Consider the following 72,089-nt stretch of genomic DNA (forward strand, 5'->3'; position numbering starts at 1 on the left):
TCTGTTCTAAAGTCCTGCTTTATCATCCCATTACACACAGTCAGATCTACAAATGTTGTGGAAGTACATATGGATTTCTAAGGCGCTAACCTACTTCTTAAAGGCTAACCTGACCAATAATGATGACGGGGACCCCTTCCCATAAAAACACCATAAATATGGTAGAGGGGACAGGTTGGTTCTGTTTTTGATTCTTCCCATGAGAAGATTTTCAGGATATTGTTAAGAAAACTTATTCAACACATTTTTTTAGTCATCAGACGAAGACTATTTCATTCTAACAAATTTATTTTCTCAGTCAGCTCTTACGGAATCACTACTCAAATTAAATTACAATCAAATTATCACATCAAAAGATACCCTTATTACCTAATAGCTGTCCGTATTTTTTTTCATTTCATTTTTTAAATTTGTGCTCATTTGAAAAAAACACGTAATACAAGATCTGGGGGAAAAATAAATTACCGTTTTTGCAGCAGTTCATAGGTATTCTGAATAAAATATTAAAAGAAGTCATTTAATGAAAATATAAAGCAAATTTTTTTTTTAGATCAACAACGGATCTAAACATTTCTCTATTGCCGTCTTTTTTTCTTTTTGTTTGTTTGTTGAAAAGTCTGTTTATTAAAACCTACCAAAAACACTGCGAGGAAATGGCAGTATTATATAATCACATCCACAGCACCCATTCAATCAAGTTGGCAACGGATTTTAGGAGAGAGAAGTTCAGATAAGTGCAGCTGCAGATGCCCCGTCCTTTTAAAAATCCCTTTATCTGAATTAGTCCAGAAATAAAAAATAAAAAATACCAATTCAAAAAAAAATATTAGCAGTGAACTTTTTTTAAAAAATTAATCTTCCAGGATGATTGGCAGCCATCAGAAGCATAAACTTGGACAGCCCTGAATTATTCCCTTTATGTCGCTGTTTCGTGCAAAATCCTTCTACAGAGCTCCAACTTTTAAGGACCAGCAACCTAGCTTTACTTTTTTCCACTCTCCCTCGCTGGTAGGAGTCCCTCCCTCTACCCTCTTTCTTTTCAGGGTGAGTTTTCAATTTGCGAGTCTTTCTTTCGTTGTTTCTTTCATCTTTCCCCCTTTCTTTATCCCCTCCTCCCTCTTTCTTTTTTCTCCTCGCATATAATTTTGCTTTCCTATCCAACCAGCTTGACTTTTTTTTAAAGAGATGCCTGCCTTATTTTCTTTCTCTCTCCCCTACGTAGAGAAGGTGACCCTCTCCATTATGCAGATTATTATTTTTCTTATTCTTTTAAAAGGGGCTCCTGTCTTGGCATTATCGAAATAATGCAGTTTGGTCAAGGAAAAACTACATTGTTCTAGAATACAATGAGTATCATCCAGGGAGATTTTGCCCCTCACCTTCCTCCTTCCCTCTTGGACCTTACGATTAGAAGGAGGAGGAGGAGGAGAAAAGCCTGCGTGTGCCTACATGTGTGGAGCTAAGACAGTTAGACAGAAAGTTCCTTTCGATGAAATCTTATAAAGCAGTCCTTTAAAAGGACGTGTGTGTGTGTGTGTATGTGTGTGTGTGTGTGTTTGTGTGTGTGTGTGTGTGCGCGCGCGCGCATGGGGGGTGGTGGTGGAAGGCGTGAAGCTAGGGAATGAGGATGGACCAAAGACACACAGAGAGAGAAAGAGAGAGGGGGAGGGAGGGAAAGCCAGCGCACAGTGTAGAAGTAGGCGCTCTCACTGCAGCAACAATAGCAGGGCATAATTTAGGGGTTTTTTTTGTTATTGTTCTTAGGCTGTTAAGGAAAGGATGTCTTTGGGTTTCAACAATGCTCTGCAAGGTAGAATTTTAGTCGTCCGGATGGCCAACTCCCAGTTGTCCAGACACATATTTTTTTTTCAAAAAAAGGGAAAGAAAGCCTGCGAGTTTGTGTTTGGACTGCAAGTGTGTGCGTTTTATGTTATGGTCTGTGTATTCCCCATCCCTCCCTCAACCCCCTGTGCCCACCGCTGCTTTACTCGCTTCTCTCCCCCCGCTTTCTCCCTCCTTTTCCCCTTCGCTCTTTCTGCCTCACCCTCTCTTCCTGTCCCTTCTTCGCCTCAAGAATCCCTCTCACTTTCGCGACGATGCCTGCCTGCCTGCCTGCTCACTGCACGCTCGTCTGGAGTCCGTGGTGTGGGGGCGGCGTGTCGGAGTTCACGTTGCCGACCTGGGAGTAGACATCGTCGGGTGTCTGCTGCTGGATTCCCGGGGGGGTCATCCGTTTCTCTTTCTGCCTCCGATTGCAAAACCAAACCCTGACCACCTCTTTTTCCAGCTGCAGGCTGTCCGCTAGGTTCGTAATCTCCTGGGCGGAGGGCTTGGGGCATTTCAGAAAGTGGCTTTCCAAGGCCCCCTTGACACTCACCTCGATGGAGGTCCGCTTCTTCCTCTTCCTGCCTTGCGCCGCGATCTTGTCGATGCTGGTGGGGCTGCCCGTGGAAGAGTCGGCTTCCTCCAGCCATTTGTTCAACAGGGGCTTGAGCTTGCACATGTTCTTGAAGCTCAGCTGCAGAGCCTCGAACCGGCAGATGGTGGTCTGCGAGAACACGTTGCCGTACAAAGTGCCCAGGGCCAAGCCCACGTCGGCCTGCGTGAAGCCCAGCTTGATCCGGCGCTGCTTGAACTGCTTGGCGAATTGCTCCAGGTCGTCGGAAGTCGGCGTGTCCTCGTCCGAGTGCGGGTCGTGGCTGTTGAGCCCGCCGCCGCCGCCGCCGCCTCCGTGGTGCGGGTGCGGGTGCGGGTGGTGATGGTGGTGGTGATGATGGCCCGGGTGGTCGCCCAGCTCCGGCGTGTCGCCCCTCACCAAGCCCGGGTGGACCAGGCTCTGGCTGCCGGGCGGGGGGCTCAGCATGCCGTTGACCGTGAAGCCGCCGGGCTGCGAGTAGATGAGCGACTGCTGCTGCTGCTGGCTGGCCATGGAAGGCAGGTGGGCGGCGGTGGTGGCCCCCCAGTGGCTCTGGTGCGGCGGGCCCAGGTGCGGCGGCGGGGGCCTGTGGTGCAGCGCCGCGCCCGAGTGCAGGTCGTCCCGCCCGCTGCCTCCCTTCACGTCGGGCTGCTGCTGCTGCTGCTGTTGTTGCTGCTGCTGTTGCTGCTGCTGCTGCTGTTGCTGCGGGCTGCCCGTCATGCCCACGGGGCTGCTGGACCAGGGCGAGCCGGCTTCCACGGCAGCGGCGGCGGCGGCGGCGGCAGCGGCGGCGGCGTGGGGCAGGGCTGTCACCCACTGGTGGGCATGGCTCAGCATATGGCCGCCGTTGCTGGCCGCCATGGCGCCCTGCATGAAGTCACTCTGAACCATCTTCACCGAAGACGGGTCGCCCCGGTAGCCGCCGCCGGACACGGAGGTGACGGCCACGCTGCCCGGCTGCATCCCCCCGCCCGAGTCCGAGTGGACGATGGAGCCCGCCGACAGGATGCTGTTGCTGGGCAGGTAGGGATTAGACGCCGCCGTAGCCATCGCTGCTGCTGCTGCTGCTGCTGCTGCCGCCGCCGCCGCCGCCGCTGGCCTTGCCTCCCCTCCACTTCGCACTCCAGCCTCCGCCGCCAAGTAGTGGGTGAGGAGAATCCTCGCTGGCTCGCTCGGCCGCCCGCCCGCTCGACCGACCGACAGGCCGGCCGGCCGGCACGCAGGCGAAGCTCTCCCGAGCGCGCCCTCTTGGGCAGCAGGCGTTTCGCGGTCCTCCTCCTCCTCCTCGGCGGGAAAGCCGGCGTTTCGCCCCTTAGGCCGGGCTTTCTTGCAGGTCACCTGTTCAGAGATGCCTCGGCGACAACAAACACATTACCGGGGGGGGGGGGGAGAAGAGAAATATAGAGATATCTGTCGGCTGTATATGGAGGGAGACGAAGAAAAAAAGAGCGGGAAAGGAGGCGGCGGGGGGGGGGGAAGAGGTCGCCTCACAACAACTCCCCTTTTGGCTTCCCTTCACTCAGTCAGGCGCCGAGGTCCCCCTCAGTTTCTGGGCTGCCGCGGGTGAGGCGGTTGGAGGGCGGTTGCGGGCTGTTGTTGTTGTTTTTTCCCCCTTCACCCCTCCGCTGAGAAACTCTCTTCCTCTCTCTCTCTCTCGGCCCCCCCTCCTCACTCCGTAAGGCTTTGTATCGCGCTAATAATGAGCGCGGGTGGGCTCCTTTCTTCCGGCCCTCACGCACCCAGGGCGCGCGCGCACAGCGCCTCGCTCCTTCTCCCGCTCGCTCGCTCGCTCGCTGTCGCGGCTCCGCTTCCTTGATCTCTCCGGTCGCCCCCTTTCTTTGCCCCCCCCTCCTCCTCCGAGCGCACAAGTTCTGTTTATGTCCTAAGAAAACTTCTGGCGATGCTGGCGGAGAAGGCGAAGCTGAAGACGGGGCATTGCTCAAAGTTGGCGTCCGGTCGAAGCGCCCGGGTCCCTTGGAAACAAGAGTCCTTTGGCATCCGTCTTGCGAGAGTCCAGAGGAGACATTTTTGTTGTTGTTGTTGTTGTTGATGATGGTGTTGCCGTTCCTGCCGCTGCTGCTGCGGGAGTTTGGTTTCTTGTTTTCCTTCTCCTCACCCTCCTTTCCGTCTGCTTAGTTCCCGAGTCTTCTTTTCACATGATAAAAGAAAGTAAGTTTTTTTTCAATTTTTTTTTTAAATCCCTTCTTCTTGTCCCTCTAAGAAAAGTTCAAAATTTCGGATCACGCTAGGTGAAGAAGAGAAAGAGGTGGAGGGGAAAAAAGGAGGCGAGCAGTGGAAGGAAAGCCGAAGAAGCTCCAGCCGCTGTCGGAGGGAGGAGGAGGTGGTGGAATTGCCTCGGTGGAGAGCGGCGTGATGGTGTGTGCGCGCATCGATGGTATCCTTGAGCCACTAACTCCAGCGGGGAAGTTGGCTGCCAGGCTTGCAAAGCGTGCTCTGGTGATGCTGGAGTACAGCAGCTCCGCTCCGCTCTGCCCTTCCCTTCCCTCGCCGCCGCCGCCGCCGCCGCCTCCTCTCCTCCCCCTCCTCGCTTTCCCTTTCTCTCCCTCTGACAGTTCGCTCTCTGTCCCTCCCTCACAGAGCGGGGACTGTCGAATGTTTACCCTCCGCCGAGAACGCGCGCACCACCACCACACTTTCCCAAATACAAGGAAGTCGAGCGCAAGGGCCCCTGCTGATTGGCTACCCGCTGAGTGATTGGCAGGCCCGCAATGACTGGCTCAGGACGCCAGGCCCCCCTTCCGGCCGTTCCGATTGGTTGCTTTTTAATTTAGGCAAAGTGTCGTGGATGCTGGAAAACTGCCCTACCCCCCCCATCTCCCCTCCTTTGGTTTCTCTATCCCTTCCTCCTTCTCTCTCTCTCTCTCGCTCGCTCCCTCGCTCGCTCTCTATTCCCCCCCCCGCGCGCGCAACATCTTAACTCTTAAAGCCCAGCGAATAAATCTGAGTTCTCCGGGCACCGAGCTCACCAGAGGGGAGGCGGCAGAGGGGCACGAGGGAAAGCGGGAGGGGGTGCTGGGGAGAGGACAACCCACCATATAATATTCCACTTATTTTACTTGCGTGCGTACGATTCCTCTTACGGGCGCGTAATTCCATAGATAGCGGTGGCACAGAGTCTGCCTGCCTCCATTCACATCCCCAGCCCATACCTAAAAGGAAAACAACAACAATGATAACACCACCACCACCACCATCATCATCAACAACAACAAAGAGCGCTCTCTCTCCAGGTATCTTTCGAAGTTTGCTTTTTCTTCTGTGCGTCTTCGCCGTCAAACGCACAAAGGTGTTATTCGGCGAAGCCTTCCGAGTCTATTACAGTTCCCTGTGAAAAGCTCGCATCGGACAGAGGTCGGCACGCCAAGCTTCCTCGCGGACCACACGGCCCCGCATTTCTTTGTTTTCCTGCCTCGTTTATTCTGCATCTTGTGGAAAATACAATGCAGTTGTGTGTGTGTGTCTGCGCGCGTGCGTGCGCTCTCTCTTCTCTCTCTCTCTCTCTCTCTCTCTCGCCTCCTCCACTCTCCTCGTTTGGGAACTCTCCGAGGCCTCGTAAACAAAACCATAACTTACCTTTTAGAAGAAAGATAGAGGAGGCTTCCTTTACGCATGTGCTTATTTTAAATTATGATAATTCACGATGCTTTTCATTTCAACCCCCCTCCCGTTCCAGGCAACGAAATGCCTTTCAAAACCGCCAAAAGACTCTCCTTTCTACAAGGAGTTGTGCTGTGTTTTTGTTTTTAAAATACCTATGCTATATACAGTAATGTCATTTTGCAGGCTATAGATCTGGCTGCATGAAAAGGGTTTTTTAAATTGCTAGTCCAGCTGAAAGAGTTAAGGTGGGCGGGAGAGAGCGAGCCAGCGAGGGGGGGGGGGGAGAGAGAGAGAGAGAGAGAGAGACGAGGGGGGGGCCGCGAAGAGACCGATGCGACCAAGCGGAAACGCAGCACAGAGGCAACCTCAGTGAACCAAGAAAAAAGAGAAAGTGGCAACCAAAACAAGGGCAAATTGAACAGTCCCCGGGGATTTCCAGAGCAGCAACACCGTTCGGACATTCAAGGAACATAGCTTGGCTAATGATGGTTGTGTGTTCGTGTGGGTGTGTGGTGCACGCAAGCCTCTCGTGGCCATTCCAGAAACGTGTGTCCCTTCACATTTAGGAGTGCGGCGAAGCGCGCGTGGGTCTCTCTTTCTCTCTCTCTTCTCGGTAAAAAAAAAAAAAAAAAAAAAAAAAACACCATCGGCGTGTTTACATTAAGATGTGCCACATAACACCATCGATCCCTCCTTCCTGCTCCTAATTTCACCACCGAAGCACACCCAGCTTAGGTGAATTCAGTGTGCCGAGTCTGCCCTGCGCGCGCGCACGCGCGTACGCTCTCTCTCTTACACACACACACGCACACACACACACAAACAACCCGGCTAGGCAAGGAAGGTATGCGGTGCTGCCGTGATGTGAAGATTAGCTAGAGGCTGGTCGCATTTGTTTAGGACACGGTCCAGCTTCTGCCGGTAGAGTCCAAGATACTATCTTAGGTTAGGTTTAGAAAAACTATTCACATGAGGTGTAGACATCTGAAGCGCCACGGCGACTAAACCCTAAACAGGGACGTTTCTTCTTCTTTTTGTTCTCGTGTATCTTCTCGGGGGTTCCCTTCTCTCAGAGACACACGGGGGTGGTGGTGGTGGGGGGGAGAGATGAGGGATCTAACACAGATTTCATTGAACACGTCTCAGCTCTCCAGGTGCAGTCGTTTGAATAGTCCGTGCCAGACCCCCATGTTTTCTTTTCCAGCCGATTTTGCTTGGATCAGGCTCAAAATCCGAGTGAGTCTCGTGGTTTTGTTTACACTGAATGGAGAGGATAGGAACGGTGCCATGGGGCCGTCTTTCATTAATATACAGTGAGGATTTTGTCTAAATTACTGCTATGAATTTCACAGTACATGCTTTCAAAAGCCGTCTCAGGTGGCCTGATGAAACGTGATAGCGCCTCTGCAGACCTACTTTCCTAATAATAATAATAATAATAATAGTAATAATAATAATAGTAATATTAATGATAAAAAGAAGCTTAAAACACTCTCCTGAACTGCAGCGTATCCCTGAAACAAATAAATCCACTAAGCTCAGTTTGATGCTTTATATGATTTTATATGATTTTATTTTATTTTAAATGGCAAACTTAATCTTCCCCCAATCCCCCGCCAATTCATTCTCCCCCCCCCCACACATCCCGCTTTCCTGTAGAACGTGATTGCTTTGTCTGGGGGAGGGAAAAAAAATCTAAAGTATAACAGGGGGAGAACAGTTAGTGCTGATTTTCATTTGCATAAATTTTCATATATTTTGGTGAAAATAATAGACTAGTGGAGAGCTGGGCTTAGTGGAGTCAGTGCAAAGAAAAATCTTACCCTGGATCGTTTCGCTGCAGTGGAGAACACGAATTTCCACCCCCTCTCCTCTACTTTTACCAATTGCAAAACCCTTACAATGCAAATTTTCTAAAATCCTGGAACGCCTTTCTTGGTAAGTGCGTTTATCTTTCCTCATTCCTCTTTCTGAACGTTTTATTTTCTATTCTTCTTCTTCTTGTTGTTTTTCCACAGTTCTCTTCTGAAGGCGTGTGGGTGCGCGCGCGCGCGTGTGTATGTAACTTCAGCCATATATTGGGCATCTGTAGAAAACTCTGAAAAGAATATAAACACACACGTACACAGACAGAGAGACTTTTAAAAAGAGACACAAATTCTCTGAAACAACTTACTGAAGGATTAACTTTGAGTCATCCCAGGGAAGCAGCATCATTGCTAGGTGGCAGCGGCTGTGTTGTGTTTTTTCGAGGACATTGGTGTGGCACTTTGAGGGTGGAGAGGAGGAGAGCCGGGGGGGGGGGGAAGAAGAGAGATCGATATAAGAGCGTCGGCTGGAAGATGAGCTAGCGATTAGCAATGTTTACCGTTTACCAGTGATCTTCAGGACTGGAAGGTTGTGGTCCCCCCCCCCCCGCCCCAGCCGAGGCCAGTTTTTAAAACACCAGCTGTATCTTTGCTAAATGGGAGGCGAGGCAAAGAGGAGAGAGGCCTTCGGGCACCTGCTGTGTGACCTGGAGGGAAAAGAAACCGGGCGATGGGATTTGAGGTGGGAGGTGGAGGAGGGGACGAAAGCGGGCAGCGGCGCCCCGACAGGGTTAATGTTGTAACTAGGGAACAGACGGTTAAGCACAACATCTAGGGCTCTGTGGAGAAAGTCCATCAGAAAGCGTATAATCAATCAAAACTAACCAGGACATCCCTTCGTGGTTATTCTCCGTGGAGGCTAGAGCAGGAGCGTTGGCAAGAAGGGGGCTTCACGTCGCCTCTTTACCCTTGAAACAGACCTCTTCCAGACCCATCCCGAACTCCGTCCAAGGACTCCCTCCGTAGGACCAGTTCTCCAGCCTCCAATTCCATCCAGCGACCTGGGAAAACTTTTTTAAAAAGATCTGATATATATATATATGTATTTATAGTTATTTTAAAATAACAATAACAGTTATGAAACTGCGAACGGGAGAAGAAAGGGGGGGGAGAGGCGAAAACATGGGTAGCTCTGAGGGTGTTCTAAGAAAACTTCATCGGGATTTCAAAATGCAGACCTATTCTTGCCGAGAGAATTCATTTATTATAGTCTCCTTAAATCTCTTTCCCCACCCCCCACTCTAAGCTCCGGGTCCTTTTCTCTTTCTCCTCCCTCCCCCATCCCCCAAGAAGCCCCGAATGTGCCACTTTTTTATAAAAAAAAAAAGTAGCGCAAAAAAATGCCGATAGCAAATCGATGAGACGGCTTGTAAAAGTGGGGAGGTGTCGGTTTCAGATGGGGGTGGAGAAGAATCGCTCATTTCCCCTTTCTTGTTGACGCGCTCAGCTTCCCTTTTGACTGGGGTTAACTCTGTGTGCTCCATTGGAACAGATGCCGTATAAAGCTGCTCGCTCAAGATCATTTGTTTCCTTGATGGGGGAACATTTCTGAGCGGAACATATTGGTTGCCATAGAGAAAGAAATAAAGGAAGAACACTAGTCACATTAAGCTATATGTTTGTGCATTGGGCTTTAGATAAAAGGGCCGTGGTCCAGCCAAAGAGGAACGGAGCCAAAGCCAGAGATTTTTTGAGCTCCACTAAAACTAACTTTATTTTGTTTTGGACTTTTACAGTCGTAACATATACGCTAGTTTTATTGGTTGTTGTTAATTTTATACGATACGGTTTGCTGAATAAAACAAAACTTTTGAAGTACTCGAGGAGAGCGCCGAGGCTGGCCGGTAGGGGGCGCCCTGACGCGCGTCTCTCCGCCGGGGGACTCAAAGGCACTTTTATTCAAAAACAGTTGTGCTCTTCCAAAAATTAAGAGTCACAGAGAGAAAAGGAAAAGGGGGACAGTATAGCCCACTTTCTCTATGTATGTATGTACGTTTATATTGTATGTGTATGTATCCGCGTATGTATATCTGTCTTAGTCGCTGGGGATGGGAGGGGGAAGAAGGCAAATGCGAAGCAAAGGGGGGATTTCTTTTCTAAATACCAAACCTAGAATTTAGGTGGAGCTGTCATAACCTCGCAGTAGTGAGAAGCGTAGAAAGGCAGCAGTAATGGGAAACTTGTGGGAAACTTCTCAGAGCCATCAGTCACCCGCTAGAAGGTGGTGATTTGGAGGCACGCTGCAAATGGTTATCTCAGTTTCATCCGAATAAACGAAATCAAGGGAACCTTAAGGAGGAAAGAGGGAAGACGGTGAAAGCAGACGGGGAGGGTGTCTGTGAGGCAGGCGACCCCTTGGGCCAGGCAGGTCGAGTTCTTAGACACCCCCCCCCCCACTGGAAGTGATGAGCCAAGCAAAAGCACTTGGGGGTCGCTTTTATCCAGCCTTTTGTTGCTGTTCTGAAGCCAGGGAAAGACTCCCCAATATTGTAGGTGCTCTGAAGAAGGTCCAGGATTTTTTTTTTTTTAAAAAAACAGCATTATTACACGAACAATAAAGAAAAGCTGAAAACTGATGGGAGAGAAAGAGGGAGGGAGGGACGGAGGGAGGGTGCGACATCTCTTCCACAGACATCAAGGGAGCATGAGAAGTGACCCTTTAGTTTCTTGGTGTGCTGAGAGTCCTTTTGTCCTTTTGCAAAGGTCCCGCAGGAGGCTACCCGGGTCCAGGACACAACGAGGCCGGCCTCGGGATGGGCAGAAATACTTCCACACAATGCCCTTGAGTTTGGAGTGTAGCGTAACATCCAGTTGCTAACACTTTTCAACCCCCCCCCCCCCCGCTCTCCCCTCCCTGGCCTGCATGAAGGCAGACGGTTAAGCAAAAAGCTTGTGTGATTTCACTGGCAACCAGATACGGCCTGTTGTTTACCTCGGCACCTCTGTCTGACTTCTGTCTTGAGTTGACTTTCTTACAGTCAAGACACCTGCAAAAGGCCTTGAAGGAGTGCACGGAATTCTTGCAGGGAATATTTACCCTTTGCCACAAACCTGCAAGCAACCCTCCAGCGCATATATAGCTTGTTCAACCCATCCTTTCCTCGACCACTAACTGTGTGTTTCCTGCATCTCTCATCCAGTTGCATAAGAGGAGAGCATGAGGAGCATAAGGAAGGCTGAGATACTTTTTGGAAATAGTTTTCACATTCCACTTCTCCAGCCCAGATTGCAGAGCAACGAAAGAATTTGGGATGTTGCCCTACTCTCATTATGCGAGAAGTTCAACCTCTTTCTCTCTCCCCCCTCCCGCTCCCTTATTTCTTTATATCGAGCGAATACAATTCAACCAATTTGGACTGACTTATTAGAAATACTTCGGGTGAATTACACAAATCGCAGTTTCCACACGGATGGCTCTGGCTATGGAACCGGAGACAATACCCCAGCCTATTGTGCCTATGTTTCCAGAGCGCAATTTTCTTCCCCAACATCATCATTTACCAGCACCTCACATTTCATTTACTGGCCTCCTTTATGCAAATTTGGAGAGGAGCAGCAGTTTCCAATACCTGGTATCTGGAAGATCTTGGCCTTCCTCCCTTTGTTTTCACCCCCCCCCCCGCCTCCTTCGACCCCTGCCCCAACTTAGCTCTTGATCTGCATCTTCTCCTCAGACTTTTTCGCCTGGCGGTGAGACTTGCCTCTACATTTTAGGGGCAGCGCCCATAATTTCACAAGCTTCACAAGCTTTAATTTTCTCCTGCTCCCATCAGAAGGTAAAAACCAACGGGCGTGCAAAAATGAGCAACAAGTTAATCTGACAGGAGTTATTTCGTACAGGTGTACATATGTGTATGCATATTTAATGTGTGCGCGCGTGCGTGCGTGCGTAGGTACACACAGCCCCCTTCTCTGCATTAACGCTTTAAATGCCAAGACGATTCGAACAATAGTACAAAAGATGTGTTTCTTATCTGCATGCCTTTGTGCCGTAAATAGAGGAAGGAAAAATTCCGAGGTGCTGCTATGAGGAGTAGGCAAGCTTGATGATTGTGTTTAGTCGCCATGAACTTACATGCAACACTGGCTAGGCGAACAGCGGCATATTTGTTTCTAACGAGCGTTAGCAAATTTTGCATGAAAGGCATGTTATGTTAGCAATATTCGAAAAGAGCGTGATTCCCCCCCCCCCCCGTAGACCAAGGATGCGAGGAGGGATGGTGGCAGTTCCGTTTGACTTGCCCGCGCGGCTTGTGAGCGGCACAAGAACTTACAGCTCACTAAGTTCTTAATGGCCACTTCTTCATAGTCGAGGATGTCTGTGCGATCTGCTAGGAGACCATGATGGGAGCAGCTGAACTGCGGAAAATAAGAAAAATAAGAGCCGGAGGCGGGTGGAAGAGAGAATATATCCTTGTTGCACTGAAAGAGTATCAGGCACCCTAAGGAAACAACAGTGGGGCAGGCCTGCTCCTTTTATCCATACATCTGATTGTGAAGGCTCCAGGCTCAGCTTTATTGTTTATTGTCTCGAGGCGAACAAAAGCCTTTCGGGTCGTGTAATAAATTAGAAGTACGAAGGCAGAAGGAGCTGAGCAGGCCCCAAATGTGGTTTGGAAGGGAAGAAAGGGTTTGCCTTTAAAAAAAAAATGCCCGCTTCCTACGGTCAGGGAATGCGATTACTCGGGGAGGGCGGCGAGGAAGAGAGGAGAGGGGGGCCGCTCCTCAACCCCCATAGAGTGCCCTGGAAGTCAGCAGAGAAACGGACCCCGCCGTCTCGCCTTTTGAAGGGAGCGAAACGGCAGGCGCCCTTCTTTGCTCTTTCCCCAGAGGTAAACGAATCATTCACCGCCATCCCAAATTCATAAAGGAAGTGAACCCCCGAAGTAACTCGGCGACGAGGTTCTTATCGTCGCTCAGGTATCCACGAAATATAACCGAATTGGGATCGGGGGATTACGACCCTTTTATATTCGAGATACACGTGTGAGGTGCGTGCCTGCCTGCTAGCTCAGTAATCTACCCTACGTTAAAAAGCAACATTCATTTTCACTGCGTATTGGAGTTAGGGACTCTCGTTTCTTTCTTTCTTTCTTTTTTGAAAAGGTAGCAGTTTTCTAGAAAATAGCCATGAAAGGATTTTCCTCTCCTTTTGGGGTTGTGGTGGTCGTTGGCACACCGATAAACAGACGGGGAGCAGTTAAGCAGACTTGCTTTGTATTATTCGATTTTTTTTAATGTGACATTTGAACTTGTCTATTGTCTGAGCCGCTCGGTGCAGATTGCAGGAGGTCAAGCTAAAGGCTGCTCTTTTTTGGAATTTCGCACAAACGCGCACAGGCCACCGCCGCTTGTCCGCCTTCCGGGAAGCCAGCCGTTGCAATTTTCCTGCTGTTCTTGTGGCAGTGGTGTTGATATATTTTTATTTTTTTTGCGCGCGCGGGGGGGGGGGTCCCCTTGTTTTCTGGCCCGCCGAAAGCATAAGATGACTGGTCTGTTTCCCTTTATGCGCTCTTCTACACCCATCCACTCCCAGGGTGGTCAGGTAATCCTCCATCGTCGCGTCTCCTCTCACCTCCGTTTCCTGGCCTAAAAAGGGGATAAAAAAATGCACATTAAAAAGGCTGCTTAAAAGGTTTGAGGAAAGAGCCTGGAAAACTGCACGATTCAAACAACTCCTCCAGGACTTATACACCCCCTCCCCCACCTCAGTTCTTCCATTTTATTTTCCCCTTTTGTCTTTTCCTTCCTTCCTTCCTTCCTTCTGGTCTGTCAGCTCCCGCTTTCCTCAAGTATGACCACCAAAAACATTCTAATGGTGTGGATGTATGTTTTCGAGCGAAAAAGAAAGTCGGCGATTCCGACGTAGCTTTCTCAGCCAGCGGTTCTAAAAACGCTTTTCTCCGTCTCCAGTTTAAGGATGAGGAACTAACTTCGCCATTCACGTTCCAGAGTTTAAGGCTGGTGCTCTTTTCTTTCTTTATATATTTATCTATTTCCCCCCCTCCCTTTTTTTTTTTTTTTTTTTTTTGCAGTCGAAACATACAAGGCCTCTACGAAGTGGTGCGAATGCGCTCTCGGTTCCCCCTGTACTAAGCCGACACCGTGCGAATTGTGTTTTAACTTTTCTTTTTGCACGTGGCAGGAGCCTTCTCTCTCTCTCCCAGGAGAGAGGTTGAGGCCTACGCCTTTCGCTAGACCCATTCCTTAACCCTGGCTCTCCTCCTCAGGCCTCTGTCCCCGGCTCCCCCCCCCGCCCCCTTAGGACAGTCCCATCTTCCTTTTATACCCAATATGTTTCTTCCATCGGGCGCGAGGGCGCACGCGGGGCTGGAATGGCTGGCCGAAGTTCTCCAAAAGGAGACTGGCTGTAAAGGGAATGGAGGGAATGTGTGTGTGTGCGAGAGAGAGAGAGAAATGGCATAAAGAGGAGCCAGAGGAAAAATGTGGTGACGCACCCCGCAAGGAGGCGCAGCCGATGGGCCAGATCTGCTGGAGAGGCACACGCGGCCCTTCAAACCACGCTCCCGGGCGCCCATCAACCGGTTTCCTCCACCACCGACCCCCCCAAAGCCCCCTCCGACTCTTTTCACTCCCGGCTGTCCGGGAACTGTTTTCAGCACGGCGGCCACTTCGCGGCCAGAGAGTCTTCCTATCTTTGTGCTTGCGGGTGTGTGAGACAGGGCTCTTTCTCTTGCGTTGTTACGGCCGCGCTAAAGCGGACAGCGAAGTGCTGTTTTAGGTCGTTGTCCCGCCCCGCGGAAGCCGCCTTTTCGGCCCCGCGGGGGCGGCCGCCAAAGCGCAGGGAGGCGGCCCGTTTCAAGCGAGGGCGCGTTGACTCGGCCTCGTTGCTCTCCGTAGAAAGGAAGAGGCGTTTTCCATAGCGGGGACGCCAGCGTTTCTCAGGTCACTTTGGGCTTTCTCCCCGCCCCCACTGGCCCACAAGATTAGCCTTTTTGATGTCCATTAAGGCTGTTTTAGGGCTGCCTGCCAGTCCCTCCCAATCCTTGGATTGTATCTCGTTTAGAAAGGAATAGCAGGGCAGTTCTTGTAATCCTTGAAAGCTGGTGAAGCCCCGAGAAAACTGTGTGTGTGTATGTGCTCTGTGTGCGAGAGGGGGTTAACTGGTGTCCCGGCTATTACCAGAAACTGGATCACCCACCCCCCACGCCCTGAGTTTCCACTGGAGTCACCTTCCTGGAGGGCCAGCGATGTGTATCAAGCTTTTCCCGGCGTGGCCGCCACAACACCACCACCAGCAGCAGAGGGTTTCTGGAAGAGTCCAGTTTAGACTTACAGTATCTGAAAGGTGGCCTTCGGAACATAGCCACCAACCACCACCCCCGCCCCATCTGAAGCGCACAGTCGGGAGGAAAAAGGAGGTAGAAACCGACCGTCAAGAGAGATGCCAGGTAGGGAAGGGACAGAATCCAGAGATGTCAAAGGAAGGGGGGCACAATTCTTGGGGTTGCCACCTGGGTGCGCTGATGGGCGCGCAAAGTATGCCTTTTTTTTTTTTTAAATGCTATCCTGTTGAATAAGACGAATTTCCCCTCTCTGCCTCCGCCAGCTTTTAAAGGTGAGTTTAGATTGCAATAGTTACTGCTCTGTGGTTTGTTTCTCTCTCTCTCCCCCCCCCCACCCTTTTGTTTGTCAAACAGGAGGTATCTCCTGGGAGCAGGGCATTGGTGGCGAATCCCAGCCCAGGATTACATTAATCAAGGCATTATTTCCCCTGGGATGCACAGCACAAATTATAGTAAATCCTAATAAAATTGGATCCCCGACAAACTGAATGTAGCCTTAAAGTAATCGGCTCCTCCTGTATATATTCTCTCTTTTTTCTTTTTAAGGACCTCAAAACTTGCATCACCCGTTCAGCTGAAACTCTTGTGCTTTGCTGTTCATAGGCTTAAGATAAACGCCACGGCCAAGGCATTCTTTTTCCAAAGGCAGTCTCTTGTCTATATATGTAATACTGTTGTCATAGAGAATTATCTGAATGTTTGTTTCTTTCTGAGCCTCGGGTAGAAGGGGGCTGGATAATCCGGTACCCCTTCCGAGGTGAAGTCAGGATTTCCCAGTTGTATGGTACGGCTGCGGGGGGGAGGGAGATGGGGAAGAATGGGATGCGCTGTAGGCCTGTATTTGAATATAAAGAAGGCCAAAGGCCAGCTCCCCCCCCCCGCGCCTCCGCACCCTCCCCCCCCCCGCGCCCACTGCCCCGTCGACGTACAGGCCAGCCGTCTCCTCTGTAGATCGCTGCTTCCAGCCCTTCTTCTTTCCCCATGGAGCAAGGGGGGGGGTGGGAGTGGGGAGGAGAAGTGAACGGCAAGGTACGGCAAAGCACGAGGAATACTCCTGCGGGCTCCAAGAGGCTAGTCCGCTGCTAAAAGGAAAGCGGAAGTAAACTTCAAAATCTGGAGCTGGATTAAGGGGGGGGGGGAAGCGGAGGGACGGGATAGAGGCGGGCTGCGTCTTCCTATGGAGAGCACTTCCCCCCCCCCCCGCAAAGGTAGGCCTCGGGAGAGAGGGCAGGGCAGAAGACGCCCCTCGCCTCCTGCCTTGCACGCGCCCTCCGCTTTCTGGCCGCCTCCCCGCCCCCCCCCCTCGGCAGGGATACCGCGCACGCGGGGGAGCTGGCGCTACCCAGACCTCCTCGGAAAGGCAGGAAGGCAAACAAGAGCGGCAGATGCGCCTCTAATTGCTTTCCTGGGCTCCGCCTGACCCTTGCTGGAGGCTTCTGGGCTGCCCGAGGTAGAGGAGGTGAGGGGGGGCCGGCCCGGAAGGAGCGAAAAGAGGGCGAGGACTTTCGGAGACCGGCAGGCAGCCTAGCCCCGGCGAAACACGTCGAAGGGGTGGGTAGGTGGGAGCCCGCTGGTCTCAGGACCCGCCCGCCGAGGGACCCCCTCCCGCCTCCACCGCCACCCCTTCCGCGCCCTTTCCACCGTGCCGTGTTCCAGACGCATCTCTCTCTCCCTCTCCACCCCCCCCGCTCTCTTTCCCACCTCCTCCCGCCCAAAGGCGACGCAACCAATTGGCCAACCTGGGACTCCCGTTTGGGCTGGTTTACTTTCGAGAGCGCAGTTCTCCACCTTCCTTCTCCGGCGCGCGCGCGCGCGCGCCCGTGGACACACACACGGGCGCGCCGCCTCCTCCTCCTCCTCTCTGTGTGTGTCTCTGTCTTCCCCCACCCCACCAGCATGATTACCTCAGGAAGGGGCAAAGAGCGGTCAGCTCCTTGTCGGGGTGGGTGGGAATAGAGGGGGGAGTCGCTCTCAATTTACAAATGGGGAGCTGTGTTTAAGGGGTGAGGGAAGAGGGAATGAATTAATGTACACTATATCTCCCCTCCTCACTCACTCACACACTCACACATACACACACGTTGCCGCCAGCGCCGCCGCCGCCGCCTCTTCCTTCAGCTTGCTAGCCAAAGGACAGTCTTGACTGACTGACTGGCTGTCCGCCCGCCCGCCCGCCGCTGCTCGAGAGCCCGCGCTCGCTTGCTCGTTCGCTCGCTGGCTCTCCAGCCTCAGCCGCTGCCCCGCGCCAAGAAATCCAGCTGCCGCCTTTGCTTGCGCCCGAAGCCGCCCCGCCGTTGCCCAGGCTGTGCGGTGCGGGGCCTCCCGGGTTTTAGCGCGACCGCTGCGGAGGCGGAAGGCGCAGAGCCGGCCAGCGTCGGTCCGCTCGCGGCCGCCTCTGCCACGCAGTAGTAACCCCCGACTGAAGGATGGGTCCTTTCCCCTCGATTTCTTCCCAGCCAGGAGGAGGGCAGAGGGATGCCGGCGGATAAGGGGTGGGTGTGGGTGGGAGGAAGAAAAGGGGGTGTGGGGGGTGCTCCTGCAAGTATGTGCTGTGATAAAGAGGATGAGGATGGTGGTGAGTGGGACCGAGAGAAATCTGGAAGCGTTCCTTTCCTATTACTGATCGCGGTGTTTGCCCCCTGCCCCTCCCAACTCCCCCTTCTCCTTCCCTGCCGCCCCCCCTCAGCTGCGAGGATCAAACAATATCAAGGAGACTTTCTTCACTTGTCTCCCCTTGACAGGGCTGATCAGTTAACTCAGGAACATTTAGAAGGTTGGTATCATTGTGGAAGAAAATCCTTCACTTCCTAGGCTGATCAGTAAGTTTTCTTTTGAAGCACCCCCCTTTCTCTAATTAATTCTGCCTATTTGCTTTGTTTGTGAGATGTTAATAATTACTAATAACAGGAAAGGGTTCTGATTTTTTTTGGCGGGTAACATTATGGTAGAATTGCCGATAAAGTGTATCTTTACATTTTTATTTTTTAACTTTTGTTGACTGCTTTTTCAGGTTCTGGCACTGAATCATATTCTCTAAATTGGAGAAGCATTATGTTTATGAATTCTTGACATTATAAACAAGAATTGGAGGGTTACTCTAGATATGTGTAACTGATCTGAGTATAATGAATGATATATATATTTTAAGTATTCCTTCACAAAACAGTGAAAGAACAGAAAAATAGGGCTTAGTTGTGCCCCTTCAAATATATTTCATTACTGACATAGACCATAGAAATTTAAGATTGCCATTCTGCTTGTGTGCTGCCTTTGGGAAACAATGTACAGATGGATTTATAATTCTATATCTAATTTTAACAGTATTCTGTGCCAAGGTATGTATTCTTTTTTTGCTTATACATACAGTATTCACAGGTAATTTTTACAGATGTCTGTTCTTATATGTAATTGTCACAAACTTACTGGGCACTGGTTAACACAACTTTTTGTCATTTTCAGACATGTTTTGCAACTTTTAACTGGCTCTATCTATATTACATTTGACAGTGGATATAGGATCTGTTGTCTTAGAATTGGCTGCTTTAGTTGCGGAAATTTTATTGAAGCATTATTCCTCCAGGCATGTAGCACAATGATCTTACCCAAGTTGTCAGTTATATATGAGAGATCTTATCCCTGTTTGCAGCGATATATTTGAGATACAAACTGCAAGTTATCAAAGCGGGGGGAGGGGAAGGATATAGTAATAAGTATATCTAATTTTGTATTTAGCAAGTTGAGTGCAAATGGGATTAGTATATTCATGTTTAAGGTGCTGCTTTATTTACATAGAGTCATTATCATGCTGAAGTTTTTTTTAAAAAAATATATATCCAGTTTCATGTCTGCACTAAAAGATGTATAAAATCCTAAAAATTATCCAATTAGGCTAGAAAACATATTTGGGAAAAATAAAGAGTCCCAAGCAAAATACTGTAAATTTGGGTGTCTTGCAACGTTCAGCATGATCCTTTCATAAGTAATTTACTGCAATTCAATTTATGTGAACTACAAGGATGTTACAGTATGAATTCATGGAACAGTTACATTGAGAGACAAAAACATTTTTTCCTTTGAAATATGAACTGACTTGAAATGAAACATGGAGCCAGTGAATAAAACATGGGAAATATTAATATTTGAAATGCATCATATTTAAAATTAATTTGAACTTCACCCCCCATGCTTTTCTTATCTGTAAGTACCTATCTTTGCATCCTAAGAATTTAATTCAGTCATCCGCTATAGTATAAAATCAGTCTGGAATCATATCTTGACATCATGGTCTTAGCATTTTGACTTATAAGCCGTTCCCTTTGAGGTAAATGAAAGCTGTTTCCAAGTTGTGGGCTAGCCTTACCGTCTTTCTTGTTTCCTTTTTCCTTTCCTTTTAAATTTCAAATTTCAAATGACTGAGGAATAAGTTCAGTTGTAGAAACAATAAAACAATAAAAACACTGGTCACAATTCAGCACAAATGTACTTAAGTACTCGTGGTAACTTATCTGTCCTGGATAGTGATTCTGGATTTATTTTACACTTCACTAGGAAAAGAAAAAGAATTCAGAGCAATTGTTTACCAATATAACATGAACTAACAAACACATTCCATTCTTATACTACTATTACATTAAAATATTGTCTAATATATTGTAGATATAGAAAGAAAGTGTATTAATATATGCATTTATAACTTAATATCCAGCAGGTCCTCTCTGTAAATGTAATGTATCATATAGCACACAATGCATTACTGTATAAGTGCAAACCAGTTACTGAAACTAATTGGCAGAAAGTGTCCTGCATAATATAGTAAATTGCCTTTATGTTACTATTGTGTGTTGCTACAATCACAAAGAAATGGAACAGTGAAAAAGGTGGTCATTTTATTTGGTTTGATGTATTTCATAATAAAATAAGAACCTGGGGGGTGGGGAGACTGAGTTTAAAATAGTTTACTTGCCTGTCATGAGTTTAATATTATTACTAGTAGTAAATTGATCCCTGCAAAACTGCTGGCAACATTGCATTAAAAATAAATTCACCACAGCAATGGCACAATGGCAGTCAGAATTTTGCCACTGATTTCAATGGGATAGAAATGAGGCCTTAGTTGTTGCTTAAATACAATGCCTGTTTATTTCAGTAATTCCTGATTTTTTTTTGATCCTGTGGAATTTAATATTTAAACTCAATTATATAGGTATGTATGTATACATTATTCAGGGGAGATCAGGATCCTTCCTCTGGCTTTGCTACCTCTGAGTGAAAAGAAAACTTTCGATTCCACTCAGCGCTGTAGCCAAAATAAAGTCTGTTGCTAAGGCCTTATCTTTATAACGCATGTCTATAAGAATCGTGCCTGATGATATGGCTCTCATCAGCCCTAAATGATATACCTGAAAATAGACATCCTACATTTTGATTATATGTATTTTTGAATAACTGCCCTTAAAACGTCTCTTAAAAACCATGGCTTTTTAAAATCAGTTATTGTATTTAGGCTGTTTTAGAACGTATGTTGTTAAGTTCACTTGAGGTTTTACAAGAGTGAAACTGGGGTGCCATGCTTACAGGAGTTATGTAATGATGTTTAGTAAACAAGTAGAAAACAAATAAGGGGAACATGACAAAAATCTATATAGTAGAAAAAGCGGCTTTATATGCAAAAATAGTAAAGCAGTGTTAAAACTGTGTTAAGAAACACTTCTGTAAAAACATTTTAGGTACATATAAATATAATACTAAACTGATGATATTTTATATTCTTTATTACTAACACAACTTGATCCACAGCATAGTTTTTAAAAGTATAATTGGGTTTAAACTAATTTAATCCTATTGATTTAATGAGATTTGTTTTGGCTTAACTGGATTGATGACTGTCATATTAATTTTTCCATATATTATTATTAAGCAACCTTGCATGCTTTTGTTTACTAAGGCAGATTCATTTGCTTAAATTTTTTAAATGATTAAGAACTTGTAAATCTACACATGCATGATGTAAACTCCCTTTGTACCATTTAAATGCTTATTGATTCAATTGAAAAGTGTTCATAAAAACTTTCCAAAATGTCTGGCATAATATCTTGCTAAGATTTGGAATTAAAATGATAGACTGCAAGACAGTAGAAACAAACTGTCTGCAATATCATATCCATATTTAAATATGGATATTAATATTTGTATGTGTACACACACAATTTCATTTATAAAGCAGAATATCTCTGTGTTGAATTATTTTTCTTTATTATTTGCCTATATATATAATATTTTAATTGTTCAATAATTTTAAAAAAGAATAATTTCTGTCTAATCAGTTATTGATAAAATATAATTTATAACATTCAACATCTAGAAAAATATAAATTCATTTAAATCACTTCATACATGAGGTGAAATAAACTATAAGAATTTTTCCACTTGAGTGCTAGAACTAGTTTTGCACTCATCTGCAGATAGTATTAATTGACAAAAGTATCGTATAAATTAAAGCATTGGAAAGATACAATTTCAAAAGGAGGCATATTACTGTCTGACACTTAAAAATTAATGTTGAATTCATTTCCATCTACAGAAATTGAAATACTACAATAAGGAAATAAATGTGTTTTTATGTGTGTTAAGTGTGTTAGTTTCTTTTCTAAAACATAGGTACAGAGACACACCAAGATCTAGCTGCATTCATTTCAAGGTACTGACTTTAACCTACAGTGTTTTAAAGTTTGCCTTTCTCTATAGGACAGGTGAAATCTGGGGAGAGAAAGCATTCCACAATTCCATAGTAGTAAATTAGAAAGAATATGGCAATCAGTGTGATTGCTGTTTCATGCTGCTTGTGGGTTTCCCATAGACAACTGGTTGGCCATTGTGGGAATAGAATGATGGACTAGATAGGCTATTGGTCTGATCTAGCATGGATTTTCACATATAGAGTCCCAACTCTATGGAGTTCTTTCCTTGGGGAGATTCCAGAGCTTGACACTATTAGTGTTTAGACTTTTTATTTGAAAAGGTATCCAGTTTTTTTATTTTACTATCATTAGCTTGTTTTGGATTTGAATGTGTGTGTGTGTTCTTGAGCTGCCACCTTTTTTGCATTTGGGTAGCCAGCTTGGGCATTAAGTATAGACAGGTCAGATGGCTCATGCACCCCCTGCATACATGCTACAGAGATTGTATATTTCATCCTTTCCAGTGACCAGAATACAGTATGTTGTAATTTCACAATTAAAATGTAGCAGAAACATCACAAAGCTTGATGGGTTGCTTTTTCCAACAAATGCAGTTCAAAAAGTCTAGAAAATGGCAGGCCAATCTTATTTCTATGGACTTTTGAAATCTAATTTTATAGAGCTGTGTTCACAGTCTAGAGCCATAAAGAACTGTTAAAAAAATTCTATCTTGGCTATTGGAAGCATGTCTTAGATAAGATATGAATTTATGCAGGAGAAAGTCACACTGAACACAGTGCGACTTACTTGTGAGTTGATATGCAGGGGGCCAGATTGTGAGCCTGGACAACATTAAGCAAGTTCCACTGATTTTCATAGTAATCTTATCTGGATAAATGTAGAGTTCTGCTGATTTGGTGAGAATAATATTAGGAAAAAAAACAAATAAAAATATATTATGTTCATTCCATTTGTCCTTTATAAATATTTGACCTTATGCACTAAATCAAATTTTAGTCCCAACTAGTATAGGGTTTATTTTGTTTTTGTGGTGTTAGTAATAAGGATACAACTACATACATGCAGAATTGCTTAATTTGGTTACTTAATTTCATTTTCAGAGAAAATAATTACATTTCTCCCCCATTTGTAACAAATATACAGCTGCATACAGAATATACTGTAACTCTGTTTTCAGAAGTAATTATTGGAAGTTCCCCTAAAAGTTGCCTTTTTACCATGGATACAGTGGACCCTTGACTTACAGACGGCTTGACTTACAGACTTTTTGAGTTACAGACTTCTCTGGCTGCAAAATTTAGTTTTGACTTGCAGACTGAGATTTGACTTACAGACCAGAAAAAAACCAAAATGGAACAAAAACGGCCTGTTACGGGATTAATCGGTTTTCAATGCACTGTAGGTCAATGGAGACTTGACTTACAGACTTTTTGACTTGAGAACCGCCTTCCAATACGGATTAAGTTCTCAAGTCAAGACCCCACTGTATTACATAAATGTACTAATAAATCAAGTGTCACAATTTTCATTTTATACTTTATTCAGCTTTCATTCTAGCAATTTTGACAAGAAAAAAAAAGCAAAGTTTATGACTTTCCGATACAAAGTCTTATTTATTTGAGATGCAATCTTAATTCCATTTACTTGGGACTCTGCTGCATTGATCCCAATGGGAGTTACTTTTAAGTAGACACATATTGGCTTGCTCTGCTAGGTTGTAAGCATATAGACAAGTTATGATGTTTAAATCCATTCAGTGGGATTTAACCAACCTTACATTTTGTGGGACTGCAGCTTTAGTAGTTTTTCAATTTTAGTTAGCAGTTTTGACTTCTTTGAACATATAGACATGTCTGGGTATGTGTGCATGTTTAGGGGGAGTTGAAAGACAGGAATATGAAAAAGAAGTTACAAAAATTCTTAACCACTATGCATTTCGGTATTGGTGTTATGACATTTTATTTGGTTGGCTAGTTCTCTCTCTCTCTCTCTCTCTCTCTCTCTCTCTCTCTCTGTGTGTGTGTGTGTGTGTGTATGTGTGTAAACACAACACACATGCACATATGCATGGTAAAACTATTTTTTTGTCATAAAAATGAGAACGTAATAAAGAAGCATTGATTTCATCTGAGTCTTATGCTACGTTGATTCTCAGCTATACAGTCTAGGTCTCTATGAAATACTGCAAAATTTCAGTTATATTTCATACAAAACCAAGCAGAATGTGTCTCATTAGTTGCTCATTATTGCTGGCATGCCTGGAAAACTGTGCTTCCATGGAAATACGGAGATCAGAATCTTTCCCAGTGGGATTTGTGACTTTTCCCCTTTGAAGAGCAGAACACCACACCATATGCCATAGATAGTAGGTCTGCAGGGGATTTTAGCCACTACACTTAAATGAACCTCTGTTTACAGAAGCATTATTGTGGGCTGAATCCAGTTGTTAGTCTGGACTGCAGTAGACCTACTGAATCAATGGAACTAACCTATGTGTTGACTTAACAAGACCCATTCATTCAGTGTGTCTTCTCTAGTTGTAGCTGACAATTAGATCTGAGTGCTGTGTACAGACATTGAGAGGACTTGCTACCCTCAAGTTTTGCCTCCTAGAAAGATCTGGTTGGTTACTAAAATAAATTGTGTGTGTCCAGTCACTGGTTGGTTACTATAGTAAACTGTATGTGTCCCTATCTCTCTGTCTCTCTCTGTCTCTGTATCTCTGTCTCTCTGTCTCTGTCTCTGTCTCTGTCTCTCTCTCTCTCTCTCTCTCTCTCTGTGTGTGTGTCCAATTACTGGTTGGCTATGATAGTAAACTCTGTGTGTGTGTGTGTCCAGTTAGTGCCTACACCTGCTTATCCAATATATATGGATTTTTTGTTACTATGTTAAACAGTGTGTGTGTGTCCAGTCACTGCTTACCCCTTCTTATCCAGTATACTGTATATGGATTTTTCTTCTTCACTTTTTCAAGTTTTTGTGTTTTAGTAATACTATGCCAGAAATCTTGTAGCATTGTGGAAGTACTTACATGGTTATTGTGGTAAATGGGTGGTGGCATCTTCAACATTGGTCAAGTTGTGGAGGTCCAGCAGGCAGTTTTTATCCCCCACGATTCACTGGGGAGGGGACTATATCAGTCACAAAACATGAAACTATATATTGTTAACAGACAGGAGCAAAAACAGAACTGCACAGAAGGACAATTTTCTAAAACCAATTTTTTTGAAGGTGTCTGTGCAAAACAAGGGATGGGAGGTGCAGCAGGTTGTAAGGCAAACTTTGAGGTGTGGTAATAGCCCTTTTAAAATGCTTTTTTGGGGGTGGGGTGGGGGAAGGTGTTTTGGGAGAGCTTCAGGAATGTCTTGGAGAGGCCTGAGAAAACCCCTTTGGTAGGCACAAGTGGTCTAACTGGACACTTTGGCACCCTTGATTTAGTGTGTGTGTTAAATCAAAGCACAATTACATTGTTAACAGGAAATCTTCTCTACAAGTTGCATGATTAAAAAAAGTGAAAACTTCAAAAACATTTTTCTCATTATTTATATTTTGAAATACAGTATATGATTTTCTTAAAAAGAAAAATAATTTACTATTTGGCTGGATAGCTCAGTGGTTTAGGTATCCGGCTGCGGAGACAGAGGCTGGGGATTTGATTCCCCCTCCGTGCCCCCCTGACAGGGGCTGGACCTGATGATCCATAGGGTCCTTTCCAGCTCTGCAGTTCTATGAAACATCCATTATGAAGCACGCAATACAAACAAGCTGGATCAGATCTAGAATATATTTTTTTCTCCACAAATTCTTTTGGGTGAAAAAAATCAGTTAATACTTATCGCAACGGTAGATGGAAAATTCAGACAGCAATGTAATTTTAAAGTTAGCATTCTTTTGCATGATCCATGAAGAACAGTTTTGGGCAGGTAGGGCACAGTGCATTGTTCTGAATATGATTTGAAATGCAGATTTCAAGAACTGCCTGTATGCATAAGGGAAAAAAAAGGAAGGTTGGTTCAGCAGTAGCTTTCATGTCAGATTCCTTCTCTTCAAGCATTAACGTATGACAAGGGAACATTTGAATTTTAGCTGTTTCTTGCATGTTACTGCTTCACTTCCTACATATTTCTTTTCCCTTGCTGATTATGGGTAGTAATTTTACCTAGCATTTTGGTATTTTGGTATACTATGACTACTTTCATATTGACAATAACTCTGTGAAACAGAGTCATATGTTTATTATACCAATAAGAAATCAAGGCTAAAAAGCCACATCAGCCATCTAGGTACTGGCTGCAAACACCATGGTGTGTCCACTTTCCTTTTAATTAGTAAGACTGTCATGTGTGAAGTACCCCTTAGCTTTTCGAACATTTGATTTATTAGAATTATTTATCTTAATATTTGTCATGTGCCTTCAGAATGACATATGACACAAAACAACGAATACACACACACAGTAAAATGATAGGTTAAAAACAAATAAAAATTAACTCTATGGCTTGTATCCAAATTTTGTTCTTCTCAGAGCAGACCCATTGAAATTAATAGGACATAAATTAGTTTGATAAGCCCATTAATCATATTAATTTCAGAGGGTTCTAAGTGTGACAAAGTATGGATCTGATCTTATGTGCGTGGGGAAAATAAGCAAAATGTACCCCACAACCAAGAGAAGTAGCAAAATATCAAAACAGCAGACTAGGAGAAAGTTACTTCAGATCAAAATTCTGACCGAATAGATCAGTTTTTGCTGAACATTACACCCACTGAAGCGGAATCCACCTCAGTCTTCCTTGGGATGGATCTTTGAAGCTGTTAGTTGCTGTTAGTGAAAATACATTGTCTCATGTCACTCCTAACTGAACTCAATGCTTGAGTTTTGACTGGGGTGAGGTGGGCTGTGTTTCATGACTTTTTGTGATCGCTACTACTTGTAGAGGTGATGAAATACTAAAATTAGACATAAGAATTGGTCCTGAGCATTTCTTATCCATGCTAACACAATCTGAATATTGTCTGTGTAGATGATGGAAAATAGTATCTGCTGATAATCTCAGCAGAAAGGTTAATAGGGCAGAGGGTATTCCTTTGAATAACCTGGTCCCAAACCATATATCGAAGTGAGGACTAGTTCTTTGAATTATGCTAGGGAACGAAACAGGAGCCAATGTGAAATAAATGGCAATGGAGTAACAATAATCCATGCCACACCTTCCCCACAGAATGGCAAAAGCATTCTGTTCCAGTGGCTGTATGTGGACATTATTCACAGGCAGTCCCACACACAGGCAGTAAACCATTTGAAGCACTGTTTACTCCTGGTTCATCTCTGAGCATTGAGAAACATGCATCTATGTCCTTCGTCTTTCACCCGCAGATTATTAGATATGTTTAACTTTTCCCCAAATAAGTTATTTTAGTGAACTGCCGTTAGCACAGGCTTTTCATAGCATAAAAGCAGAACAAGACTGCAATATTAACTGAACATAATCCAAAATTTGAATCTATGTGATTGATAAGCCTTATCTATAAATAAAGCCTTAATGATTCTTTGGCAGTGTTGTAAACATAAGTATCAGATGCAATTGTTGTCATTATTGTTCTGCAAGTCCTTTCTGTGAATGCCAAATGGTTATTGCTGTCCAGTTACTTGGCAAATATATATCCTGTAATGAAACAGATGTCAGCCAGCTCGGCCTGCCTTCAATTACATTTGCCCAATGCACAGGGTGTGTAAAAGAAGAAGGAAACTAATTTATTGAAAGCAAATAACCTGCTGGTTGAAACTGTCTCCCGGTCCTTATTAACCCACTTAAAATGTAAGTTTTTCAGTAATGCCAAAGAAGTCATTTTCATCACCCTGTGAAACAAACCGGGTGTGCAGTGACCATGATTGTTAGTATAGAATGGACAGTTAGATCATGGATGGATAGATGGATAGGTAAGAGAGATCCACATCAGAAAAATTTACTCTTCCTTATCTGATGCATGAAAAGAGTGAAATATAAAAGCTGTTTCAGCAGAATACGAAGAAATTATTTTTGGCAGGTAAATTGGGCTTTCTAGAAAAGATGAGGATTAAGTTTGGTTTTCTTTAGTTCTAATGTTTGTTAGAGATCATCTGAAGCTCTTGCTTATTCTTATGCCAGCACATGAGATTTGGGTTGAATTCATGTTATTAATTTACCCATCCTTTTAATGTGTGAACATGTAACATTATTGTACTTTCAGCCATCTTCTGAGGTGAAGTCCTATCTCATGAACAGAAGTGAAATGAGGGACCATGATCTGCTAAGTGAGTTTAGCATGAAGACAGGTAGAATTCTAAATGTTATGGAAGCGGTCTGGGTGTATGTAATGGTGCAGAATGGGTGCTGGAAACATCCTCACTACATTTATGTGTTAAGAGAGATTGGAAACCTGTATTTCCATTTTCAATTATCTGAAATTAATTGTTTTGTCTGAGTCCAACATAATTAATGTTAATCTTAACTATGGTTAGGGAAATGAATCCATGTCAAACTATGGCCAACAATTCCAGCTTTAGATATAGCAACAAAACCAGGTTAACAGAAAACTGAAGCCCGAGAGACTTGTGCACATAACACTAACCCATATTTTAGTGTTGTATTCAAACCAGATAATTGCCTGTCTTTCTTTATTCTTAGATGCAGACCATATATTCCTATTTTAGGCATACCCACCAAAAAGCATTTTATGAATCATAATAACTGCAGCAACACTCCACACATTAACACCTGTATTAGGAATGTTGACATTTGAAGTCTCAGATGATCAGTCTCAAGAACATCAGTCCAAACTTTCATTAAAAATAGTCTTCCCCTAATTTTGTTGGTCGGAATTTATGACAGCATTAGTGTAACAGTGAGCTGAGAACTGCAAAATATGTGAAGTGAGATTTTTCTCCTCATGTCCAAGCTCAATATTCTGAGCTAGTGGGAGGAAATAAAATTTTGGAAAGTAACCCTCACAAGTGAGGATGAATTCCAGGATCTAGATGCCTTCCTGTATATTCTTACATCTATTCTTGATGTATCATCTGTGCCACTTTTCTACCTGTAAGCTTCCCTCCACGAGGCAAATGGCTTTGGAGGCAACCATGGGAAAAACAGCACAGTGCTAATCCTTATTATCCCAGTGCAACTATAGCCCCGTCTGCTAGCTTTTATCATTTTTTTAAAATATAGATGGAGAATAACTTGCTTTATATTGGGGCAGTTCTTTGGGTCACTTAACTCTGCATTGTCTATTCTATCATGGGCTTCTCAGGGATTTAGGCTGGGGTCTTTTTCACTCCTACCTTGCAAATGTCTGGGACTGAACCTAAAATATTTTAGAGTTCAGTGCCATCTTGTCTTTGCCCTTAGAAAATGAGCATATGTTGCAGCTGTGCTACAACTCTGTCAACCCACAAATGGGTGCATATCTACTGATGCACTTTCCTAGCCAGGCCTACTTTGGCCCTTAAGCGAAGCATATAGTCTTTTTAAAAGTCTCTGCAAGTTTCACACAGAACAACCCTGATAATGGTAATGCTTCAGTTTGCAGGTGATCTGGATGATTGTCTAGGTGCTTTACGATGTGCATGTTGGGAGTATGAAGGAGCCCTGTGAATCTGGACGTTAAGCCCTATAGGAAAATAAAGGAAATGTAAGTTTTTCATAATAAACATTCTTAATACTTTTCCATGTGTATTTTGGTCATACAGCACAAGTGTCAAACTATTTTATTTTATATGTGCAGGTAGAGACGGCCCATGGTCCGAGCAGTAGGGTTGTTGCTCATCCCTTTCCTGCTCAGACCACAGGCTACCTTTGTAGGTACCACCATGCTTAGTTTGTAGCATCAAAGGCACAGTTAATGTGTAACAGAACCTTAGAACTACATGGATTCTGCTATGGGAAAATAGTACTATGTGAATCCCCTTCAGCTTCTGACACAAGTCCATGTGTAGCTCTACTGTTCTCGTACACTTCCTCTCTCCTGAATGCACACTGCCTCTTCCCATATATCAGAATTCATTTGCATTTTGGACCTCTATATTTTGTTTACATTGGAGATGTGAGCCGTCTTAAGCATCTTTCTGGGAGGATCCTGGAAGTTGTAATCTTGATTTTTAAAAACCTTGTACAAGCAATCCAAAGATGTTAGAGCAATACAAACAGCTTTTACTGTACTTTTAAGGTATAACTGGGAATTGGAGAAGTGCCCCAGTCAAGGTAAGCAAGCCTATGAAACGTGCCAAGACCCAGATTGGGTTAGGCATCCAGTGGCCCAATGGTATCATTTCAGTTACAAGCTGTTTCCAACCTGATCAAGCCACAAAGAAAATGGGTCTCCTTTAGTGGCACAGGAGCCATTGGATGTGTACCAATCTCAGGCAAGGCACCAACTGGAATAAAAAACGTTCAGTGCTTCTAGCATGTGGAGATTCCTCATGGTCTCCTTACTCAGAGTTAGTACCACAAACACTTCTGGTGTTGCTCTTGCTGCTAAGATGGGTTGAGCTCCACCAACTTAAGATAGTTCTAAGGGATGATGAGAAAAATTCTTAAATGATAATGGTGGTTATGACAGCTATATTGTTCCTCCAGGATGAAGGAACTGGTTGCCAGTTGCTAGAAAAAATTGCAAGATACTAACAGGCTGTTGACCCCATGTCTAACTATCAGGAGCCACCACTGGGACAGATCATAGGGCAACAAGGTAAGCAGGATGAGATGGCATGCTTTCTGATAGGTTTTGGCATTGAATATCACAAAGCAAGCCAACAAGCTAGAGCCAGTGTTGTTTGGAATCATATCAAGGAAGTTGTATTATTGGCAAGATTGACTATTGCAGCAGAAAAAGGGATGCAGAGAAAGTTGAAGCTTTACTTAGAAAGATTAAAGATTTTTCTTCTGATTTTCTTTGAGCATAGAGTGGTGTAAATCAAGAGGAATGTTACAGAAACATTTTGTGCAGTAATGTACAAATCGATACAAATGAGATGTGAAAGAACTCTGCAATGCCTTTCTCAGCTCCAGACAAGTCACATAATGCATTTGAGAAAATGTATTTTCCTATTGGCAAGATGTGGATAGTGAGGTTGAATATGCATTTGAAAAGTTTTAACGCTTACGTATAAAGCCCTAAATGGTTTAGGGCCTCGTTACCTGATGGAACGCCTTCTCCCACCTAGGTCTACCCGTATCACCCGATCTAGCCACGCGGTGAGACTGAGGAGCCTAATGCCGAGGGAAGCCCGGAAGGAAAAAACAATAAACCGGGCCTTCTCGGTGGTGGCTCCTTGTCTTTGGAATAGCCTCCCTCCTGAGATCCGTATGGCCCCTTCCCTGGGCATCTTTAAATGCCAACTGAAAACCTGGCTGTTCAAGCAAGCCTTTCCTCCGTCCACCATATGATTTTCTTCTCTGTGCCTTCTCCCATCTGGATCATTGTGTTTTTTTAGTTATATGTTATGATTTGAAATTGTACTTAGATTTGATACGTTGTCACCCGCCCAGAATGGCCAGGGTATAAATGTAGCAAATAAATGAATGAATGAATGAATGAATGAATGAATGAATGAATAAATAAATAAATAAATAAACACAAACAAACAAACAAACAAACAAACACACCATGAATGTCATAGTGGTGGGTGAGAGCAGGAGTCCACAATTTTGGGGGTCTGGTGGGCACATGTGGAATATTGAGAAAGATGTGGGTAGCATCCCAAAATGGCTGCCATGGGAAGAGTCCATTCATAACATGGCTGCCATAAGAAGTACATAACATGGCTGCCATGTGACATGTCCACTGGAGAATCTAAAAAATAATGCATCCAAGAATCTGAATGCAAAGTAGACCTGTGGTCTGAACCCACTGCTTTCACCTCCAGTTTTCTGTTCAATTGGAGATCCATTACACGTAAAGCAAACTAGTGAAGCTAAAAAATAAAATAAAAATTTAACTCCATACAGGGAGAAATAGAGTATCATCCCTAACAAGTAAAGATACTTCTCTGAATCCACAGGTCTCTGTTTAGCGATCATCCTCTCCTCTCTGGTTTACAGTCTCTCACCCTCTCATCCTATAGGGTAAAATCATTCTCTTTAAGGATGGCTTTGACTAAACTAACTCTCTCTCCCATATATATCAAGCCATAGCCATGTTACTCCACAACTTCCCTGTCATTCCTAGATATTCGGAAGCCCTTACAACCACCACTCCAGCTCTCTATCCAACTTGTCGCAAGTTTGTCTTGCATTTCTGTTTGCCATTTCTCAGGCCACCCAGCAGCTTCCCACCCCTTTCCCCCCACCTCCAGTTGTTCTGCAGCCCTCTCCAACTTTTCTCAGGTCAGTCTGGGTTAGTCTCTAGCTTTCTCTTTCAGCCCTCCTGTGAAGAAGACAGGCCTCTTCAGCTCATGCAGTTTATCCCAGAATTCTCCCTGCTAATCTTTCTCTCCATCACCTCACAGGCCTCCCTCAAGTTTACCAGGCAGGCAGGCAGGCAGGCAGGAGCAGAAACGTACGTATTTGTTTTTCCTCCCTCCCTCTTTCCCCTCTTCATTTTTGGTATGCATTTTAACTGGCAGTCAAGCCAGTGCTCTGCCAAGCAAAGTGCCTGTCCTGTTGCTGCCCAGCATTTACATTCCCTTAGAAAACTCCTGGGCCCTTGTGGGTGCCAGAGGCATTCTGAGGAAAGGAAATGAAAAGGCTGGTGGCTGCAAGCCAAATGCTTTGTTTGCAGTTGCTGAAGATATTTCTTTTTAATTAAAAAAGTTAGGAGGGGCTAGAGACTTTGGTGGGGAGCTGCCCATGGGCACACTGGTGTCCACACCTGCCACATGCATGTTCTAGAGGTACCTGTAGTATTGTTGCTATCTTAGCTACAGGAAGCACAAAGGGAAAGGGGAAGAAGGAGGAGAGTGTTCTGCCACAATATGTACCGTGGTTACTATTAATGTTATTTTCACATGGTGTTGTGAGTAATTGTGTTCTTTCTTTATTTTTTATGTTGACAATATATTGCTCCAGCCTGGTGCCCATCAGATATTTGCAACTTCAATTCCAGCATTCCTAACCATTGGTCTTGCTAACTGATGTAGAAGGCAGTTGAAATCCAAACACCTGGGCAGCACCAGCTTGGGAATGGCTGATCTATAGCTTTTGCATTTAATCTGTCCTCCTTTTATTTTATGCTGCACGTTTTTGTGACATTTGTTATTTAAAGCATAGCTTAGCTCCTGTTTTATGAAATCTGTGAGAGCATTAAGAAAAAAATTGTTTAGATCTGTTAATGGGATATATATATTATTAGTGAGATACGTTTACCATGGCCACATCTAACACAAACTTCATTGATCCCAATTCCATCCTGTCTTTCCTTCCAGCCAGTTTCAAACTCATACAAGGCCTGTGAGCTAAGCACCAATGGCTTGTGCAAAGCTGCTGCCCCTGTTTCATAGCTGCGCTGGGGTTTGAATGAAATTGCCCATTTCTGCACCACCACAGCTGCTGTTATACTATATCATCTTTCCATGGTTATTGTGAATAAGGTATTTCTTGTTGATTTTAAGATGTTTTGTATGGGGCTAATATAAAATGTTTTTTCCTTGAAACAAAGCTCAGGTGTGTCTCCTGGCTAGACATGACATGGGCAATGAGAAGAGGCCTTTTAGAAATCCTCATGTTCTGCATAGATTCTATTATTAAATAAAGTTAGAAAATGAAATTTGCAGAGCATGTACTTGACGTACCAGCTCTAAATTATCTAACTATTTGCATTTAGGTAGACAACTAGATAGAAAGATTGAAAAAAGATGGATAGATAAGTAAATTAGCTAAAACACTGATGGGAGAGTACAATATGCTCTTTAACATGCCAATTATTGACTCAGTAGATTGTTACGGCTTCCAGGCTATTAAGGTCTGCTGTGTCAATGTGTACTTGGGGACTGTTTAATATGCAGACGGATGACATGACAGGCCACAACTACTATTGTCTATCACATCAGTAGAAATGCATGTGCATATATGTTGCACACTTGTTAATAATGTTGCATGTGTAGAATGGTTTTCAGGAGTAAAAGTTCTCAACATTTGTTGTGAGTTATTTTCAAGCTCCTTTCTTCCCACTGAAGTCATTCTACAGTAAACCTCGGAATCAGAAGTTAGTTGGTTAGGAAGTAATGCAAAGGCTTCTATCTCCTACGGAGCTTGTAAAATTACCGTAAATATTTCACCTATGTATGAGCAATAGAAAGAACTTGTTTTCCTCTTTCACTCTCCCTTTCTGTTGGAGAACTATATGGCTTTTTTATTGGGGGAGTGTAAGAGGACAGCATCGATTCTTTATTTACTTCATAATCTTCTTCAGTAGCAATTAAATAAGCTTATGCTACCTAAGAGATCTGCTAATACAAGATAAATAGCATGACATTTTTTGAAGAAGAAGAAAATAAATGGAGTAAGTCTTTGATTATTTACTATCTTGCCTCCAAAATGCTAAAAAAGAGGAAAAAAGTAAAGTATAAGATAACAACATGAAAGACTTATTTGATCTTTATAAAGGGGGAGGGAGTCATGACTTCTGATTTGCTTTTCAACAACTTTTTATGAAAATAGGCAGAACGAAGTGTTGTGTTTAATAAGAGATGCTCTTCCAATTTGCATGCGAAATGTAAAAATATAATGAAAACAAAGTAAAAAAAAACCTTGACATTAGTTGTAGGAGAATTCTGGGATGTGTATGTGTCTGTCTAAAATGTGATGTTACAGATTTCTTAGTCTACTAGGTCTTTCATCATATGTTTATATCTACATCTATTTACAGAGGGAGACACAGAGACACACACAACCCTTTTCACAATTAGGTGAATGCAAGTAAAGGACTTCAGAAGATAAGGGAGACAGGAGGACGTTTCCAGAGAAATGACTCTGTATCTAGCGAGGCTTAAATATTTTGCTGGCTGGAGCAAAGGACAAGATGGTACCACCTTCATTTTGTGTATGAAAGCCAAATAAACTGACATGTTAATCTAATTTTAAGACTGGAGAGGGAACAATGTCCTTTATTAACAACTAAGGGCAGCAAGATTAGTTTAGGGGTGCAGGACAGGCCACATGGCACACACAACTTTGTTTTCAAGAGAGGGGAGTAGTGGCAAGAAGACTCAGGAGGAATTGCTGGAGGGATAGCTGGAAGATTGCCACTGCTGCCCCTAGCATTCGCCTGCTGAAGTGGTTATCCCGCCCTGCCTAAAAGGATGGCTGCCTCTTTGTTTTTGTGAAGCTCCACGACTTAGCCATTTTCCCACATCCTCATGTTTCTTTCTTACTGAAGAGTCAGGCAGGCAGAGTGATGGAGAAAATATTTCCACTGGGCCATATTGACTCCATTGTTTCGGGACCTGTTGTCAGAAGGGTGCACATGTTCTGTCTTCCAGGTCCTCTTTATATATTTATATCCAGTGTCACCTGATTTCAGCTTTCATTGCTGATTTTTGTTGCCAGCATAGCTTATTATGCAAACGTCCCTTGAATCAAGAACTTGATTGAACAAAAACTGCATCAAGTTGCTGTGCTGAACTTTGTCGAAGGCTTTCTCATAGCCACTAAAGCAAGTATATACATGCACATTAATATCATGGCCTCTCTCCATGTATGCAGACAGATTAGGGCTTTCCTGTATCCCTATGGTTCCCTGAATTCAAACTGCGTGTTTCATGTCCTGTCTTAGTTTTGCTTATACATTTTGACAAGCATTCATTAAATAACAACAACAACATTTCAGCAAATGACTCATTAAGCTTATTGTTCTATTGCTACATGCTTTGGCCAGTTCAGCCTGTAATAAAGGTCTGTCTTTTACCACTGAGTGGCCACAAGGTATCTGTTGTAATGAGTTGAAAATACCTTACAGTCTTCCTCTTTCTGTGTGAACCTGCTCAGGTGTTACTTTTAATAACAATGGCTCTGCAAATCACACTTCCCCTGCACCATGGGAGATGCGTATTCAGCAGTAACACAAAATAGGCCTTTTTCACTGTAGTACATCAGTTTTAGAATATGCCCCCACCCTGGCTTGTATGTTTCAATTGCTGATTGCAAATGTAACTTTTAAAGACAGACCATTGGGTATATTTTTTAAATGTACTGCTGATTTATCATGGGCTGTTAACTGGTGACTCTTCTTTTGTCTATCAGGGAGTCCAGGGTATCCACAAAACTGTTAACCTTGTCTTGGTCTCAAGAAACATATCCTTACACTTGGTTATCTTTTCTCATTCCTTCATTGCTGCCCTTCCTAGTGTCAGTTTTCTTTTGATTTATTGTCTGCAGTCTCCATTTGATGATTGAACCAAGGTATACAAACTCTTTCACTATTCCAATTTCTTCACTGGAAACATTAAAGTTGTGCAGTTCTTCTCTAGCCATGATTTTTGTCTTTTTAATGTTCAGCTGCAGTCCTGCTTTGACACTCTTCTTTCACTAAAAGCCATTTCAAATCATTGCTGCTTTTGGCTAGTAAGATGGCATACTCTGTATATCTTTAATTATTGCTCCCCCTCCCCAGTTTTTACTCCTCCTCCATCTGAATCTAGTTGGGCTTTCTATGTGATATATTCTGCCTACAGATTGAACAAATAAGGGAAAAAATGCACCATTCTCTGACACCTTTACTTATAGGAAACCATTCTATCACTCCATATTCTATCATAATGGTAGTTTCTTGTCCACAGTATAGGTAGTGGACCCTCTACTTACAGAATTAATCCGTATTGGAATGGTGTCTGCAGGTCGAAAAGTCTGTAAGTCGAGTCTCCATTAACCTACAATGCATTGAAAACCGATTAATCCCGTAACTGGCCGTTTTTGTTCCATTTTTGTTCCATTTTGGTTTTTTTCTGGTCTGTAAGTCGATTCTCTGGCTGCAAGTGGAACCTAAATTTTGCGGCCAGAGAAGTCTGTAACTCGAAAAGTCTGTAAGTCGAGCCGTCTGTAAGTCGAGGGTCCACTGCATATATATTTATCAGGACAATGTTTTTTCAGAACAATATATAATTTCTCATGAGTCACACAGTGAAATGCTTTGCTGTGGTCTAACAAGCATAGCCTGATCTTATTCTGAAATTCTTTGGCATACTGTGCTAGCCAGCAAATTTTTGCAATATAATCTCAAGTGCCTCTCCTTTCTTAGAATCCAGCTTGAACATCAGGCATTTCATGCTTCATATAAGGTAAAAGCCTTTGTTGTATCACCTTGCTTGTATGGGAAATTAAAACAATGATCCTATAATTACTGTGCCCCTTGGTATTTCTTTATTGGAGATTGGAATGGCCTATGGGCCATTGTTTTGTTTTTCATATTTTTTTGCATATTCTTGTTAGGATAATGACAGATTCTGTCTGTGGCTTAAAATAGATCTTTTGGTATTCCATCTCCTTCAGTGATTATTTCTTCCTAGTGCTTTCAAAGTAGCTTTCACTTCACTTTCTAGAACTTTAAGTTTTTCATCTTTTTCAAAGGAAGAGTCTGTCATCTTTTTATCTCTTCTGTGGGGACAAGAAGCAATACAATAGAGGCATAATGAGAGTGAGGTTGTGAGAAAGACCTGGGGCAAAGGAAGAATGGAAGAGCAGAGAAAGAGAAACTGCACCTGGGTGAGAGATACAAAGGCATCTCAGACTGCAATAGACACTTCCAGAGGTAGTATTTCTTGGTTTCTCAGTGTTCTGAATTGGAGCATTTGGTGATCTGTAATGCACAGGTTCTGGATGTTACTGGTGCTGGTCCAGTATCATTAGCAGGAACAGTAAGGGGAAAAGATGTAAATAGCCCTGCAATCCAAAAGCAGGAAGCATTTTCTTTCATATATGCCTGTGTACTTTCCACATCAGTGTTTCTATTGTTTTTAGACAGTGATATCTGAGAGTGACTAAAGAGTTATTTGGGGGTAGAACGAGCTGCTTAGGAAAGATAGTTGCCCAAGAAAGCATCCTTGATGTTTTCTTGATCAGGTCTGTAGGGCAATGGGTTGGAAGGAACATATGATCCAATCAGAGTCATACCAAGTTGAAGATGCTGAGAGAAGGGGAGATTGCACACACTAGCCAGGAACATTCTGTCCCCAGCAGTTTCATGTGTTTTCATAGTGAATTCTTTTAGTCTCCCAAGGGGGTAGCTGTTTTAAATTGTTGCACAAAAACAGTGAAAGAGCCATATTGTATTTAAATACATTTATTATAGTGTGATACTTCATAGACTACAACCTACCTCCTCAGATGCAAGATGCATCCAGGGGTTAAGAGATATAGAGGCTACACATAATTGAGAGTGAGGTTGGAAGGATATTAAATCCAAAAAGGTGATTAAATTGGGAATTAGCTTACTAACACTGATTAGGTCAACTCATGTTCAGAACTTGGGAATTGTCTAAATTGCATTGACAGGGTATGGCATGCCAAAATTCCAGGTTCAGAGGGAGAGGTCAGATGGGTAGCGTGAACTACTGCTGACTGCCACAAGGAAGGGTCATTTCCAGACACTTTAAAATAAGCACAGCAGTTTGATTGTGTTTAATCAACTTGCCTGTGCCATCCACAGAGCTAGACATCAAGAAATGTTGGTTCTGTATACCTGTTACGTATTTTGGTCCTATACAGTTTCTCATAACTTTCAGGTCTATGGCAAGGATCTTGAAAGCATGCCTCAATTCATTAAGTGTCCATCCAGTTAGGTTATATTCAAGTGCTGTTGCATCGTGTCTAATGTGTGTTGTACGTGTGGTTGCATTTCTGAAACATCCCACAGTAGTAGTGTGCTAATATGACTGATGAGGTGTTTGCTGAAAGAAGACCTAGTAGGGATCCCTGGGGGCATGTGGTATGGTCTTGTGTGTCTGCACACAGAGAAGCATTGTGCCTTAATAGGCTTCCTGTGGGTAGAGAGTGGGCTGCCCCATCAAAAGCATGGGGTGGTGGTTTTGTCCTACTGCGGTATTAGTTAATTGCAACACTTAATTCCCCCCCAACATCCATGAACAACATCCGTTCCCTTGTGTGGAAGAAAATAGCTTGAGAACACAGACAGGGTCAAGTAGGGAGTTAAACCTACCTTTTGCAATGCCTGCAGTATTTGTACTAAGGGTCTGGTTTTGTTCTTTTTTAAATTGAAACATCACAAAGGCCACAAAAGGAATAAGGACATTAAGAAAAGATGGGGACTATGATACAGGGGATTGGTAAAATTTAGCAGGGCAAACCTGTCTGTTTTATGTGTTGTGCTTTTAATACTCATTATGTTATAGAAGAGTCTTTTCCTTTTAAAACATAGTTATTTCCTCTTCCACTTTCCCCCTGAAGTTGCACAGTATTTGAAATAAATAAGGACATTTTATCTTAATTAGTAACAATGCATTGAGGAAATTCAGTTTAACATAGAATTTCTCTGTTTCTAGACTTCTAAGAAGTATATTGCACCACAGTTTATCTAGATTTGTGGTTAAGCAAATGAATTTGACTTAATAGCTAAAGTGATCCGGCATACTGTACTTTAAAAGCCCCATCATCTGGGCACCGAAAATAATGAAAGCAAAAATCAGCCCAAAGCATTGTGTGTTTCCTCACTTCCCTGTGCTGCTTAAACATGGATGGATTTTTAATAATTTATTTCTGTGGTTCATCTCCAGGGAATGGTTGCCAAAGGCTTTTCATTTTACGTTCGATGCTTGCATTAGAAGCGTACAAAAGATGCACACCCAATTCACACACATGCAAGATGGCACACAAAGAGCCTCTCTTTGTGAAATCTGCATGTATAAATCTGGGTTTGGGATAAGCAATAGAAACAGAAACCTGGCACAGTAAACAATTTGCTCCGATAAACATATTATGGAAATGGATAGGGCTTGCTCTTATGTAAAGTGCCTGGATATTAATCTGTGTAGTGTGTGGGTGCAGTATGTGTGTGCAGAGTGCAGATGTAGAATAGGATGTCAATGTGCGTAATGAGTGGATGCTAAATTAAGGCTAAAAACCGAATGGCATGCCCTCATAGCACTGTGCTACTGCCCAATGCTTAGAGGCATTGCCCAGCATTCACATCCTCATCCTTTGACTTGTGCATACCACTGATGACAGAGCATATAATAAATCTTCTACTGATGCCACTAGGGATAATAATTCCTAAAAGAAATCACTTTCTCTTCTCACCACCCCAAAGGTTGGAAAATAGCATCCCTAGCAATGTCATACTCAGGGCAGTGGATTTCACAAAAAAAGCCATAATAAGTAGCAAAGCTAACAAAACAGTTCTGTAGTAGCTTGAAGGCAAACACATTTATCGTGACACATGGTTTTGTGGATTATAGTGTTCTTCACTAAAACACAAAACATAAGAACATTGAATTGTCATTTTAACTGAACTGTTTACTACAAGCCAAGATACCTTTCCTGGATAATCACCGATAGCTTAGGTCTCAAAAACACATATGTTTTGTTAGGGCTTCAAATATATATGTATATATTATTAGTACTAGTGCTAGTATTAGTACTATTTTTGCCCCAGCATACATTACGTTACCTTTGCTTATACTGAACTTCCTTTGCTTTGTTATTGTCCCTTCATCTAGCTGGGAGAGTTCTTCTTCACCATCTGCATTTGTTTTTATAACTCAGTGTTATCAGCAAACACGGTCACCTCACTGCTCAACCCTAACTGGTCCCACTACAGATTCTAGGAGGACCTGAATTTCACTTCATTTCATGAATGTGACATTTGCTCAAGATCTTTGGTGAGGGAATTTTTCGAAGGTTTTTGGAAGCTGAGGTGAACAGTGTTCCATTTGTAATGACTGGCTCTGAGGGGTGAAGGATTATGTCAAGAGGGGCATGGGTGCTTTTTTGGCCACCCCTCCCACAATGGCTGGCTCCACACGGTCTCCCTATTCTTTTTATTTATTTATTTATTTATTTATTTATTTATTTATTTATTTATTTATTTATTTATTTATTTATTTATTTATTTATTTATTTATTTATTTATTTATTTATATATATGTCGCCCATCTAGACGTAGTCTACTTTGGGCGGCTCACAACATATACTAAAAACAATATAAAATATTTAACAGTTAATTTAAAATAAATAGTTCCAGATGGCATAAATCAAAAGAGAAAGAAAAAATAAGAGTCACTTAACTGACTGAAGGGAATGTTAAGGAATTTTTTAAATATTGTCTTTATGTACAGGCTAACACATAAAAATTCTCTGGTCATTAAAAAGTAAAAAATAAAATAATGAAAAAAGCAACACTAAAACTCAGTTTAGTCTGCAATATGAGGTTCAAAACAGATGTTGTCAATATCTGATAATTAGAGCTATTAATGTCAGAGAGAGGTGACTGAGGTGGTTTTTCAGATTTGTGATATCAGACTTCAGAGAAAACCTGTGCTTAAGTCCTGAATGAAATTTAAATAAAATATTTAAAAAAAAAAGATTTTAAAGGATATGTCCAGCCAAGTTATATTAATGGACATTGATGCACCTGGGTGGGGTGCGGCCCTCCAGATGTTGCTGAACTGCAAATCCCAACACTCCTAACTATTGGCTGTGTGGGCTAGGATTGCTGGCAGTTGCAGTTCGGCAACATCTGGAGGGTCACATTTTGCCCATGTCTGTAGCTACATAGCAAACCTAGGTCTCCCTATTCTTCAGTGGTGTGCTTTCTGGCACTTCCCTGTTGTCTTTGCCTCCCCCTCCTTCCCTCCCGCTCTTCATGTTGACATCTAGTGTTGTGTGTTGCCTTGCAGTGTTGAAAGACGGGACTTCTTTTTCCACAGTGGGTGGCAGTAGTGCTTCCATAATTCCAGGGGGAAATTTTGGGGGATGTCTTTAAACCTCTCTTGCAATTGTGTATGGATGTGATGTTGATTGGGGAACCAGTACAGGAAAAGAGGGAACAGGGCAGGCTTTTAGCTATGAGTTTGAATTCTGAGAAGTTTGTTCTGGCAGACTCCTAATAGGAGTGGGAAGGCAAAAGAAAGAGGTATATAGGAGATTTACCACTGAAATATTACCTGGTAAGTATTAGAATTACTTCACTGGTGTTGAAAAAAGATTCACTTGCCATTCCAGTCAGCTTTTGGATATGGAACGGGCATTGGCAGCTTCTGTGTATTGAGTCACGTCACTGGCCAGCTGGCCCAACACTGCTTACTCTCACTGGCAACAAATTTTCTAACATCTCTGCACTGCTACATGACAGCCTTTAAAAATATATATATATTCTGCCACCAAGCTGTGATTCTTTCTCCCTCTCCCCTCAGCTGGGCCAGCCCTGCCATGAGTCAAAGTGAGGCAGCTGCCTTGGGCAGCAGTTACTGAATGGTCTGGAGATGCCAGAAGCTGCCGCCCGATGGCCATTCTACTTTGTTGGGGGAGAGACTTGTGTGTTCCAGGAAGCTTCTCTTCTACCCCTAAGCTAGCCTGTTGCCTTCAGGTGTGGTGAAGGATTGCTAGTATTGAAGTAAGGTTTAAACTGCCAATCTTGTAAGCTTCTGCAAGTAGACTTGGGGAGTGGGGGAAATGTATGCCATCTTGCCCTTTGCCTTAGCAGCAACAGTTACTGAGTTGCTCCAAGCCTTCAGGTAGTTAATGTTTTTTTCTCATTTTTAAAAGCAGAGTTCTTTTGATGCAGCAGAGTGCAAACAACCTGTAGAGTATACAGTCCTGCTTCTTAGAGTCCTCTCAACAGCTACTCCTCCCTCCCTCCCTCCCTCTGTAGGAAGCTTTCTCCTCCAGATTTCCTGGGGTCAAGGATTTGTGTGTGCAAGAACCCACATCTGTTGCTGCCAGGTATATCTGGGGATGCTCTATATGTGATGAAAAATATTTCCTCCTGAGTTCTGTGGATGAACATTTGTTCCTTACTTTTTGAGGCCACCTGCTGTTTTTACTGTCAGAGCTTCCAAGCCTATCATATGCTCTTCGCTCCTATTATAGAGTCATCACTTGTCAGACTGAAGTTTCCCTAAATGCATTAGCATGAGAGAAACTATCTTCGATCAACAAAAACAAATTTATGTTTGTCTGTCTCTGGAACTCTTTGATAAAGTGGATTTTTGGGGTTGCTGTTCAAAACTGGATTGACATTTTTGTGTAAGTTTCAGTAAGGAATGGATTTCTTTACTGCCAAGATATAATAGGTATTGTTGTTTTGTTTGTGACTTTAAAAAGCCCTTGACTTCAGTGTTATAGTAGAAAACAGTTGCTACATAGTACACTGTATCATTCGTTAAGCAATTAAGTTACTGATAGGCTTTTTACATTATTTACCATGATGGAAAGATATGTTTACTCAACCTGAGTGCAAATCAACACGAGGAGGCAGAAGTTCAGAGTAAATTTGACTAATGATGTTGTGTTTTCATCTTTGGAAGTAAGAGGGTGGGAAAAAAAAGCTTTCCTGCTTTTGATGCTGTTTTGTCTCTGCTGGAAGAGATCCGAAATGATCCAAGCTGTCATGTGAGAGCTGAATGAAGCGGAGATCCTCTTTGATTGCATCTGAATGCCTCTCTCTCAGCTAGCTGCTGCCTCCAGAGCAGAAGCACAGCACACAACACTACAGAATCATACTTTCACCTTTCAGATATTCATGTTCTCGCATCTAAATTGTTGAAGCAACATATAGAGAGAAAGGCTTTGCATGATAAGATGTGTAATAAAACCTCACCATGGAAGCCATGTTCATTTTAGCATGAGACATGACTAACAAATTGATTTTTTTCAGGGGGTCTTTGATTACAAATTTGCCCTTCTAATCAAGGCTCTCAATTATCTGTTTCTTGCAGGCCCTGTCCAGTTTTTTGGTCTTGTCGTTCTTGGGAATTAAAACTCCTGTGTTCCTAAATTATGCAACGTCAGCTTTCTGGATGGAAGCCATTTTGTGTGAGCACCTTAACCACTCTTTAAAACCTTTCCTTTCCTTTCCCTTTGAATGATAGCAGAAAATTGACCTGGTCAATTGACCAGATGGGTGGGATATAAATACAATGAATGAATGAATGAATGAATGAATGAATGAATGAATGAATGAATGAATGAATGAATGAAGTAACGTATTATTCATTGTACTAAAGGGATGGGACTGAAAGGCCTCGATGAAAAGCCAGTAGATTCCAGAGAAAACCTATGTGGTGAATTCACAACATTATCTGAGTGTAACATTGTTTCTGTATTTCATACATGTGTTTTGTGAGTCAGAGAATTTGGACTTACTCCTTTCAAGACATTGTGTAAAAATAAATCCAGCTGATATAAAGTCAACTTTATAGGCCTGGTTGGGACAGGGGTGGCACTGTGGCTTAAACCGCTGAGCCTACTTGGCTGTTGATGGAAAGGTTGGCAGTTCGAATCCATGTGGCAAGGTGAGCTCCCATTGCTTGTCCCAGCTCCTGCCAACCTTGAAGTTCAAAGCATGCAAATGTGAGTAGATGAATAGGTACCACCTTGGTGGGAAGGTAACAGCATTCTGTATCTAGTCATGCCGGCTACGTAACCACAGAAAATGTCAATGGACAAATGACAGCTCTTTGGCTTACAAACAGGGAAGAGCATTGGCCCCTAGAGCTGGACATGACTGACCTTAACTGTCAAGGGGAATCATTACCTTTACCTTTCATATGCCTGGTTAACATAAAACTGGCTTTATATTCCATTCTAACATGGGACCTTTCATACATATTGAAAAAGTGGTATCTGATATTAGCTGTTTTGTGTTTTCCCAGTCAGATAGTAAGATAGTACTGTAGGTCTGAACGTAAGCTTTGAATCTCTTATTTGACTCTTTTAAAAATCCTAAGTTGAAGCAAATGTGTGCCATTATACTTTCTGGAATGGTGGCATATCTGGGATTCTTTTCTATATGCCTAAATTCAAAAAGAAAATGAGAACCTATCTTTAGTCCAATTGACTTTGAAACAATTAATACCCTTATCCTAACTACCCCCTGGACTGCAAAGAGAACAAACCTATCCATTTTGAAGGAAATCAACCCTGAGTGCTCACTGGAAGGGCAGATCCTGAAGCTGAGGCTTCAGTACTTTGGCCATCTCATGAGAAGAGAAGACTCCCTGGAAAAGCCCCTGATGTTGGGAAAGTGTGAAGGCAAGAGGAGAAGGAGACGACAGAGGACGAGATGGCTGGACAGGGTCACTGAAACTACCAACATGAATTTGACTCAACTCTGGGAGGCAGTGGAAGACAGGAGGGCCTGGTGTGCTCTGGTCCATGGCGTCACAAAGAGTTGGACATGACTTAATGACTAAACAACAAATCCTAACTTCATGGGCTTAGAAATCAGCTTTCTTGGTTTCTGTGCCAGTTAGTTCCAACTGAGGGCCTAACTACACAACACAAGGAATTCCCTATGTCTTTCCTCTATGTTTATTCAAGCCTCAGCAGAGTACAAGTCTAAATGGAGGTAAGGTGGGCGGACAGACTGCTCAATTATTTCTTCTTCAGTCAAAGTAATCTTCCCCAAACAAACTGCTTTTTTTGCAAGGATACAAGCCTGTCCTGCCTCCCTTTTTCTTCTTCTTCTTCCACAGGTAGAAAATGCTGGGGGAAGTTTTGAGTGCACACATGACAGGAAGAGAAAAAGTTAAACAGACATCCAGTGTCCTCTAGCTCAGTGGTCCCCAACCTTTTCCCAATCGCAGACTGGTTGGAGTTATGTGACACGCTCACGCGTGGGGCATGGCATGCTCGTGGGGGGTGTGTGCACCCGCAGGGGGCCGTTCATGTGCATGCACATGGCATGCTCACAGAGGGTGGAGTGCACTCGCATGCATGCGTGCGGTGGCACTCGTGGGAGGCTGCGCGCATGCACGCCTGGGGCAGAGCACGCTTGTCGGAAGGCGTTCACAGGGGGGAGGAGATTTGTGTCTGCAGCGTGATCCTGCCTAGGCTGTGGACCACTGCCGGGTCGTGGACCGGGGGTTGGGGACCCCTGCTCTAGCTGTTCTTCCATTTTGTAATGCAGCCCAATAAGGCCTCATGTCTGGAATTACAAGTGAAGAAGAAACATAGTTGCTCAACCACTCATATTGCAGCAAAGCTTGGCAATGCTTTTTTTTTTGGTATGGCTCCTACAATCTCCTGGATAGCCATACTGGCTGGGCAATTCTGGGAGTTATAGTGCAAAATAATCAACATGCTGCTACTGCAAACTATTTGTGAGTATGTTTTCAGCAGCCTAGTAAGTGAAACTCAGGTACCTGTGCACACAGTAAATACTAACTTGCTACATGCTTAGGTACAATGTATGAATATGGTATATGAGCCATAGAAATAGAAGAATTAGAAAAAAGTAAGATTGCTTGTGCTGGAATTCATTATGAGCTGTCCCAATATAGATTGCATTTGACTTTCTTTTAAACAATATTTAAAATCTTGAGAGTATGGAGAATATAATTCCAATTTGACTGGAACTGGGTAATTTATTCTTAAATTGCACTCTAATATGTATGCCTCATTTTTAGAAGAGCTGTGCCTTCTGGGAAACATAGGGCTGATTCCAACTATCTGTCTTAAGTACATCCAAGAAATGTTTGCATGAAGCTAGATGCCGGAAGCCAGAAGGCCTTTCATAGGCACACTTGTGTGATGAGTCGTCTCCTCCTTGTCACAAAGCTGCATCATTCTTGGCTCTGGCTTGAGTATTTTTGGAATGTAGAACTGAGAGGAAATAATTGGCCAATCCTGAATTTTAGCCAAGGGTTCTGAACTCCTACCTAACTCTTACCTCTCCCCCTTCCTATTCATAATTTTAATCTGCTACTAGATTTGTATTCTAGCTTGAGCAATTTAATAATGCACTTGCATTTTTGGTTAGTAACATCCCAAATCTGTTTTGGAGAGTTGCATAAAAAATCTTGTATGACATGTGAATAATTTTATTCACATAATAACTGGCAAATGTATTGGGGGAAGGGGCAGACTGTGTAAATGTTGTCACTACCCTGGGGTTGTCACCAGATCTGCTGGGTTCAATACCCCGATCCCAGGTATTCCGTACAATCAGAAATAGAGTTCTGGATATTGGGGCAAACTCTGCAATGCGCTGCACAAAAGGTCTGCTCCCTGCTATATTTTCACTTGCCCCTCTCCCATGGCAGAAGACCGAATTACCTCTGTCTTTTAGATCATCCCCAAGACCGATGGGCATTCACCCTTATACGGGTTTACCCACAGAACTGAGAGTCTGCCTTTGTGGTCAGGGAGTGGTTGAATCATTGCATCATATGTTGTTTTACTGTATTTTGTATAAGGATATCTGCCTCTCTTATCTGAGCACTTTCCTTTCCCTCCATTCTGGGTGGGATGACCTGAGAAAAATTCGACACCTCCTAGGTGGCACTATTAAGGAACTTACCCTGACAACAGCCAGATACATACCCTCCATCATGCAGAGGTGATGCCTCATGCTGTCGCTGAATGTCGAGCCCTAACAATGTTATTTGGCTATTCCCTGCCACATGTTACCTTCTGAATATTTTATTTGCATCTTAGTATGTTTTAATTTTGTACAGTATGCCAATAAAGGTTTCTGTCTGTCTGTCTGTGTAAATGTTCACTGCCCAGGTGGGATAAACACTAGTGCAAAGACTTATTGATTACCTGCAGCTTCATTACATAATGTTGAGCATACTGTTTTGCAAAAATATAAACCACATGATTTATATACATTTTTGTCACAGTGTTTTAGAGACCCAGAGGCTTGGAGTTCAATTCCTGACTGTGTCTCCAGAGAGAAGAACCAGCTTGTTTAGCCTTGGACAACCTGCACAGTCTCAGGACGCCCCACCCCCCAGAAGAAGGGAATGGTAAACCACTTCTGAGTGCTGTACTGTCTACTGTACCTAGAAAACCCTAAAAAGGGTTGCCATAAGTCAGAACTGACTTGATGACACATGATATTCCCTGTTAAGTATGCCTAAGATTGCCAGCTTTAGTCTGCCAGATGAAATGGGCTTTTGTGTTAACTTATAAATTTAATATGGTATCATTACTGCTTTAGAGGAGACACTGTTGTGCATATCTGTGACTGGAATACAGCAATACAGTAACAAAAATCAATAGAAGAGAAGCGAGAGATCTCGTGGGGAGCAGGGTTTTTTTTATCTTACAGGAGTGGACAGAATCAAGAAAGAGGGCAGGCAAAAGAGCAAGTGAAACAGACTTGATTTTGGCTGCTGACCCCATCTGTGACAGAAAAATTTCCAAGCTTGCACATGTCTATACTTTTGTAGGGTGTACATTGAAACAATATATTTCACACTTGCTCCCTTTAAACATGAAAGCTAAGCCTGCACTAATTCCCAGCTGTGCATAATGCCAATTAGATACTCATTAAAATAACATTGGTAGCCTATCTGATGGGAACTTCTTTGCCAGATTAGTGGTATTGCATCGAATTAGAAGGGTAGGGAGCATTTCCATGATTGTATGCCATGATTTTGCACCACAGTTTTTTCTGCAGATTTCCCCTCCCCCCCGACTTTTAAGTCTACAGTCTAGCAGGGATAAGTGCCCTGTGACATTGGGGGAATCAAGTACATGAAATACTTACATTTGAGATCCCCACCCCACTCAATCCTGTGTGATGGTGACTTTGCTCAAGACAAGACAAGGTTATAGAAAAGGGTGCCATATCGCCATCCGTCTGTGAAAAGTTCAAGAGAACATTGCTGCTTTGTATATTCAAAGGAGAATTCAAGCAATGCCAAGAACACGACATGTATCAATATATGCATTTTAACATTCTTAATTAAGATGGGCACAAGTGGTGCATAACAAGGTTGCAAAATAAATCTTGAAAGTGAGAACCTTGACAGCTGTCAGTTATTGGCTTTGTAATACATTATGTTGTTTGTGGAGTCTAATTGGTTGAACTTGGCTCAGTGGAATTGAATCACAAGGCCCATGTGTGCCGCTGCTTACCAAAATAATAAATTACCATCCTAAATTGCAACATACTTTCTCCTACCCCAACTGTGTAGCCTTATTAGAATCCAGGATTATTTCTGCTACTGTTCCCCTTCCTTATGCTTGATTTATGAAAGAGTATTAATCACAACTCAGTGCACATGGAAGATAGGATTATGATGACATAAACAGTTGGTGTGTGTGTGTGTGTGTGTGTGTGTGTGTGTGTTTGTTTGTGTGTGTGTGCGCGCGCAAAAGAGAAATGCAAGGTCAGAATGTCAATTATAATTGTAGCTCCAGTGAATTTTATTATTTCATGCAACAGACTTTCAAATGAATATGATTTGGGGAGGGAGAAAAACTAGATATTAATAGCTAGAGGAAAGTCAGGATGAGCACTTGGAAAAGATATTTTTCAACTACCGTTCACAGAATCTGCCAACCAGGATAGCCGCTCAAGAGTCTATTTATGGATTTCTTTATGGGAAGCATGGCTAAGGGGACAGGGTCTCAGAAAGACAACTTCTGTTAACTAAGGGGTTTCAGAAATGAAAGCTCTATTGAGGCTATGATTTGAAAAAGTTCCTTTGTGAGCTATTGATTTTCCTGCTGCTGTGGCCACTGGGAGTTAAAGCTGTCTACTTTTCTATATTCTGAGTCATAGCAAGCTTCTCTTGCAACATGCATTTGCAGTGGAAGATTGGACACATTCAAATTTGTGTATATAGCAACAGCAAAATTAATGGAACTTGACCACTACCCAACATGACATTGCTTATGTTGGGTCTCACTAGGATGGGACTGACAAACCAGCTGGAGACCAGTGTGTTGGAACAAACCACTGGATTCTCTGGAGGGCTTTCACTAGAGATCTACTGTGTTTCTTAATCAGAAGAACCTATATGGGTTTTTTCCTTAAAGCTGGAAAGTTTAACCCATGACAATGAAATTTGTTTAGATATTTAATATATATAAAAAAGAACACTTTCTCATGTGAAATATCAGTTCTTTATCCTACCAAACCTGCAGAGGTTTTGAAAGAAATATATACAGCAATATTCTCAAAGTAAATACTAATCTGATTACTGTTGCTGCATTTAACTATCTATTAAAAGAAAGACGAGTATTATACTCTTTAAGATACCAAGGTGCAAACCAAGTAGTAAAGGCCCTCCTTTTTTTTTTAGTGCAGTTTTCTAAATAATGAGGTAAACATTAATCTTTGCTAAGATCTTCACTGCTTTAGTATGATCTGGAATTATCAAGAAACAAAATCTCTCTTAGTAATAGTTATCTGCAATTTTTGGTAAATGCAATCAGAGACGATTGCTCATTGGAGCAATTTGTAGACAGGTTAAGTAAATTAAATCACTCAATGTCTTTTTTAAAAACAGCTCTAAAGTTAAAAGTAATTGCAAAAAAAATATACCGTTTCAATTGGGTTGTAATATGTGCTAATGATCTTTGGTAAAAAAATTCTGATAACACATTGCAGTTTCCCCAGGGACAGGCTTGTGAATAAGTGGATTTTTTTAAAAAAAGTCTGAGATATCATTAGCTACTGATTCCTTTGAAATAAAAAAAAAGCTGTTAAGGAATAAATTGCATACGTATACAAGTGAACAAGACTATAATTTTTTATGAATAGTACGCATTGTGATGATGCTTCATATCCTGAAAGGAAATAGTTCAAAGTCTAAAATCCTGATTGATTCCAGCAAATAAAGATCATAGGTTCAATTCATGGGCATAACGTTTGTCTTACTCAGCTATTTTTTTTAAAAAATCTTAAGATATATAGATATTTTTAATTTGAAAAGACTAGGCTGGGTTTATTTTAGATTTTTTTTTTAAAAAAACTAAGGACAGAAGACCTATTTAGATGACAGTTTCATGTACACTGAATGCATAGAGGAGGAAGAGAACCATGCCTACTGTTCTTGCCCTGGCTCTGATCAGATGGCTTGCTATACCTTGACTTTGAATCACAGGATTTTAAATTTAGAAGAGATCTCCAGAGTCAGCTAGTCAAAATCCATGTTGATGTAGCAAATCCACAAGTGAGATGACAGAAGGCCTGCATTTTCTGCTTAAAAACTTTTGGTAAAGGAAAGCTCACAATTTTCAGAGAGTCTGTTTCACTGCCAAACAGCCCATACTATTAAGAAGGATTAAAAAAAAGAAACTGGTCAGTCTCCCCACCCCCTATAATTTGTATTCTTTGCTCTAGGTCCCACCTCCTGAAATAGCAGAATACAAGTTACAGTGGTGCCTCGCAAGACGATTGCCTCGCAGGACAATTAATCTGCAAGATGATTAGTTTTTGCAATCGCTGTTGCGCTTTGCAAGATGATGGTTTCATATGGACTATTTTCGCAAGACAATGATTTATCCCCATTGGAACGCATTAAATAGATTTCAATGCATTCCAATGGGGAACCACGTTTCACAAGATGATGTTTTCTATGGACAATTTTCGCAAGACGACAATCTTTCCATTGGAACACATTAAATGAATTTCAGTGCATTCCAATGGGAAACCACGTTTCGCAAGACGATGTTTTCACAAGATAGCGTTTTTCGTGGAATGAATTAACATCATCTTGCGAGGCACCACTGTACTTCATCTCCTGTTTAACAGTCCTTTGAATACCTGCAAATGAGTATCGCATATCCTTTCAGTTGTCTCATCTCCTGGCTTGTCCAGAAGTTTGATTAAGCTTCAGGCCTCACTCTATGTGTTTGGTCATGTCTAGAATCTTTTTTTGAACTGGAATACACATAAAACTCTAAAAGTGCAATGTGTCAGTGCAACCACTTAAATCCAAGATCAGCAATGTGCGTTTAAAGCCAAAGCAGTTCCACCTAGAATGAGCGCCTTCCTTTATTCTTAAACTATTGGCCATAACCCAACACAAAGATAAGGGTAGGTTTATCTTGTTAAACATATTGAGCTCTGTGTTGAATTGTGACTACTGAATATTTGAAATAAAAAAAGCACAAAAACTCTTCACTTTGCGCTGGATTGTGACTTCTCTTTATTTACTCTATCATGGCCACTGAAAATGACCATCACCAGTTTTAACTAGCTTGTTATATTATTTCATCTGGATACCTCTCTGGCTATCTGGATGTCTCTCTGTCACAGTAAAAAGCCTTTTGGGAGCACTGATGCATGAATTGATCTCTCTTGCTTAGAAGGGCTTTCTCATTCAGTTTGTGAAGGGTATGCCCTGCACAAAAAATGAGCCTCTCCTTGGTGAAGTCAATAGAGAAGCCCGCAGAGAAAAGCATACTGAACCTATGAAAATAATTAGCATCCCACTTTAACTGGCAAGAGCTCCTGTGATCCCCCCCATCCTTATTGCTTAATATGTGTTGAGAGAAGGTACTGAAGATGGAGCGTCTTCAAATGAACACTGAGCCTCGTGGCGCAGTGGTTAAAACGCTGTACTGCAGCTAAAAACTGCTCACGACCTGGAGTTCAAATCCCAGGTAGCCGGCTCAAGGTTGACTCAGCCTTCCATCCTTCCGAGGTTGGTAAAATGAGTACCCAGCTTGCTGGGGGGGCAATGTGTAGCCTGTATAATTAAAAATTGTAAACCGCCCGGAGAGTGCTTGTAGCGCTATGGGGCGGTATATAAGTCCAAATAAATAAATAAATAAAATAAATACGCCTCTCTCTTTATCTTGAGATCCTTTTCTCATGGGACAGAAATAGACTTTTGGGGCACAATGGGTAAGACTTCACCAAAGGCAAATACATTTTCTGTAATCCATATCATTTTTTTTTTTACAGTAGTGAGATGCGGTGGAATCATATGTTCTTTTTGCAGCTATGTGCTTACCTTCTCCTTAGCACCCCGAAACACCTGATCTCATCAAGTGCTGAAAGACCCTCCGTTCATGATTTTCTTCAAAATATGAAACACTGCTGAATGCTGTGCAAATGTATTATAACCAAGGAGCCTTTTCTGAAGAGAAGAAAATTCTTTTATGCCCTAGTTATGGCTATTAATTTCTGACAGCTGTTGCTCCTCAAATAGTCCTGATTCTGGGTTGCTGCTTAATTCTTACCTACTCCTGTTGATTTTTTTTTCTTGTTCCACAAGGTGAGACATGAGTATAAGATACAGTCCTTTTATTAAAATTATCTGCTCTTGGTGCTTCATGGCACAACTGAAAAAACAACCACCTACTGAACATATTGTCTTGTCTATTAAATAAATATAAACAGTGCTGCCATGGTGTGCTGCAAAAAGTAATTATATTGCTAGTCACCAGCCTAACAGTTCACTTCAGGCAATAAATTCTGATCAACAAATAGTACTTCTTCAGAGATAAATTGGATCTTGGTGGTAATTGAATGTCCTTAACTTAGCGTTCTACCGGATTGGAGGAATATCATTTTCATGTACTGTCTTTAAATTTTCATTAAGGAAAAATACAGCTACCTGCTGCCTCATCTGGCCATGTTTAATGATATTCTCTAACTTCTTCACTGTATCAGTAGGAGCTTCTCTAAATTGGTCAGCTGGGTGGAACGTTGTTTTCATGTCTTTAATTCACTCTGAAATAGTCTTGTAAAAATAATGTCATAAAATGATATCAGGCTGCTCCTTGATTTGTATCCTTTAAACAAATCATTCTAATAAGAAATGGCCAAAAACTTATTATATATACATCAAAGTGACAATTAATAAAGACTGCTATGGTTTCACCTGAAAATAAACACACAATCTAAAAGTCACCTATTAACATTTCTTTTTGTCACACTTAGAGAATTCTGGGACCTGGGCTGCTGTAGAATGTGGTGTCATCCCCAATGAGAGAAGATGGGCTTGGCCCCCAAGGCCCCCAGAGGTATGTTTGGCCTCTGTTTTTTCTCTCTCTGCCATATATAGGCCATCATTCCCTGTCTGTCACCACATCACAATAACAGTCATTGTACCCTTCAAATTGTTGATCATATTGAAGTCATGTGTATATTATTTGGAAAGATTATTCTTGAATATTGTTTTTATCTATACAAATGGCAGTGAGTATTTTATGCAAAGAAAGATGTATATTTTTAAAAAAAATAATAAAAATTTTGTCCCTATGCATAAAGATGTTATGTTCAGGGAAGAGTAAGATTCAGTATCCTTATCAATAAAGCATTTTACTCAAGAAAAAGCAGAGTCCTGTGCATATTTATCTTTCCAACTGATTTATGCTATTATAGTTAGTTACATATCAGAACTTGGAAAAGTTATTATTGCGGATGGGTGGGTAAATCCAGTTGCTGAGAGCTAGTGAGGTGTAGTGGATAAAGTGTGGGACTAAGATTCAGGAGACGTGGGTTCAAATCCCCACTTGGCTGTGGAAAGTCACAGGGATGTGTATGGCACTGACCAAACCACTCCTTAAATGTTTCATAACATTGAACACCCTTATTAGGGTCACCATAGGTCAGACATGATTTGATGGCACATAACATAAAACTTGGATTCTAGTCCTAACTCCTGACTCAGTTGCTGAATACCAAGTCATGATTTATGTGGATCCCATTGATTCAGTTGCATGTTTACCCTGCTTGGGGCTAGCAGCTGGATTGACAACTACCACTTCCACAGTCCTTCACCCAGCATGGCCCTTAGCCAAAATTTAAAAAAGAAAGCAAAACTTTCCAAGCGGTATCCATCCCCATCACAACTGATGCATATACCAAGATATTATCTTCTCAATAGGTGCACAAGGAAATAATGTTTTGAAACATGCTCTATAGGCTATTAAGGTCTACTCCCAGGTAGCCCTCATATCATCCTACTAATTGGTAGCAGCTACTTTCAGTCATCATTCCATATTAGAAAGCAGGCTACAATTCCCCTGATAAATTGATATTTAACTTCATTACATCATAACCCACTCTTCCTTCAACAATCTCCGAGTGACACGGTTTCATAACAACCCTGAAAGGTAGGGGTAATGCAGTAGGTCAGGTTGAAACTTGGAGCTGTTTCAAGATTACCCCATGTTATTTCTTCTATTCAGCTTAAATATATTATGTCCAATGAACAATCTGTTGCCATTGTTTGGAAGCTGACGTTGAAGGTACATAGAAGTCCATGCAGTGGTTGACCCATCCTGCAACAATGGAGCAAAGGGAAACTTTCCAGGCATGGGGTGGAGTACATATGTTGGTCAGTCTCAGTAAAGACAAGAAATCTTTTGAGGAAACCAATCCTTTGAGGGATTTCTGTGGGGGAGGTGGGTGCTGTTTTACACGTGTGCATCACACTGACCCTTGCTAGTAGTACATGATTTATCTGTATAAACAAGTGACTATTCTGTGGTGGACCATTCACATGTACCAGGAAGTTCTTGATGCTAAGTGCAATGAGTGTTAAACCTTCATGTGAGCTGGTGCAGGACTGCAGTATGTAATTCTAGAGAGGAAGAAAGATGAAAAGCAAGTGGCTGAAGCAACACCAGAATGCAAGATAATACAAAACAAAATTAAGAGCTCTGCCCCATAACAAGCAGAGTCACATGCTGCAGTAACATGTTATTACTTCAGAGTACAAGAGTGGTGGGGATGAGAGAGGAAGAGGGTGCATTGGAATATATATATATTTGAAATTTCAAACCTGTACTTGCAGTCTAGATCATGGTCCAACCAGGGCTGAAAGATCACAATAACTCTACTTGTGTTTATCTAAACATCACAACATTCTCTTTTATGGAAAGGGTCATACATCACATGGTGATCACACATACACCACACATACATCCCCACTGTTCTTGGGTCATAAATCGCACAGACCTACTAAAGCAGATGATAGTATCATTTTATCACAAAACTACTTTTACAAAGACCTTAAAAAACCTACTGTTCTAATCATACTAGACCAGGGGGTTTCTTCCACTCAGGCAATGCACACAACAAACTCCATGTTCCTCTTGGAAGACTGTATGCTGACAGCACTCCCCATGCATAGAAAACCTCACTTCTGTAGGCCTGGATGGCCCTTGCCGTGATCTGGTGCCCCCATCTCACACTTGGTTGACTGTGCAGTTTGCTCAGTTTGGATGCTGTTTGCTCCAGAGAGTATCACAAAGCTTCTGAGTGGGTCAGATGGTGAGGATGTTGACATAACTTTGAGGTTAAATGAAAACCTTACTTCATTCTCACCACTGAGAATAGCGCGGGAGTTCCTGTGCCAAGGGCATTTGGCACAGGAAACTGGAGCATGGCCTTTATACAGAATGAGGTCTCTGAGGAAGAAGTTATACAGTAACTTGAGAAACTCCAACGCCATAAATCACTACATGGTGCTTTTCCCTTACAGTTCTGAGGGAAAGAAAGTGTGAAAAAGTTGAGCTACTGACAAGATTGTGCAGCATTTCCTTAAAAATAGCAACTGCTGCAGCTGAGGGAAAGGGAGACCTGCCCCAGCCTTTATTTTAAAAAGGAGGTGGGGTGGAATTAGAAAGCCAGAACCTTTGGGTGTCAACAAACAACTATGGTATTCAGGCAATATAGTAGAAATCTTAATTGATTGTTTTAGCAGATATTGTTTGGGTGGGTGCAAGGGGAGGACTCCACAGTTGTTCTCTCAAAGCTCTCAGAGTGACACCTAGCTTAATCACAATGATTTGTGCAATTGCTTGCACTGTTATTTGTGAAATATCTTGACTAAATGGAATTATTATTTTGACAAGGCTGAAAACAGAGTTTCCGTAAGCCACAGAAGCTTTTTTTAAAATCACATTTACACCCTGCCTTTCCACTAAAAGATATATCTCAAGGCAGCTTACAAACTTTCTGAAACAATAAAAACAGCTAAAACCACTTTTAGAGAGAGAGATACAATTGTATAAACCCGTCCCACCATGGAAGAAAAACACATAGAATTGGACATTGCGGATAATGAGGGACAAGCCCCATCAAAGGTACAGATGAGATGAAATTGGTATGTTTGTCCATTCAACTCTTTCCCCCTCCCCATAAAGCCCAGTTTTTCAGAAGTTAAAGTTGTGGTTTCCCAAGGGAGGGATAAAAAAACAGCCTGCAGGGGATGATTCAGCCAGCAACATTCTGCAAGGAAAAGACCAGCTGATGGATAAGATAAAGGTACAGTGAGCAATGCCAGGCAACATTAAGAAGGAAGGGCACTGAAGAACAAGAGAGGAATAGGGACAAGAGCCAAGCAAGATTCAGTGCCAAAGCTAGCAATTTGTAAACATAGACAGACAGTGGCCCCACAATGAAGTTTCACCAAACTTGGTACTGAAGAACAGAATCCTGGCTCAGAGTGAAATATGCTTGGGCATATGAAGTCCCTGAACCTGCCAAAGGTTTTGCAACACAACCCCATGGTGAACAGTTCACACAAATTGTGCCATAGAAGGGTGGGCAGGTTGTGGAAGAATTAGTAACTGAGGCACATTATTAGAAATTAATTGTGTATTAACACTGCCTCTAAGGAAGCTGTCTGTCATTCTTATATTATCCATCTCGACTTTGCTCCAAATGGGAATTTAACAGAGGAGTTTCTCCCCTCACACCATCATTTTATCCTGGAATATGTAGCATTAAGACATCTCTGTGTGTGTATGTGTGTGTGGGGGGAGAGGGTTACTTTGCTACTATTATGATCCTGATTTTGATTTGGCCCAACTCACTAGCAATTGGTTGTTGTGGGTTATTCGGGCTCTTTGGCCATGTTCTGAAGGTTGTTCTTCCTAACGTTTCATCAGTCTCTGTGGCCGGCATCTTCAGAGGACAGCACTCTGTGCTCTGGTGCAATTCATTTTGTACCGTTGTTGTTGTTGTTTAGTCATTAAGTCGTGTCCAACTCTTTGTGACCCCATGAACCAGAGCACACCAGTATTGTACCTTTATTCCCCAGCAAAAGATGAAAAGATGTAGTCTTTAAAGTAAAATCCATCAGAAAAGCCTAGAAGAGAAAAAAGTGTCTCGGGCTCAATGGCTCTTAGCTATTTTTTGGGTCATAAACTTCTCTGAGGATCTGATGAAAGCTATGGACCTCCTTTCTTTTTAATAGTCATGGCAGCATACATATCCACTATGAATTTTCCTAACCTCCTTTTAAACACCGTCGTCACTGCCTCTTGTGGTGGCAAATTCCTACTCTGTGGCTGAAATCTAGTACAGTAGTAGTTACACAGAACTAGAGTAGGCCCAATTGATTCAGTGGATATTTGGGAATCAGTGGGAATTTGGGGGCTGACCCAAGACATTTTTGCCACCTCAAAATGTGTAGCAAATGGCATTGCTCGCTCCCCAATCCAAGAAGAATGATATTCTAGGCCAGACAAATTACTTTGGTGCCTGGAGCAGAAAATCTAGTGTCTCCTCCTTTCTGATAGTAGAAATATAACTTATTAAATAACTAACTACTTATTGTCCTTTCCCGACATACAACATCTGCTCCCCTTACTTTACCAAATGTTAGGGCCAGCCCTGCCTGCCCGCAGCCTGGGGATGCATAAGTGGGATTGCCTTCACAGTTGGATTGTAGTCCTGGGAGAAAATGCTATTCATCCAACCTAGGTTTCTCCCCACCCCACTAAGGGTGGGGAGAAACACTTAGCAACTCCTGCTGCAGTTAACTCAGCATACAGTATATATGAAGAATTAAAAGGGAATGCAGACAACAAGGACAGTTGTGTGTCTGAAACCTCTAACATGTTCAGTGGAGCCCTGGTTGTGCAAGTAGTATCTCAAAATTAGTCACCTTTTAAAATACTTAGACTAGCCCTTGGACTTTCTGGAGCCTGTCCACATGTGTTTAAAAATATTCATAGATATGAGCTATATTGACATATTGATAATTATGTGTTGTCAAGTCAGTTCTGACTTATAGTGATCCATTTCAGGGTTTTCAGACTACAGAGCACTTCAATGTAGTTTTGTTGTTGTTGTTGTTCAGTCGTTAAGTTGTGTCCGACTCTTTGTGACCCCATGGACCAGAGCACGCCAGACCCTCCTGTCTTCCACTGGCACCCGGAGTTGGGTCAAATTCATGTTGGTCACTTCGGTGACACTGTCCAACCATCTCGTCCTCTGTCATCCCCTTCTCCTCTTGCCTTCACACTTTCCCAGCATCAGGTTCTTTTCCAGGGACTCTTCTCTTCTCATGAGATGGCCAAAGTATTGGAGTCTCAGCTTCAGGATCTGTCCTTCCAGTGAGTACTCAGGGCTGATTTCCTTCAAAATGGATAGGTTTGTTCTCCTTGCAGTCCAGGGGACTCTGAAGAGTCTCCTTCAGCACCACAATTCAAAAGCATCAATTCTTCGGCGGTCAGCCTTCTTTATGGTCCAGCTCTCACTTCCATACATCACTACAGGGAAAACGATAGCTTTGACTATTTGGACTTTTGTTGGCAAGGTGATGTCTCTGCTTTTTAAGATGCTATCGAGGTTTGTCATAGCTTTCCTCCCAAGAAGCAGGGGTCTTTTAATTTCGGGGCTGCTGTCACCATCTGCAGTGATCATGGAGCCCAAGAAAGTGAAATTTATTTATTTTATTTATTTATTTATTTGATTTATATCCCGCCCATCTGATACATCTATACCACTCTGAAATCTGTCACTGTCTCCATATCTTCCCCTTCTATTTGCGAGGAGGTGATGTTGAGCTTCAGACCATTTTTGCGCTCTCCTCTTTCACCCTCGTTATGAGGTTCTTTAATTCCTCCTCACTTTCTGCCATCAGAGTGGTATCATCTGCATACCTGAGGTTGTTGATATTTCTTCCGGCAATCTTGATTTCAGCTTGGATTCAACCAGTCCAGCCTTTCGCATGATGTATTCGCCATATAAGTTAAATAAGCAGGGAGACAATATACAGCCTTGTCGTACTCCTTTCCCAATTTTGAACCAATCTGACTGTTCTAACTGTTGCTTCCTGTCCCACATATCGATTTCTCAGGAGATGGATAAGGTGGTCAGGCACGCCCATTTCTTTTAGGACTTGCCATAGTTTGCTGTGGTCCACACAGTCAAAGGCTTTTGCATAGTCAATGAAGCAGAAGTAGATATTTTTTTGGAACCCTCTGGCTTTCTCCATAATACAGCGCATGTTAACAATTTGGTATCTAGTTCCTCTTCCCCTCCGAAATCCAGCTTGTGCTTCTGGGAGTTCTTGGTCCATATACTGCTGAAACATACCTTGCAGGATTTTGAGCATAACCTTGCTAGTGTGTGAAATGACTACAATTGTATGGTAGTTGGAGCATTCTTTGGCACTGCCGTTTTTTGGGATTGGAATGTAGACAGATCTTTTCCAATCCTCTGGATACTGCTGAGTTTTCCAAACTTGCATATAGAGTGTAGCACCTTAACAAATGTTAGGGCCTATTCCAGTTGAACTATTTAAGATTTTAAATAGTTCAACTGGAATGCCATCACCTCCACTGGCCTTGCTTTTAGCCATGCTTTCTAAGGCTTGACTTCACTCTCCAGGATTTCTGGCTCAAGATCAGCAACCATACTATCTGGGTTGTTCGGGACATCCAGATCTTTCTGGTATAACTCCTCTCTGTATTTTTGCCACCTCTTCTTGATGTATTCTGCTTCTGTGGGGTCCCTCCCATTTTTGTCCTTTATCATGTCTATCTTTGCACAAAAGGTTCCTTTAATATCTCCAATGTTTTAAACAGATCTCTGGTTTTTCCCTTTCTATTATTTTCCTCTATTTCTTTGCACTGTTCATTTAAGAAGACTCTCTTGTCTCTCCTTGCTACTCTTTGGAAGTCAGCATTCAATTTTCTGTAACTTTCCCTATCTCCCTTGCATTTTGTTTCTCTTCTCTTCTCTGCTGTTTGTAAGGCTTCATTGGACAGCCATTTTGCTTTCTTGCATTTCCTTTTCTTTGGGATGGTTTTTGTTGCTGCCTCCTGTACAATGTTACTGGCCTCCATCCATAGTTCTTCAGACACTCTGTCCACCAAATCTAGTTCCTTAAACCAGTTCTGTACTTCCACTGAGTATTCATAAGGGATTTGGTTTAGATCAGTGGTTCTTAACCTTTGTTACTCGGATGTTTTTGAACTGCAACTCCCAGAAACCCCAGCCAGCACAGTTGGTGGTGAAGGCTTCTGGGAGTTGCAGTCCAAAACTCCTGAGTAACCCAAGGTTAAGAACCAGTGGTTTAGATTATACCTAACTAGCCCAGTGGTTTTTCCTACTTTCTTCAGTTGAAGCTTGAGTTTTGCTATAAGAAGCTAATGATCAGAGTCACAATCAGCTCCAGGTCTTGATTTTGCTGATTGTATAGAGTTTCTCCATCTTTGGCCGCAGAGAACATAATCAATCTGATTTCAGTATCGCCCATCTGGTGATGTCCATGTGTAGAGTCACCTCTTGTGTTGTTGGAAAAGAGTGTGATGACCAGCTTGTTCTCTTGACAAAACTATATGAACCTTTGCCCTGCTTCATTTTGAACTCCAAGACCAAACTTACCTGTTGTTCCTTTTATCTCTTGACTCCCTACTTTAGCATTCCAATCCCCTATAATGAGAAGAACATCTTTCTTTGGTGTTAGTTCTAGAAGGTGTTGTAAATCTTCCTAGAATTGGTCAGTTTCAGCCTCTTCAGCATTGGTGGTTGGTGCATAAACCTGGATTACTGTGATGTTGAAAGGTCTGCTGTGGATTTGTATTGAAATCATCCTATCATTTTTAAGATTGTATCCCAGTACAGCTTTTCCCACTCTTTTGTTGGCTATGAGGGCTACTCCATTCCTTCTACGGGATTCTTGCCCACAGTAGTAGATATGATAATTGTCTGAACTGAATTCACCCTTTTCGGTCCATTTTAGTTCACTGATGCCCAGGATGTCAATGTTTATTCCTGCTGTCTCCTGTTTGACCATATCCAGCTTCCCAAGGTTCATAGATCTTACATTCCAGGTTCCTATGCCGTATTTTTCTTTGCAGCATCGGACTTTCCTTTCACTTCCAGGCACATCCGCAGCTGAGTGTCCTTTTGTCTTGGCCCATTAGCTCTGGAGCTACTTGTACTTGTCCTCTGCTCTTCCTGAGTAGCATGAGGGGCTCATCTTCCAGCGTCATATCTTTTAGCCTTTTTTTTCTGTTCATGGAATTTTCTTGGCAAAGATCCTGGAGTGGCTTGCCAGTTCCTGCTCCAGGTGGATCGCGTTTAGCAGAACTCTCCACTATGACCTGTCTGTCTTGGGTGTCCCTGCATGGCATAACCCATAGCTTCTCTGAATTACTCAAGCCCCTTCACCATGACGAGGCAGCAATCCATGAAGGGGCCAATGTGGTTTACCATTCCCTTTTTGGGGACACCGTGGGACTGTTCAGATTGTTAAGGCTACAGAAGTTGACTGTAACTCTTGGGAGACACAGTGGGGAATTGAACTCCCAACCTCTGGCTACATATCCAGATGCCTAACTCACTGAACTATCCAGCCAACTATCGGAGGTTAATTTCTAGAGATTCAGAATTTTAGTTTCATATGATGGGTATCAGGAATGTTGTTAGATGCTTGTGTACAGAAGGATATTGCAAATAAGAGGAAAAATACCTGACAGGTAGAAATATACAGTAGCTTTGCTATTTATCTCTGGACCTTCAAGCCAAGTAATAAATCATGTAATGAACACTGCTAAACCTATTTCCAACCAATCTTTGATTAAATCCAAAACTTCCAAGGAATGAATCTCAATGTACTAGCATTTGGGGTGGTTGTAATAATCTTATATAAGAAGCAGGAAATTCCTTGTCAGGTATATTTACAACCTTGCATCCTACCTAAGACTCTTCCACCTGTTCTGACTTCAGAGGCATGGCTCTGGGAGGAAGATATTTAGTGGTGACAGTTCCAGAAGTGTTCTCTGCATCCTCTTCTGTAAGAGGTGGGCAAATCACAACCCTCTGAATAATGCTGGCTTGTAGCTTCCAATAGCCCAGGCCAAAACAGCCAACATTAAGGGACGATGGGGGTTGCAGGCCAAGAAAGATCTTAAGGGCCACTAGCTGCTTATTTGTTTTATGAAGGAGAGCACCTGAGAATTTCTGTGAAAATAAAACAAGCAGGGACCAAGAGCAGAGATGGGAAACCTTCCCCATCCCCTGAACTATAACTCTCAGAATCCCACATGTGGTGTACTCTGGGAGTGGTCCAAGGACATAATTTCCCCCATCTCTAAGCAGAGGTGTGTGTGTGTGTGTGTGTGTGTGTGTGTGTGTGTGTGTGTGTGTGTGTGTGTGTGTGTGTGTGTGTGTGTGTGTGTGTGTGTGTGTGTGTGTGTGTGTGTGTGTGTGTGTGTGTGAAAGAGAGAGAGAGAGAGAGAGAGAGAGAAAGAGAAAGAGAGAGAGATTCAATGAGGAAAAATGGGACATGGGTAGTTGAATGGCACTTTTATCATTTTCATTCAACATTTACAAAGCGTTTGCAACCTGAAGGGCACTAAGAAAACATGGGAATTCAATTTCTCAAACTCAGGAATTTTTCAGGGTCATCCAATAGTTGGGGAAATCAGCTGAGTGCCCTTGGATTCAGATTCAACGCCTTCCTGGCATTGGGAGCCAGGAAGAGTGTGGACTTTATGTCCTGTTTGCTCCTTTTCAAAGTCCCATTAATCTTTCCTACTGAAGGAATGATCTGGTCTTCCATTGGATAGGGAAACTGACATGGGATTAGCAGAAGGATGCCCAGAAGGAGGATTATGATTCCAAATTCATAACAAATCTTTGTAGACTGGAACAATACAAATAGATGTTTAAGCTAAGAGCTCTAATTGATTATTGTGAATAGGGCTATTACGGGAGCCAGTGGAGACCAGTGCAGGGGAATGTTACAGCCCTCAGAACTGCTTCTCACCTCTTTCTTTAGTATTTTAAGGCAACACAAACCAATTTAAGTTCCAGCTTAACTGGGAGCCAGTTTCAGTTTACTTCTAACTGTTCATGTGTTAAGTTGAAATAAAAATGACACTGAATTACCCTCCTCTGTATATTCAGATCAGAGATCAAACCAGCTCTGCAGTTCTAAGAGGATGGTGGTAATTGCAGTTAGAAATAAATTGAGTTAGCCAACTAAATTCACTTTCTGGGTAACAGGAGGGTACCCCCAAGGAGGGGTCACAAAGTGTTTTCTGTGGGCTTGCCACAGTTATTTGCAGTTGCAATTATTTTTATATTTATAATATTAAATATGGTATACCCCATGGTATATGCTGTTTTATTTCCATCCTCTTGGCTTGCAGATAGATAATTTTTATTATTTCTATATCCGTTTGGGCAGATTTTCCGTTTATGCATGCACACCATTCCTAACACCTCCGAAAGGGCCACTCTTGCTCCTTTCTCTCCATTCATCCACATCCACCTTTGGAGAACTGATGTCAGCCCTTTAAACCTGAGCATTAGCCTGGCTCAAAGAGGCCTGGATGAAGTGAGTGTGTGGTACACACTGGGAATGCTGACACCCAAGATGGCGGCAGAATTAAAAACGTCTTGCTGTGGTACCATGTCTCCTGCTCTTCCAGGCGCGACAATGACAGTGCAGTGAATGGAGAGGGAACTTGGGTTGACATATACCTCCATGCCCTGCCTGAGTCATGGAGGAGGAAGGCAAAAGGGACAAAAAGGTGAAGGAGGTGTGGGAGGTGTTTATTTAGGTTTGAGGGAAGGGGCTTTCTGGAGGGGTAGGAGACATGAAAGAAGGGTACTTTCCATCCCCCCCAAAGTAAACTCAACATGTATTGACATTTTTTCCTTCTCAAATTTTATCTGGAAGAGGCAGATCTACAGCTCCCCCTAATTACATATCATTACATTAATATTAATATATTAGGTTAGAATTACATTCTGAAAGAAAATCTATGTTTAATATGTTTTCTGTACTCCATTAAAATGCCTTTTTATGCAAATGTGGCCCCGGGGCGGGGGGGGGCAGGGTTGAGAATCAAAGGTTACTTGGCCATTATAAAAGGGGATTGCAACTTGAAGAAGGTTGGGCAGCCTGTTTTAACCAAACTAGTGAATATGCCTCCGGGCCCACTTCTCCCAGCCTATATTTATCTTCAGAAAGAAGTACTTCAGAGCAGGTACACTATTCATTATATACTTAAAATGGTAGGTGAAAAATATTGTACTATATGCACACATAGACACAGATGCATGTGTTTGTTTGTATGTTCGTTTGTGCTATATGCAGCGCACGCACACACATACACATTTAAGAGGGGCTGAAAAGCCATTTCCTTTTACGGTGTAAATTCCTCATTTTCCACATAAAAGTACAGGAATTAAGTGCTAAATCCTACTTTACCAGTCAGACCCCTGAAAAGGAGTGTGAAAAAATAGAGTTACTGTTTGCTTTCTATTCATGTCTCCAGAAAGCTCTCATATGCAAAATTGCACTGAAATGGCCCAGATTTTTTTTTTCAAAGTCATCCTGCTGTTTGGACTGACTTTTTAAAAATGAACCCTTGTCCAGCTTTATTTGTGTGGGTGGTTCATATTTTGTTCTGCCTGCTCTATATAATTTTTTTCTCCGCATGCCATTAATCTTCAGTGACTATTCCGTAGGGCTGTTCACCCCCTTTTCTGCATGTGAGATTTGTAGTATGAAAGACCAATGTTCTCCTCACATCAGTTTTGCTCCAAATAGGATCTGCTGTTTTGACCCACCACCCAGAAGCGTTTTTGTTTGTTTTTTAATGAAAAGTCAGCTGTTGTGTGAGAGGTATAGCACAAGTTTACACTTGTATACTCTGACCTGACTAAACGTAGGTAGATTATTTCTTGGAGAAACACGATTATTAGGAGAAAATTAGTCTGGTCAAGCAAAGTAAATTGGAGGAGGTTTAAAAACAAACAAACAAACAAAAAACCCTCGAGGACAAAAAAAAGATGAGCTGCTGCTGGTACTACTACTACTACAACAACAGTATACTGTGGGTTGGTGTGTAGCAGTTGAAGGACTTGTGGGAAAAGCTCTGACTTCAGTTTAATGCCCTCTAGAGGCCTGCACAGAAGCTTATTCTTTTTCCTAACAGTGAAGCCTTTGATCAGTTAAAGAGCACATTGAAAATAATCTTTAAATGGGTTCCTAGAAAACGCTTCAAGGAAAGATGGTGCCTTCAGCATAATGCCTTGAAATGACTGAATTAAACACACCAAAGTGTCTTCTAACTATGGCAGAATAAACACGTTATATTTAAAACACATTACCGAAAGGTAACGTATTACAAAAGCATAATTTCAAACAGAGAGGCAAAGCATGCACATGTTTCAAATTCAGACTTTAAAAATTGCAAATACTGTACTGGCAGAAGAATTTTAAGAGAGAATAAATGGCTCATTGTAAAGGCTGACCCTACTGTTAGGCAAAGTGAGGTAACTCCATTGCGTAAGAGATGTCATGAAAAAGCAGCAAATGGTTAATCATAAATAGGATATTTTTGCAGTTGTACTGCCAGGATGAGGCACAGACGCTTGTGACTTTGAACACAGTTCTTCCAAGATGAAATGTGAATTTCGTTGTATGTGTATATACTTACAATGACAATAAATTATTATTATTATTAAACCTGCATTAGGTGTCCAAATAACTTGGTTCGCCTTAGGTGTTGTGTTCCTTGATCTGGGGGGGGGGGCACCATTTGCTGCTCTGCCTGACACAACAAAACGTTTTGGAAAAAGGGGTCCTATTTCCAAGGACAGAAATTAATCTCACTCTCATCTAATCGGCATCTCATGCAATTGAATGTAGTCCTACAGTGGTACAGTGTAATTGTACCTTTTGCACCGGCAAAGGCACTAGAATATGAGAAGGGGTAGTGGAAATACCAGGACCTTTTCAGGCCAGGGCAGGGGCAGAGCATGAACAGGGACAAAGAAGCGTCCAAATGGCTGTTCATCAGTGCTGGACCCAAGAACAGTGGCACAAGATGAACTACTGTTTGTGCTACAACAGCTCAAGCCAATTTATAAGATCAGGCTGCCAGACTGTTTGCTGCCAACATACTAATCTCCTGCTGTTTGCTTCTTGGGATGCTTTGCGCTCTGGGCCCCAGGGGACCAGTTGTCACAGGTGGCTACTGCAAATGGAAAACTCTCAATTTTTGGCATGTTTAAACGTGATCGGCACAGTTTGTGGATCACTAAGCTAAAACTGAGTCCACCACTCGTGCATTCTGGCTTGTTAGAGGATCGACCACCCTGCCTGCTCTTCCAGGCAAGAAAATCGTAGGTGATTTATTGGACTTGTGGAGGATCGCTCTGCATGAGTGGTGGAGAGTTTCCAGTGTCAAAGTGTTGCAATTAAACACACACACACACACACACACACACACACACACACACACACACACACACACACACACACACACACACACACACACACACACACACACACACACACACACACACACACACACATCCTCCTCCACCACCACCACCAAAACATCACCCAGTAAAAATGTAGGCCTTGTCAGTGGATGATTAAAAAAAACACGCCACACTGAGGCTGATGGCTGCTTGGAAACCATTTCTTCTAATCCAAATCTCTCTGTGTTAGCTGTGACTATTTAGAAGAAAATACATCAGCACATGCACAATGGTAGAGTTTCCTTTAATTTTTCCAGGATGAATCTTAGACAGCTGAATCTGTTTATGGAGCATGCAGGGCTCCACAATTTATCACACTGGCACCTCTCAATTTCCTCAAAGGATTTTTGAGGTGAGTTACATGGAGACACCCTTAGGTGATTTCAGACTCTAGACTTACTGGCTTTGCCATCTCTTCTTTTGGAAGTTAATGAGTATTATGTCACTAACTTCCTTCATAATGTGCCCCACTATTGCATTCAGCCAGAGGGATCCATTGGATGTGTGAAGGGCTATTCCATGTCATCATCACTGATTTGCCTGGAATATCTAACTACAGAATATTTTGACTTAGTTAGAATTTGAACACAGTTCTTCCAAGATGGAAACTAACATTCTATCTCCTTCACCACCTTGGTTATGACAATTAGCACCTTCTACTTATTCATGTTTGTCTTCAAGAATAATGGTTAGGTTGTGCTAAACGCACATCAGAGCATGCTTTTGTATTTGTGAGAATTTCTAGTTTTGGCATATATCTGTGCATGTTTGTATCTCTGTATATGCACACACAAAAAGTCCCTAATTATTACAAACGTTGCTCTGAGCTGGATCTGAAACCGATCACTGTGGAATTGTTTTAAGATTAGCCTTGTCAAATTTGTTTAAATGGGCTAGGCAAATACATACAAATAATTCAGTTATAGGCAAAATTAACTAATGCTCTTTTTCATGGTGAGCTGCCGTAATGATTTTATATAGCAGTCAAACTATTTAAATACTAATGTTGCCTTCATGCTGTAATCACCATTCCAGTCAGATGTCATTTTTAGCAGCCTATAGGGAATTCCATCCCTTAATTATTCTTCAATACACAAACCAAGCATTCTTTAATTGGTGTAAATTGAACAGCGTCCCAATGCAAACAAGGAGAGGACAAACTAATCAATGATTCCGTGCATGTCTATTGGAAAGCTATTGCCATTAGATCAAGTAACAAATCCTTAACTCCAATGAGCTTCAGTTGCAGGGGAGTCAAACAAACACTAAGCTAATGCTATACAATGGCATTATTTGTCACCACTGGGAATTTACGTGGCAAGGCCTGACCTCCAATTGTCAATCTTTTGGTGAAGAGACCAGTGAATATTTTATATACTTTGGATGCTAAAACACATGAGATATATCAGAAACCTAGGGAGCTAGTGAGAATGTAAGAGGAACCCAGGTGAAGAATAATGGCTGATGACCATCATTCCACAGAAACATGGCTTGTGCAACCCATACTATATAGCAGTGGTCCCCAACCTTGGGCCTCCAGATGTTCTTGAACTACAACTCCCAGAAGCCTTCACCACCAACTCTGCTGGCCAGGATTTCTGGGAGCTGAAGTCCAAGAACATCTGGAGGCCCAAGGTTGGGGATCACTGCTATATAGGATGTATGCATTATACTGAACTTTACTGTTGTTCCTTCTGGTCCCGCACAGCCAACAAGTTTCTTTTTTGTTATTTTTTTCAACAAAATAAAGAAAAACAATCCAATTTGTTCTTGTTGCTGCTTACCACATATTGGGGAAAAAGACACATGGGTTCCTTTTTCATTCGTTTCCCACCCTTCTTTTCTTCCCTCCCTTGTTTGTTGTGTGGCATACTTGGAGTGATTGTTCACAGCTTAGTGGATGAGAGAATGCAGAAGAAGGAGGAGGATAAGAGAAGCCACTGCTGATCAAGAGGTTTGCAACTATTGGCCTGATTTTGACTTTGGAGGTTCTGCCTCTAGCCCTTGTGGGTTATTCCCTGGAGGATGGTCTGTTCTCCATCCCAGTCATGCACCCATGTTATTCAGTCTTCCTCTGCAGTTGGGCAGAGCCTCGGTACATATCTCAGTGGAATGAAACCAGATAGATATTAGTTTGGCCTTTGTACAGACATGCTGCCTTTCCCCACTGACACTGTCAGGTGAGGATGACTTTTGGGTTGAGAGAGGAATTGATTTAATCTGGCCACTGGGACCAGAATGACATCCTTGGCCACTACAGTTCGTACATTCTAAAAGGCTTTCAAACTTTCTTCTTTTAACCTCTAACATACATTTAGGCTTGTGAGGTGCCGGGCTTTGTCCCTGACCATCAGGTTTTAGAGTTCCCTCTCTGGATCTCAAATTTAAACCCTCCAATCTCAGGGCATGCAATGCTGCCAGCTCAGCAAGGGAAGCACCCTTGTCTTTTTCATTATATGCTCCAGACTTGCTGCTGCTAGAATTCCCATGCTAGCTTTTAAATCGATCACAGTTTGCCTACATGGTCTTTCATGCACACCATTTGCAATGGTTGCATAAGGGTCTGTCCTCCCCATATGTGATGTCACAAAGGTCTGTCCCTAAGCGTCTTGGTCTTGTAATCTCAGGGAGCGAAATAACCAGAGACTGAAATAGCAGGTTGAGGTACCATTGAAGATAATACTAAGATACTGAGAATGGCTAGCCTCATTCTGCCTATTGCTTTCTCTAGGCTCCTGCCGGGTTCCACAGAGAATTGGGAGGGGGGCATGACAACAGGCCTCAGCGGGCTTGATTCACCTCACTCATTTCATTTCAACCTCACCTTTCTCTTAATAAAAGGAATCAAGGCAGCTAGTGTAGGGTCACATATTAGGATCATGAAGTTCCCTTCCCTTCCTGTCCCTCTTGTAATTTGTGGTCTTTATTTATACTTTTCAAGGTGGTGGTTGGGTTTTAGCTTCAGGCAACATCTGTAACTGCTACTATACCTGTCTGTCACACAACATTTCTAAAGCCACACCACAATGGTAGAGTCTTTACGCAGCAAGGTAGAGGAAATGCAAAATCTTTGGCAGAATACACATTTATAGCATAAACGCCCCCCCCTGCCTTTATTCCAGATTAAGTGGCTGCCCTTCCCACCTACCTCTTGTTTTATGCACTGTAGGACTGCATAATTTCTGTTTGTTCTAAATACAATGCGGAAGGGTTGTTTTTCCATTGCAAAAGATGCTTTTGGGAAGTGGCCAGTTTCCACCTCTTGTTTGGGAACACTCAGATCATTTCCCCCCCACCCCATCTGTTCTGGCCAACAACGTCTTTATTTTAGACGAAACGGGCAGGTTTACAAAGATGAGATGAGTATCATGGAGTATGAGGTCACAGTCGGGAATGGAAGCATACAAAAAATAAACTATCCCAGGAAAAACTGGGAGGGCGTCTGTGCCTGGACATGGACAGCTTTGTTCATTGACCCTCATGATTCTGGAGCAGCTGCCAAGAGTATCGTTGACACACTTTGAACGTGGTGTGGAAGGGAGGACAAGTCTTAGGACAATCTTCTCCTGTAAGGCCATGGGCCCAGCATGGCCTGACACTGAGAGATGTTGCTACTTAAGCCTGCCCCTTTAAGATTCAGGAAACTTATACTGACAAAAAGATGAAGAGATAGCTAATTAATTGGTTGAGTGGAGATTTCCTCACACGGTGGCCCACACTTCGATCCATAATATGTGCCTTGTGTCTTCGTTCTGAGATGTTTGGGCAATACTGTGATATAAAAACAACATGCTAGAAATTTATGCTATTATTCTATGTAATACTCTTTTTAGCTAGAGTGCATGTTGAATTTTCGAAGCAGCAAAACTCCTCAAATAATTTCCCAGTCTTCTTGGCTACAAGGATGCTATTGTGCACTCACCTCTGATCCATCAATGTAGATAAATATTTCACAGGCAAGAATTCAGTTTTGGAAAAAAAAATCATAAAAATGGCATTGCGGTATTTGGTTCTTTTATTTCATTAAATTCCAGCCCACATGATCTTGAACAAACATTTAGTGTCAATATTTGATTTTTTAAAAAGTCCAACTCAATCATGTAAATAAAGCATTAGAAAACATAATTTCCTTCCTTCACTAAACTAAATCCATAAAGACTTTAACACAAGTATGAATGGAAGACAAAAGCTACATACTTCTCAAAATATGAAGGCCCCTAGCACATTTGCATTTTAAAATTAATTGCTGACCTAATTATTTGTCAGTAGAGGCATAAATTAAGTAAATTAAGCAAATATAACTTACAGTAAAGCTTGAGACACCCACAGGATTTCTCTCCCCGAGAGTAAATTGTTGTTAACAGTCCAGTTTTGACAATCTATTTTTCTGTCATCTCATGACCGAAGGAAGAATTTCTGGAAACTGTAACATATGGAGACATAAGAGGGAATGATATACTTAGATCTCCTGTACAAAGGAATGATAAGCTAGAAGTCACCAGAGAAAATCAGGAGACACAGCTTTGATTTAATAAAAAGGAGGATAAACTTTCCTATATACTTAGATTCAGTTTATATTGCCTGCAGTCCTGACTATAATACGTAAACGGACATTTGTCTGTCTGTCTGCCTGTCTATTCTATAATCTACTTATTCATATAGTATATCCAAACAGGCTACCATCTGTGAACTTATTTCACGCTGCAGCCATACAGTCAAATATAAAAATGGAGTTGTTTCAGTTTTTCATGGGCTTTCTGATACAATTTTTTGCTGCCATGACTCTTAATCCCAGTAAAGTGAG

The 72,089-nt window shown here is 42.6% G+C and overlaps 1 protein-coding gene and 1 long non-coding RNA gene across 16 annotated transcripts; one reads left to right on the forward strand and one right to left on the reverse strand.

Annotated features, from left to right (window-relative positions):
- Window positions 1-270: 270 nt before the first annotated feature.
- POU3F3 (POU class 3 homeobox 3) lies at window positions 271-9,411 on the reverse strand. Its single transcript, XM_072994521.2, has one exon. The coding sequence runs from the start codon at window positions 3,464-3,466 to the stop codon at window positions 2,117-2,119; it is 1,350 nt and encodes a 449-aa protein (XP_072850622.2). The 5' UTR covers window positions 3,467-9,411; the 3' UTR covers window positions 271-2,116.
- A 5,492-nt stretch (window positions 9,412-14,903) lies between these two features.
- Window positions 14,904-54,084, forward strand: LOC110074148 (uncharacterized). 15 transcript variants are annotated; one of them, XR_013544105.1, is made up of 9 exons: window positions 17,706-17,985; window positions 28,142-28,205; window positions 29,473-29,581; window positions 30,526-30,637; window positions 33,312-33,476; window positions 34,754-42,777; window positions 43,773-43,869; window positions 47,682-47,807; window positions 52,709-54,084. It is a non-coding gene; the product is annotated as an uncharacterized LOC110074148 (long non-coding RNA). The 15 variants fall into 15 exon arrangements; XR_013544098.1 differs by adding an exon at window positions 32,397-32,446 and having other exon boundaries at window positions 17,728-18,031; window positions 47,682-54,084; XR_013544099.1 differs by adding an exon at window positions 21,870-21,909 and having other exon boundaries at window positions 17,728-17,985; window positions 47,682-54,084.
- The last annotated feature ends 18,005 nt before the right edge of the window (window positions 54,085-72,089 follow it).

The sequence above is a fragment of the Pogona vitticeps genome, chromosome 3 (genome assembly GCF_051106095.1).
Source record: "Pogona vitticeps strain Pit_001003342236 chromosome 3, PviZW2.1, whole genome shotgun sequence".
Taxonomy (NCBI): domain Eukaryota; kingdom Metazoa; phylum Chordata; class Lepidosauria; order Squamata; family Agamidae; genus Pogona; species Pogona vitticeps.

Coding starts and splice junctions, on each gene's coding strand:
- POU3F3 (XM_072994521.2), bottom strand. CDS start 3,466: ATGGCTACGGCGGCGTCTAATCCCTACCTGCCCAGCAACAGCATCCTG.